This window comes from Triturus cristatus, chromosome 4_1, assembly GCF_964204655.1.
Source record: "Triturus cristatus chromosome 4_1, aTriCri1.1, whole genome shotgun sequence".
NCBI lineage: Eukaryota > Metazoa > Chordata > Amphibia > Caudata > Salamandridae > Triturus > Triturus cristatus.
This window is the reverse complement of record NC_140585.1, coordinates 493,438,431-493,510,519: the sequence shown is the minus strand read 5'-3', so window position 1 is coordinate 493,510,519 and position 72,089 is coordinate 493,438,431. Positions and strand designations below refer to the sequence as shown.

The 72,089-nt window shown below is 44.8% G+C and overlaps 1 protein-coding gene across 1 annotated transcript; it reads right to left on the bottom strand.

Moving 5' to 3' along the window:
• Positions 1-18,690: 18,690 nt before the first annotated feature.
• IAPP (islet amyloid polypeptide) lies at positions 18,691-68,605 on the bottom strand. Its single transcript, XM_085650574.1, has 4 exons — positions 68,505-68,605; positions 68,050-68,147; positions 67,779-67,913; positions 18,691-19,235 (listed from the first exon to the last, which is right to left on the bottom strand). The coding sequence occupies exons 2-4, from the start codon at positions 68,127-68,129 to the stop codon at positions 19,046-19,048; spliced, it is 405 nt and encodes a 134-aa protein (XP_085506700.1). The 5' UTR covers positions 68,130-68,147; positions 68,505-68,605; the 3' UTR covers positions 18,691-19,045.
• Positions 68,606-72,089: the final 3,484 nt, after the last annotated feature.

Genomic DNA, 72,089 nt, shown 5'->3' with positions numbered 1-72,089 from the left:
GTATTGGTGGTGGTGGTATTGGTGCTATTGTTGGTGTTGGTATTGGTGGTGGTATTGGCGCTATTGGTGGCAGTGGTGGTATTGGTGGTGGCATTGGTGGTGGTATTGATATTGATGGTATTGGTGGCAGTGGGGGTATTGGTGGTGGTGGTGGTAGTGGTGGTGATGGTAGTATTGGTGGTGGTGTTATTAGTGGTGGTGGTGGTGGCATTGCTGGTGGTATTGGTGGTGATGGTGGAATTGGTGGTATTGGTGGTGGTGGTATTGGTGGTGGTGGTATTGAATTGGTGGTGGTGGTGGTGGTGGTGGTGGTATTGGTGGCGGTACTGGTGGTGGTGGTATTGGTGGTGTGGTGGTATTGGTTCAGGTGGTGGTATTGGTGGTGGTATTGGATTGGTGATGTTGGTTGGTGGAAGTGATATTGGTGTTGGGGGTGGTATTGGTGGTGGCTGTGGTATTGGTATTGGTACTGGTGGTTTTGGTGGTACTCGTGGTATTGGTGGAGCTGGAATTGGTGGTGGTATTTTTGGTGTTAGTGGTATTGGTGGTGGTACTGGTGGTGGTGGTATTAGTGGTGCAATTGGTGGTGGTGGTATTGGTGGTGTTATTGGTGGTGGTTTTGTTGGAATTGGTGGTGGTGGTATTGGTGGTGGTGGTGGTGGAATTGGCAGTATTGGTGGTGGTGGTATCGGTGGCGGTCGTATTGGATTGGTGGTAGTGGTGGTATTGGTGTTATTGGTGGTGGTATTGGCGAATTTTGGTGGCAGGGGTGGTATTAGTGGTGGTGGTGGTGATATTGGAGGTGGTTGTATTGGTGGTGGTGGTATTGTTGCAGGGGGTGGTATTGGTGGTGGAATTGGTGGTGGTATTGGTGGTGGTTCTGTACTGGTGGTATTGGTGGTGGTGATATTGGTGCTATTGTTGGTGGTGGTATTGGTGGTGGTATTGGTGCTATTGGTGGCAGTGGTGGTATTGGTGGTGGTGGTATTGGTGGTGGCATTGGTGGTGGTATTGGTATTGATGGTATTGGTGGCAGTGGGGGTATTGGTGGTGGTGGTGGTAGTGGTGGTGATGGTGGTATTGGTGGTGGTGTTATTAGTGGTGGTGGTGGTGGCATTGCTGGTGGTATTGGTGGTGATGGTGGAATTGGTGGTATTGGTGGTGGTGGTATTGGTGGTGGTGGTATTGAATTGGTGGTGGTGGTGGTGGTGGTGGTATTGGTGGCGGTACTGGTGGTGATATTGGTGGTGTGGTGGTATTGGTTCAGGTGGTGGTATTGGTGGTGGTATTGGATTGGTGATGTTGGTTGGTGGAAGTGATATTGGTGTTGGGGGTGGTATTGGTGGTGGCTGTGGTATTGGTATTGGTACTGGTGGTTTTGGTGGGACTCGTGGTATTGGTGGAGCTGGAATTGGTGGTGGTATTTTTGGTGTTAGTGGTATTGGTGGTGGTACTGGTGGTGGTGGTATTAGTGTTGCAATTGGTGGTGGTGGTATTGGTGGTGTTATTGGTGGTGGTTTTGTTGGAATTGGTGGTGGTGGTATTGGTGGTGGTGGTGGTGGAATTGGCAGTATTGGTGGTGGTGGTATCGGTGGCGGTCGTATTGGATTGGTGGTAGTGGTGGTATTGGTGTTATTGGTGGTGGTATTGGCGGTTTTGGTGGCAGGGGTGGTATTAGTGGTGGTGGTGGTTATATTGGAGGTGGTTGTATTGGTGGTGGTGGTATTGTTTCAGGGGGTGGTATTGGTGGTGGAATTGGTGGTGGTATTGGTGGTGGTGGTGGTTCTGTACTGGTGGTATTGGTGGTGGTGGTATTGGTGCTATTGTTGGTGGTAGTATTGGTGGTGGTATTGGCGCTATTGGTGGCAGTGGTGGTATTGGTGGTGGTGGTATTGGTGGTGGCATTGGTGGTGGTATTGGTATTGATGGTATTGGTGGCAGTGGGGGTATTGGTGGTGGTGGTGGTAGTGGTGGTGATGGTGGTATTGGTGGTGGTGTTATTAGTGGTGGTGGTGGTGGCATTGCTGGTGGTATTGGTGGTGATGGTGGAATTGGTGGTATTGGTGGTGGTGGTATTGGTGGTGGTGGTATTGAATTGGTGGTGGTGGTGGTGGTGGTGGTATTGGTGGCGGTACTGGTGGTGGTGGTATTGGTGGTGTGGTGGTATTGGTTCAGGTGGTGGTATTGGTGGTGGTATTGGATTGGTGATGTTGGTTGGTGGAAGTGATATTGGTGTTGGGGGTGGTATTGGTGGTGGCTGTGGTATTGGTATTGGTACTGGTGGTTTTGGTGGTACTCGTGGTATTGGTGGTGGTATTTTTGGTGTTAGTGGTATTGGTGGTGGTACTGGTGGTGGTGGTATTAGTGGTGCAATTGGTGGTGGTGGTACTGGTGGTGTTATTGGTGGTGGTTTTGTTGGAATTGGTGGTGGTGGTATTGGTGGTGGTGGTGGTGGTATTGGCAGTATTGGTGGTGGTGGTATCGGTGGCGGTCATATTGGATTGGTGGTAGTGGTGGTATTGGTGTTATTGGTGGTGGTATTGGCGGTTTTGGTGGCAGGGGTGGTATTAGTGGTGGTGGTGGTGATATTGGAGGTGGTTGTATTGGTGGTGGTGGTATTGTTGCAGGGGGTGGTATTGGTGGTGGAATTGGTGGTGGTATTAGTGGTGGTGGTGGTTCTGTACTGGTGGTATTGGTGGTGGTGGTATTGGTGGTGGTGGTATTGGTGGTGTGGTATTGGTATTGGTGGTGGTGGTATTGGATTAGTGGGGGTGGTGGTGGTATTGGAGGTGGCATTGGTGATGCTGGTGTTGGTATTGGCAGTACATGTTTCCACACTCATGATTGTTCGAGTCTGCTATTGGCTACTTGGTGTTTCACTCCTCCTTTTATGAGGTACTTGTATTGAAAATCTTTTAAATATACCAAAGGTGAGCTTTCGCTCCAATAAGCAGAGCATTATTCTCTCATCTCATTTTATTGGCTACTTGATGCATCATTCTGCCTTCCTGGTGGTTCTTCCTGAGAATGCATGAAGGTCTATTTTGCACACAGGGAGCGATTCACAATGTAGTTATGTTAAAAGGGTAGGTTGAGAACTGCAGTGCAGAGATTTCAACCTGAGTTGGAGATTTCGCACTCGTAACTTTACTACACATGAGTACCTTTGTGAATCGGGCCTTCAGTCATCACAGCAATTTGTCACATTCAGTTCTTTATCTCCTACATGTAATATACAGAAAGCAATCCTTTCTCTATACTTTTTGAAGGCACTGTTAAAACCAATAAGTTAGGGTTTAATATGATATACATAATTCTTGAATGCCTGTACTTACATGCAGTGGTGCATTGAAACAAGGCCAACGCCAAAGGTCTTTTATTAGTGATTGTTTACTATGTGTTGACAGAGAGAGACAGAACTTAGTTTATCATTTCTTTCAAATTAGCTGTAGTTTAGAACTACAGCACACTGGAGAGTGGACCGCTGTAACTGTTTTCTTGACCTATTTCGAAATGTACCTTATTTTTATACCATGTGAGTGAGGGTAGGCTGTGCACAGTCATAGAGTTTTTTGTATAAATAAAAATATTTAAAAAGGTGCACTTCCCCAATGTTTATCTGCACTACAAATGGTAATGGTGACTGAGCAGTTTATTCACAAGTCATATAAATCAGACAATGCCACCCAGCATGCTTGTGGATCAGAACAGAAGCATGGGAAGTTCATCTTTTGAAAATAATGCACAAAATATTGTTTTGAATTCCACCTTTCATTTTACTTTCTCTGGAAATATAGGAGCATATTTATAAGAATGTCATGCAGAGCAGCAAGTCACCTTGCTGCGCTGCGTGACAGAGAAAGGGCAGGAATGCGCAGTTGCTTAGCACAAATGCAGGCTCCTGCATTGTAAAGAGGATTGTTTTTGTGCAGGAAGTAGTAGCTTCCTGCACAGAAACAGTCCCCTGAGGAATATTCCTCTTTCTATGTCTGCTGCAGAATGTGCATAGAAAGAGGAAGTAAAAAAAAAAACAAGCAATGCAATAGGTCTCACCTCCACGCGAGTTTGAGCTATTGGCATTGTAAATGACAATGGCTTTCCCCTCTCTCCTCCATCAGCTTCATTGACTCCCAGTAGGCGAGCGGGTTAAGTTTAAAGTCTGCTGTACGATTCACAAACCCTTATACAATCTCGGCCCCGTTTATCTTGCTGAGAAATTCATGCCATACACGCCTTCCAGGACCCTCCGCTCAGGAACCAAATCCCTTCTTGTGGTCGCATGAGTAACGAAAGCCAGGCTGGGTGGGAAAGCATTCTCCCACCATGACCCTCTCTACTGGAATCAGCTCCCTATTCTCTTGAGGCAATGCCCTGACCATCTCTAATTTAGTAAGCATCTTAAGACCATCTTATTCTGATTTTGATTCTGATCCCGTTCATCAGTTTTATTTTTTGCAGGCTGTCCGAAGCGCAGAAATACCCCATTTGTGGGCCCGATTCAGGTGCTATATAAATAAGTAAATACATTGGTGGTGTTGGTATTGGTGGAGGAATTGGTGGTATTGGTGGTTGTGGTATTAGTGTTGGTATTGGTGGTGGTATTGGTGCTGGTGGTATTGGTGGTGGTAGTGGTGGTGATGATGGTATTGGTGGTAATGGTGGTGGTGATGGTATTGGTGGTGGTGGTATTGGTGGTGGTGGTATTGGTATTCGTGGTGGTACTGGATTGTTGGGGTGGTGCTGGTATTGGTGGTGGTATTAGTATTGGCGGTATTGGTGACAGTAGTGGTATTGGTGGTGGGGATGGAGGTATTGGTGGTGGTGGTATTGGTGGTGGTGGTATTAGTGGTGGTGGTTTTGGTGGTGGTGGCATTGGTGGTGGTGCAATTGGTGGTATTGCTGGTGGTATTGTTGGTGGTGGTATTGGTGGTGGCGGCATTGGTAGTATTGGTGGTGGTGGTATTGGATTGGTGGTGGTGGTGGTATTGGTGGTGGTATTAGTGGTGGTGGTATTGTTGGTGGTAGTGGTATTTGTGCATGTGGTGGTATTGGTGGTCAAGGTATTGGTGATGGTACTGGATTGGTGGTGTGGTCATGGTAGTGGTATTGGTGGTAGTACTGGTGGTGGTTGTGGTATTGTTATTGGTGGTATAGGTGGTACTCGTGGTATTGGTGGTGGTTGTACTGGTGGTGCTATTTGTCTTGGTAGTGGTATTGGTGGTGGTATTGGATTGGTGGTGGTAGTCATGGTAGTGGTATTGGTGGTGGTATTGGTGGTGTCTGTGGTATTATTATTGGTGGTATAGGTGGTACTCGTGGTATTGGTGGTGGTTGTACTGGTGGTGGTATTTGTGGTGGTAGTGGTATTGGTGGTGGTACTGATGGTGGGGGTATTGGTGGTGCTATTGGTGGTGGTGTTATAGGTAGTGGTGGTAGTGGTGGTGATGGTGCTATTGGTGGTGGTAGTGGTATTGGTGGTGGCAGTATTAGTGGTGGTGGTGGTATTGGTGGTTGTATTGGTGGTATTTGTGGTGGTGGTATTGGTGGCGGATTTAGTGTTATTGGTGGTGGTATTGGTGGTGATGGTAGTGGATTGGTGATGGTATTGGCGGTAGTGGTATTGGTGGTGCTGGTATTGGTGGTGGTATTGGGAGTTGTGGTGGTATTGGTGGTGTGGTAGTGATGATGGTATTGGTGGTGATGGTATTGGTGGTGGATGTATTAGTGGTGGTAGTATTAATGGTATTTGTCCTGAACACCCCCCACAAGACCACTTTCCCCTCTCTCCTCCATCAGCTTCATTGACTCCCAGTAGGCGAGCGGGTTAAGTTTAAAGTCTGCTGTACGATTCACAAACCCTTATACAGTCTCGGCCCCGTTTATCTTGCTGAGAAATTTATGCCATACATGCCTTCCAGGACCCTCCGCTCAGGAACAAAATCCCTTCTTGTGTTCCCATGAGTAACGAAAGCCAGGCTGGGTGGGAAAGCATTCTCCCACCTTGACCCACTCTACTGGAATCAGCTCCCTATTCACTTCAGACAATGCCCTGACCATCTCTTATTTACAAAGCACCTTAAGACCATGTTATTCTGATTTTGATTCTGATCCTGTTCAACAGTTTTATTTTTGGCAGCCTGTCCGAAGTGCAGAAATACCACATTTGTGGGTCGATTCAGGTGCTATATAAATAAGTAAATAAATAAATTGGTGGTGGTGGTATTGGTGGTGGAATTGGTGGTGGTATTGGTGGTGGTGTTATTAGTGGTGGTATTGGTGGTGGTATTGGTGCTGGTGGTATTGGTGGTGGTTGTGGTGTTGATGATGGTATTGGTGGTGCTGGTATAGGTGGTGTTGGTATTAATGGTGGTATTGGTGGTAGTTTTGGTGGTGGTGGTATTGGTGGTGGAATTCATGGTGGTGTTATTAGTTGTGGTCGTGTTGGTATTGGTGGTGGTGGTGGAATTGGTGGTGGTATTGGTGGTGGTGGTGGTATTAGTGGTGGTGGTGGAACTGGGGGTGGTGATATTGTGGTGGTGGTATTGGTATTTGTGGTACTGGTGGTGGTATTGGATTGGTGGAGGTGGTGGTGGTATTGGTGGTGGTGGTGGTATTGGTGGAGGTGGTATTGGTGGTGGTGATGGTGATGATGGTATTGGTGGTGGTGGTATTGGTGGTGGTGGTATTAGTGGTGGTATTGGTGGTGAAATGTGTAGTATTGGTGGTGGAATTAGTGGTGGTATTGGTGGTAGTATTGGTGGTATTGGTGGTGGTGGTATTGGTGGTGGAATTGTTATGTATTGGTTGTGGTGGTTGGGTATTGGTGGTATTGGTGGTGGTGGTGGTGTTATTGGTGGTGGTGGAATTGGTGGTGGTGGCATTGGTATTGGTGGTATTGGAGGTGGTGTTGGTGGTGGTGGTAGTGGTATTGGTATTTTTGGTGGTATTGGTGGTAGCTGTGGTATTGGTACTGGTGATATTCGTGGTACTGGTGGTATTGGTGGTGGTATTTGTGGTCGTAGTGGTATTGGGCATGGTACTGGTGGTATTGGTGATGCTATTGGTGGTGGTGGTATTAGCGGTGGCGGTGGTATTGATGGTGGTTTTTGTGGTATTGGTGGTAGTGGAATTTGCGGTATTGGGTGTGGTATTGATGGTGGTGCTATTGTTAGTGGTGGTATTGCTGTTTGTGGTATTGGATTGGTGGTGGTATTGGTATTTGCACTATTGGTGGCAGTGTTGGTATTTGTGGTGGTGGTGGTATTGGTGGTGGTGGTATTGGTGGTGGTTGCGTATTAGTAGTGGTAGTATTGGTGGTATTGAGATTGGTGGCATTGGTGGTGGTGGTACTGTATTGTTGGGGTGCTAATGGTATTGGTGGTGGCATTGGTGATGGTATTGTTTTTGGCGGTATTGGTGGCAGTGGTGGTATTGGTGGTGGTGGTAGTGGTGGTGATAGTGGTATTGGTGGTGGTGGTATTGGTGGTGATGGTATTAGTGGTGGTGGTGGTATTGGTGGTGATATTGGAGGTGGTGGTAGTGGTATTGGTGGTAGTATTGGTGGTATTGGTGATGGTGGTGGAATTGGTGGCATTGGTGGTGGTATTGGTGGTGTTGGTATTGGTGGTGGTGGTGGTATTGGATTGGTGGTGGTGGTATTGATGGTAGTGGTGGTATTGGTGGTGGTGGTATTGGTGGTGGGCATGGTATTGGTGCAGGTGGTGGTATTAGTGGTTGGGTGGTATTGGTGGTGGTATTGGATTGGTGGTGGTGGTGCTAGTGGTAATGGTGTTGGTGGTGGTATTGGTGGTGGCTGTAGTATTGGTATTGGTACTGGTGGTATTGGTGGTACTCGTGCTATTGGTGGTATTAGTGGTGGTATTTGTGGTGGTAGTGGTATTGGTGGTGGTATTAGTAGTGGTTTTATTAGTTGTGGTCATGTTGGTATTGGTGGTGGTGGTGGTATTAGTGGTGGTGGTGGTGGTGGAACTGGTGGTGGTGGTGGTATTGGTGGTGGTGGTATTGGTATTTGTGGTACTGGTGGTGGTATTGGATTGGTGGAGGTGGTGGTGGTATTGGTGGTGGTGGTATTGGTGGAGGTGGTATTGGTGGTGGTGATGGTGATGATGGGGTTGGTAGTGGTGGTATTGGTGGTGGTGGTATTAGTGGTGGTATTGGTGGTGGAATGTGTAGTATTGGTGGTGGTATTAGTGGTGTTATTGGTGGTAGTATTGGTGGTATTGGTGGTGGAATTGTTAGTATTGGTTCTGGTGGTTGGGTATTGGTGGTATTGGTGGTGGTGGTGGTGTTATTTGTGGTGGTGGTGGAATTGGTGGTGGTGGCATTGGTATTGGTGGTATTGGAGGTGGTGTTGGTGGTGGTGGTAGTGGTATTGGTATTTGTGGTGGTACTGGTGGTATTGGTGTTGGTATTGGTACTGGTGACATTCGTGGTACTGGTGGTATTGGTGTTGGTATTTGTGGTCGTAGTGGTATTGGGCATGGTACTGGTGGTATTCGTGATGCTATTGGTGGTGTTGGTATTGGTGGTAGTTGTAGTGGTGGTGATGGTGGTATTGGTGGTGGTGGTATTAGTGGAGGTGGTGGTATTGATGGTGGTTTTTGTGGTATTGGTGGTGGTGGAATTTGCGGTATTGGGTGTGGTATTGATGGTGGTGGTATTGTTGTTTGTGGTATTGGATTGCTGGTGGTATTGGTATTGGCACTATTGGTGGCAGTGTTGGTATTGGTGGTGGTATTGGTGATGGTGGTATTGGTGGTATTGGTGGTGGTTGCATATTAGTAGTGGTGGTATTGAGATTGGTGGCATTGGTGGTGGTGGTACTGTATTGGTGGGGGTGGGGCTGGTATTGGTGGTGGCATTGGTGATGGTACTGTTTTTGGCGGTATTGGTGGCAGTGGTGGTATTGGTGGTGGTAGTGGTGGTGATAGTGGTATTGGTGGTGGTGGTATTGGTGGTGATGGTATTAGTGGTGGTGGTGGTATTGGTGGTGGTGGTGGTAGTGGTATTGGTGGTAGTATTGGTAGTATTGGTGATGGTGGAATTGGTGGTATTGGTGGTGGTATTGGTAGTGTTGGTATTGGTGGTGGTGGTGGTATTGGATTGGTGGTGGTGGTATTGATAGTAGTGGTGGTATTGGTGGTGGGGATGGTATTGGTGCAGATGGTGGTATTGGTGATGGTATTGGATTAGTGGTGGTGGTGGTAGTGGTATTGGTGGTGGTATCGGTGGTGGCTGTAGTATTGGTATTGGTACTGGTGGTATTGGTGGTACTCGTGCTATTGGTGGTGGTGGTATTAGTGGTGGTAGTGGTATTGGTGGTGGTACTGGTGGTGTTGGTATTGGTAGTGCTATTGGTGGTGGTGATGGTGGTATTGGTGGTGGTGGTGGTATTGGTGGTGGATGTATTAGTGGTGGTGGTGGTATTGGTGGTGGTTTTGGTGGTATTGATGGTGGTGTTATTGGTAGTCGTGGAATTGGCGGTATTTGTGGTGGTACTGGTGGTGGTGGTATTGGTGGTGGTATTGGTGGTATTGGTGGCAGTGGTGGTATTGGTGGTGGTGGTGGTATTGGTGGTGGTGGTTTTGGCGATGGTGGTGGTATTTGTGGTGGTTATGTATTGGTGGTATTGGTAGTGGTGGTGGTATTGGTGGTTGTGGTATTGGTGGTGGTTGCATTTTGGGGGTATTGTTGGTGGTGGTGGTATTGCTGGTGGTGTATTGGTGTTGTGGTATTGGTATTGGTGGTGGTGGTATTGGATTGGTGGGGGGGTGGTGGTATTGATGGTGGCATTGGTGGTGGTGGTATTGGTATTGATGGTATTGGTGGCAGCGGTTGTATCGGTAGTGGTGGTGATGGGGGTATTGGTGGTGGTATTGGTGGTATTAGTGGAGGTGGTTTTGGTGGTGGTGGTGGTGGTATTGGTGGTGGAATTGGTGGTATTGGTATTGGTAGTGGTGGTTTTGGTGGTGGTGGTGGTGGTGGTATTGGTTGTGGTGGTATTGGTGGTGGTGGTGGTATTGATGGTAGTGGTGGCATTGGTGACGGTGGTATTGGTGGTGGTGTTGGTATTGGTGGGGGCTGCGTATTGGCGGTATTGGTGTTGGTGGTATTGGTGGTGGTGGTATTTGATTGGTGGGGTGGTGGTGGTATTGGTGTTGATATTGGTATTTGCGGTATTGGTGGCAGTGGTGGTATTGGTGGTGGTATTGGTGGTGGTGGTTTTGGTAGTGCTATTGGTGGTGGTGGTATTGGTGGTGGGGGTAGTGGTGGTGGTATTGGTGGTGGTGTTTGTAGTGGTTTTGGTGGTATTGGTGGTGGTGGTATTGGTGGTGGTGGAATTGGCTGTATTTGTGGTGGGATTGATGGTCATGGTATTGGTCATCGTGTTATTTGATTGGTGGTGGTGGTATTAGTGGTGGTATTGGTATTGGCGGTATTGGTGGCAGTGGTGGTATTGGTGATCATATTGGTGGTGGTGGTATTGGTGCTGTTGGTGGTGGTGTTGATGGTGGTATTGGTGGTGTTGGAGGTATTAGTGAAGGTGGTATTAGTGTGTGGTATTGGTGGTGGTGTTATTGGTGGTGGTGGTATTGATGGTGATGGGATTATTGGTGGTGGTATTGGTGGTGCCGGTATTAGTGGTGGTATTGGGGATGTTATTGGTATTGGTGGTGGTGGTAATGCTATAAGTGGTATTGGTGGTATTGGTGGTGGTGGTATTGGTGGTGGTGGAATTGATGGTGATATTGGTGGTGTTGGTATTGGTGGTAGTGGTGGAATTAGTAGTAGTGGTGGAGTTATTGGTAGTGGTGGTGATGGTATTGGTGGTGGTGGTCGTGTTGATGGTGGAATTGGTGGTGGTGGTGGTGATATTTGTGGTGGTTGTATTGGCGGTGGTGGTATTGGTGGTATTGGTGTATTTGGGATTGCTGGTGGCATTGGTGGTGGTGGTGGTATTGTTGGTGGTAGTTCTGGTGGTGGTTTTGGTGGTTGTTGTGGTATTGGCGGTGGTGGTGGTGTTGGTATTGGTGGTGGGGGTGGTGGTATTGGTGGTGGTGGTGGTGGTATTGTTAATAAAACAGGCTTTTAAAAGCAACCTGCCAGGTGGCTTTAGTACAGATGACATGTAACAGCGATGTATTGTTGTCAGCTTCAGCCCATTACCACAGGATTAATTGCTACCTGGAATTCACATGACTTTTGCTAATCATTTCTAAATCAATTTTACTTGGGGGGGTAGGGTTGAAACAGACACAAGATAATGCTGGTTTAAAGTCATTAAAAGCAGATGTCCATGTTACGGGGCGGCTGTGCTGCTTAAAAATCACAAGCGGTTTCAGCTTAAGCAGGGCATGTCCGGCCTCCAGTTAGAGAAACTCAATAAAGTAAATAGTGCTTACAGACTAAATAAAAGGCCCTATGTAACAACCAAAGTAAACGGGCTAGTCGCTATGGGAGAATACAAATGAAGACAAGGCCGTACTGAGCAGGGACTAACACGCCTATTGAGGAATCAAAGGCAGCATGTACGAAAGACAATGACACAAGCTAATGAAAAATATGGGAGGAGAGTGGGCGCGGCTTCTCTCCAAAGCCCTATTACAGCAGTTTTGCAGAGCGAGCAGTGCATGCGTGCTGCCGTTAGGCTCGACCTAAAAATATAGATGTTTCTCCTCATTATGCCTCACATAGGAAGGTGTAGCATTTTGATGCATTCCCAGGTCTACCACTTTTGGTAAATCAGGTAATGCATCAAAATCCAGGGGAATTGCATGAGGAACACCCACGCAGTGCCCATGAAACGCCTTCTCAGGTCAGAGCATCGCAATGCAGTGATTTGCGCCTCGTAGCGTTACTCTTGATTTATGAAGCCACTAAGGGCCATGCAAGGTGGCCTTGCATGGCTTTATAAGTCTCATTTTGGGCTGGTGAGGTGCATGCACCTGGTTGCATGGTGCAAGTGCGACGCAACCCCAGTCATAAATATGTCTCCTAATATTTTGTCCTCTAAAGTGCCAATACCTTGTGAAATTTGCCCAGGCTGATGCTCTAGCTTCAAAGGGACATTTTTTTAATTTCTTTAATTTGCTATATCTGCCCTGTTTGCGAACAGGACCTCTTTCCAGCTGTGCAGACTGTAGGAATGGGGTGTAGGAGAGACTCAACTCCTAAAACATGGTTTCTAATTTTAGACTACTTACCAGCTTTGACTGAGAACATAGGGGCATATTATCAAGAAACGGCGTTAAACTTATCACCGCTTTAGAGGCAGAAAACTGCCGCTAAACCGGCTATAATGGGCATGATAATATGCCCTTGAGAATTCCAATAGAAGCCCATGTTCTGGTGTCAACATGGGTTTCTAGTGGAATTCTCACGGACATATTATCAAGCCCATCATCGCCGCTTTAGCAGCAGTTTTCTGCCGCTAAAGCGGCGATCATTTTAACGCCATGCTTAATAATATGCCCCATCGTGCGACCACAGAAAAAGTAAAATATTCCTTATATTTGTTACTTTTGACAGGGAAGTGCTACTAAAATTAAATTTACACATATGGGTGATCTGGTGTGAAAAGTGAAATAATGCTTTACTGCTACTGTTCTACCAGCTCGGGAATGTAACATACATTTTGTCGGAGGCAAACTGAAGTGCATTTAAATAAGATAAACAATTCCATATGTGATCACTACTCGTTCACACCTTCTTTATAGTCTGATAGGTTAAAGGACTGGTTGCTCAATATCAAGTCTCAGAGACTGTAAATGTCTTGGCTTCTAAGTTAGACATTTCTGGTAAGTAAGGCTTGTGCTGCACATTCCTTATTCAGAAAATGAGTGCCCTCAGCCTCTGTAGATGGGCACTAAAAGGGAATCGACACATCACTGGCTCCCAGAGGGAGAATTCCTTTAAAGTGTTGTGATGTGGAATCGGGATAATGAGGTGTTGAGGATAGAAAATAGATGGGGAATCGCCATCTAATATTTTTTTAGTGAACGAAAATACTGGGATTGTTTAGGTACTGAGACTATGTTCATTGGCAGTGGGAGCCTCAACATTTTATTAGGATTAGCTAGACCTCAACTCCATTTGCTGGTTTCCCATTCAGAATACCTAGTTTGCCCACACTAGACTCTGCCTGAACTGAAGTGGACAGAAGACCTCAACGCCCTCTGCTGCAATCAAGAATAACATCCATGTTTGCCGTCCTAAATGGTAGGGAAAATTGTCTTGAGCTTGGCTCTGGATTTTGCTTCTGTATTTTTCTCCATGGCCCGTCATTCCAGCTTCTCAGTGACCCACGGGTGTAGGTTTTACTGTTTCTGCCAAGAAAGCCTGATTGTTGCCCCTCTGGAACATTTTCCTGTGACTGAAAAGTACAAAGAATACTGAGGCCGATGGCGCTGCTGTTTGGTTTTAAAAATGGGGTCAACTAATGGAACTGAATCGTTCTCCTGCTGCTGCCATTGGATTGCCCTCTCTGTGAGGATGTCTTGAATCCCCTGAAAAGAGAAGCCATTGCCTACTGTGAAGGATTCAAGTAGATTAGCGACAATGCGTCTGTTCAGCTTCATGTAGTACCCTCGATGCGGGGTAGCGGTGCAGTCTAGCCGCGTTGGAGGCTTCACGTTAATGCTGGCGCCTGTCGTCACGCGCCAGCTATAAATAAAGGGGCGTGGCCCGGCTCAGGCAGTCGGGACCACGCGGCAAAGTAAATAAGCCGTCTCTGTTAATTACTGCGGCTGCGGCGCTAATTACACACGCGCGCGCGGATGCTTTTGCCCCCATCACACTTAAAATCATGTGCTAGAATTCAAGGTGCCGATCTTTACAATGTTAGTTTTCCTCCAGGTAGAAGCGTCCACAGAAAATTGTAACTTACAAACAAAATCTTTGCGGTATGTGACAGGATGCCACTCCACCCAAGAAAAGGTACCGTCTGGTTTTATTTAACGTTTTTTTCCGTCTAAGAACATTTTGATGGGAATTGGGAGGCAACTGCAGGACCATGAAACCGATGTATCTGACCTTGTGGAGCCTTGCTTGTTTACAGTTTTTAAACTTGCAACCGTCTGAACATCTTTGGCCTTCAGTAAAGGTTCTAAATCTGGAAGCAAACCTTTAGGTAGGACCAACCAATAACTCTTACCCAGTCATATCACATGATTTGGTCCCCTGCACGGAAAAAAATGTGTTATTTTCTTATTTTTGTGAATTTTCAATAGTTTATCATTTAATACCTTTGCCTTCCTCTGGGGCAGCTTTTGTTTTCTTTAAAGCTTGTGATCTCTTTTTCTGGTACTCTGTATTACTATGACATCTTTCTTAAATAATAATTTTGGTTTGCCACTATTACGTTTTTTGTGGCAGATATACTAAAATATAGTGCAACACAGCATAGCAACCAAAGTTGCTGTCCTCTGTTGCTCGAGGGGAAGAAATGAGCACAGAATAATTGTAACTAATCATGGCCTGCCGCTGCACTTTTCCACTGAACTGATGTAAAAACAGCCTGCCTAGCACCACGTTCACACTTTTGCACCATAGGGCAATGGTGTGAGTGTGAGCTCTATTATGGGGTTTGTAATGGAACTATACTCTTACAGTTCAAGATTCTATACCTAGATAATTTTTAAAAATGTCACACATTGCATGGTATGAACTGTTGGGAGAAATGAGCATATTTCTCCAACTCAGCAGCAGCTTCAAAGAGGTGCAAAACCAAGCCTGATACATTTAGTAAATAGTTCTTTCCATTGGAAACCATGGGTTATTGTGTTAGAACGCCCACATACCACCTATTCAACCACCCCTTGAAGCAAAGTGGCTGAATGCAATGTAAAGCATTATTTGTACTGAAATAAAGGCTCTTTTTTGTGCAAATATCGTGGAAAGCAAATACTGCTTTTTAGAAAGTAGGTTATTGTTGTGGTAAGTATGCACCTACCACCAGCAATAAGGTCACTAATGCAGTGTTAGGTCCAGTAAAGTTCTCAATAAATGAGTCCCTTGCTTGACCCTTGATAGCAGGCAGCGAGCAGTCAGGCCTAACTGAGGGGACAGGAGTGTAAAGCATTTAAAAACACCAATACATTAAACAAGTAAGATACCAAACATAATAAAAATCCCACACCAATTTATAAAAATGGTTTCTATTTTTAGGAACAAATAGACACCAAAACAACAAAAATCCAATGTAACACTTTCTAGTGATTAAAAGCCCATAGCGTCACTTTCTGACATCTGGTCACTCTTAATTGGGACAAAGTAAAAGCTTGAGGCAACCGCGATGGAGCTCTGGTCGGATACACTACGCGGGAGGCCTCAGTCAAAATTTCGATGTCGATCGGACTTTCACAGCAGGTTGGATTCAATGAGGGTTCGTTGAGACGTCAACTACACTTTCTGCGAGACCCCGGTGAATTCCTGGAAGAAGAAGGCTCTGGATCGTACAACAGGATGAACCTGAAATTCTGGCCTGGTCGCGGTCGAGTTGGCTCGACTCTCGACTTTGGGTCTGCCAGCTTATGGAGCCTTTTCAGAAAGGTTCTACAAAGTTCTCCAAACTTCTGGAGGTGCTTCTTGAAGGTCTCCTCGTAGGTTCAAAGTTACCTAAAGACCAATCCACATTTCTGTAATTTCCTATATTCTCTGGGATGTCTGGACTACAATTCCCATAATGCACCTGGCCAAATCCTTAAAGGTCCACTGGAAACACTCCAGGATGGGGACTCTTGGTAGAGGTGACGAAGTTGGGATCTGAAAACCTATAGCTTGCAAGGAGTCCTCTCCTTAATCCTTCTTGACACAAGGTAAAGCCCCCAGGGCTGTAGTACCAAATTGTGCATCAGGTGCAGTAAGTCAGAGTGCAGGCCTTTGGGTGCAGATCTAGATTCCAGCAGGGCAGTCCTTCCCCTCCTCCTAGTTCCTGACAGCAGATCTGAGAGTCTTTGCAGTTCTCGCCTATTAATTTGGTGTTCTGGGGTGACAAGCAGGGGGCACCTCTGTCCAATTATATGCTGGGTGCCATCCAAAAGCATGGCAACTTTCTCCAAAGTGTGACATCTTCTTGTCCCACAAACCACTGCACTTTCAAAATCTAACATTGATTAATTCTATCCAGAGGAGTAGGGGCTTGCTAAACTAACCTGCAGTGTGGCTCATTTCCATTAGCTCTCCTCCTCCAGACCTCTGCAAATTCCTCTCCTAAGCCTGCCATCTGCCATCTAAGTCTGCCATCTGGCTTGTGGTATAGGATGAGGGGGTAGATAGGCCTGCCATTATTTTACTGTCCTCCTCTCTTACCCAGTTTGATTTACCCAGCCTGCCTGTATGGGCTATCCTATGCAGCTACGGAACTCTCTCCATCTGATAACCCCTGATCTATGCGGCCACATATCACTTCATCAAGGCAGCCTGGCTAAGCCTGTTAAGGCTGACCAATCAGCAGAGACTACTAGAAGGCTGAAGTTTGGCTTGCAGAAGAGAAAGTTCTATAACTGATTTTCTGGACTAGTTTTGATAACTTCAACAGTGGCAAGTTGTTTTATCATTGCCCATCATTTGAGTGTTTGATTAAAATGTTTAGCCCCATCCTGGCAATAGTTATAATTTAATAAAATATTGTCATGCTAGCCTACGGAGCTAAGTATCAACAGTGGGAAAAAAATGAATTGGTAGTTTTCCCCTCACTAGGGTTTATAAATTATCTTTTAAAAGGCCACTACATAGCACCCCACCCCTGGGAAACCTAGGGGAGACCTTACGGGTGACTAATATGTAAAAAAAGGTAATTATCACGTTTAGAGAGCCCATACTACCAAAGTCAAATTTGCATTGAATTTACTTTTAAAGACAGTCTGCAAAGCAAGGCTGCCTTTAAAGGCACTCAGCAGTGCACACATGCAACTGCAGGAAATCTGCTGGGTCTCTAAATGTCCATGCCCTATTATTAACTAGGGACTTATAGGTAGTTTGAATCCCCTGGCAGTATTATATACTTGTTACTTATAGGGTCTGTCTGTACCAATTGTGAGAATTTACTTTTAAAGGCAGCCTGCAAGACAGGGCTGCCTTTAAAGGCACTCAGCAGTGTACACATGCACCTGCAGGAAATCTGCCGGGCCTCTAAACCTCCATGCCCTATTATCTACTATGGACTTATGGGTAGATTAAATACCCCAGGCCCTATTATATACTAGGGGCTTACATTATATAATATAATAATTGCCAATGGTAAGTGTACCCAATTAAATTTACCTTTTTAATCATAGCACTGGCCCTGGGCCTGGTTAGCAGTGCCCAGGGCACAGACAGACTCAGTTACCACCTGGGCAAAATGCAGCCACGGTCCATGCAGGTAACAGCGGTGGGGTCGCGTGGGGGGGATTTCGAGGGAAAATTTGTTATTTATTTAATTTTCCCTCTGCATCGGCCCACAAAATCCCCCACTGCCCCACCGCTGTTACCTGCACAGACCGCGGCTGGCAAAATGATGACTTTCGAACACTGTTTCTAGACGTTGTGTCGCTTTGCATGACTCTGAGAAAACACGGCCTTGATAAATCAGCCCCTTTGTTTCTTAACTGCACTGTTGTTGGACTAATTGCTGCACATATACCTCAAGCATTTTATCTGAGGAAGATCTTGCTGCTTGTGCTAGCACTGATTCTCTGCACATAGTTAACATAATGTAACTCTGACTGCACACCTGGCTATCTTATTCTGCCACCCCAGTTCAGACATGGCCATATGCAAATCAGTCTGACCCTGTGCCTCATGGGAACAGTCCAGCCCGAACAAACCATGTCTGAACTGGGGTGGCAGAGTGGGCTAAAGAACGGTGATGGATTAAACCCAGATGAGTTGACTGGGGGTGAGTGCTTGCAATGTTCAACACTCCGTCCATCATTTCCTTTGGTTTTTGCTTTGTTCGCCATAAGTTGGCAGGGTATGCTCAGACGTGAGCCCCTTGCTCACTTTGCCACTGGATTCAAGCAAGCCTGGCTGAAGACGGCTGAAATGCCAGAAACCGGTCCTAGGAAGCTTGTTTCCGGTCCAGGGAAGACATGGCTTGGCAGTTCGGGCTGGACTGTTCCCATGAGGCACAGGGTCAGACTGATTTGCATATGGCCGTGTCTGAACTGGGGTGGCAGAGTGGGCTAAAGAACGGTGATGAATTAAACCCAGATCAGTTGACTGGGGGTGAGTGCTTGCAATGTTCAACACTCCGTCCATCATTTCCTTTGGATTTTGCTATCTTGTTGGTAGCCAGAAGATAATGGTTTTCATAATGAAGACAATACACTGCAGTGCATCTCAAGTAGTGTGTAAAGCGCAGTAGTAGTACTTTAAATTAAAAACATGTAAATTCCCCTTAGGCAGCCAGCTCTCTCCTAAAGGATAATATAAATTAAATGAACTTAGAAAGGGGAGTCGCACTGTTTATGGGAGCCTAGCCCCCCATGCATATATTTTGAAGTGCCTACTAAGTCATTTAAACCACAGCATTTTCAATAGTAGTTGCAGACCAGTCACTGAGTTTTTATTTGTAGTTCAGCAAATTATAAAATAACATTACAATCTTGTCATGTTTGCCTAAGTCATTGCTTATTCTTACTTAAACACTTTGGCAAATCACTACATTACCTAACACTATGTGTATGTTTAGTCCTGAAGGATTCCTTAAAATAATCTTTGGAAATGTATCCGAAAGACACATAAAACAGACCAATGCCTTTTCAATGTCTTTAATAAAAAAAAATGCAGCAATAACCTGTTGACTTTATTTTGTAGCATTGCTTGATAAGATTATTTTTCTGTAATTTCCACTGGTCCTTTCGGAACAATGGGCGATGCATGTCACCTGGTGTGGCAATGTGCACAGGAAACATAACCTTCACATGTAGACAGAGAGAAAACAAGGCACTCATAAAAATATGTACCGGTAAAAACACAAAGATTTCTTTATACATAAGCTCGGGGGAAGAAAAACTCTAATGAGAACTTAGAACTTTCCACATTAAAATTGGAGATAAGTGACAGGTTCTCGGCTAAAAAGTCCAGCTCCGTCCCGCTTGCCATACGTATATGAACCGACGTTGGTGGGAGAATAAATTGTTCCAATGTTGTTGCCGGATCTCACTAAGTAATCGGCCAGACGTTGCGTCACACACGTAGCAGTATTACATTTCCTTTTCTCCATCCGGCGGCTGGTGATTTAAAGAAAAAACAAAGCTGTAATGTTGGCCAAAGAGATATTTCTATTCGCCATGCCTCTTGTCAATTTAATAAGCATTAATGGATGAGTTCAGTTACTGGCAGCATCAATCTGCTAATGATCACGTTCCTTCCACCTACGTCGCCACGCTTTCAGCGTGCTTCTCTAAACTTTAATGACAGGAGCAGCATACAGTTCACAGAATCCTACCATCTGATATAATGATTAACATTAGTCACAAGCAGAGTCATTGTTCGCGAAAATCTGCAAAGAATGACTTTTATAAAGTGACAGTGGTGAATACACAATGTGCGTCAATGTGAACTCTGATTGTTGTCAATGCACTCGATTAAAGCAGCAGAGCTGGGAGTTATTCACGATTAACATAAAATAACTAAAGCGTGGTGAGCAATTTACGTAATAAAATAGGAAAGGACCAGGATGTGAAATTGCAGTTGCCAAAGTTAGCTGTTGAAAAGAGAGCCATAAAGGTTGAAACTGTCAATGTCGGGGGCTGGTGGCAGGCTCTGTTCTTTCACCTTCTTCGACATTGGCATCATCAGACAGTCTTTATGGAAGCAGGGGCGACACACACAGTGCTCACCGCCACCACCAGGATGATTAGATTAGGTTATTTCACGACCTTTTCAGGTCTTGCAGAATGGTCTTACTCTTTTTCAAGGGCGCTCATTTAAGCTGCTGCCAGTTTGCATGGGCAACATTAAACTTTGGGATCCCATTTCCTTGGCTGCCATCTCCGTAGAAGGAAAATGTAATTGTACAATCTACTCACAGCATCTGGTGCGTGGGGGATTGACTTGGCAACACCAATAATTAGCGATTGTGAGTCCCACAAGAATAAGTATCACTATAAACCAAGGAGAAGGATATGTCTGTGTTTGGGCTCGATGCAACCACATAGGAAGGGATGTGATTGATAGCAACGACGCCCCTTTTATTTTGCAGAAGAAGCTTTCAGGATGTTATGATCTCATGTTATGGCTTACCCTCTTAGAGGGGCGGCCATTTGTAGCCCCCTGGGTTCTGGCATCTAACCCCTCACCTAAAAATATACTCTAGCATTGAATTGTGTTTTAATGATACATGAATAAAACCTAATTATAGCATTTTTTGAGCAAAGGTGTCTATGCAAGAGCCCTCGTCTTCATCCCAGTGGCTAGCAAGACAGTGGACAAAGTAGGAAAGCCAAAAAAACGAAATACGAAGGAAATAAAGAGGAAAAGAACCTCAATAACAACAGTTGCCATTCTGTCGCCCCTTATGTTAGTGCCCTACCACTCATTTTCTCACTCCACCCACACTGTGGCCCTCACCCATAACTGTCTTCTTAAGGATGCAACTTAGGTGTCCTCCTATGGCCATGTGCAGACTGGTTTGGGATCCTGTAAGATTTTGGGAAGTTCAAAACTAGCCTTGAAGCGCCATTGCATTTCCTATTGTGCATATTACATTTGGTCATTTGCCTAGTTGTGGCTTCTTTATTTGCAGGTTGAGTGGTGGAGCTGTGCATATTGCAATATATCTAAATCTGCAATCCCAAATGTATTTTTTCATTTGATAAATGATTTAAAGATATACTCATGTAAAAGGTCTGAAAATTACCTGCACTCCCCCTTTTCTTGAAGGAGTTCCTTGACATTGCTGGTGAGAACTGTAGATTATAATGAACTGGCAGTTTTGGTAAGGAAACAAAATCAGTCATCTCTTGATCTCTACTCCATACCTCATCTCCAGCATTGTGTTCACTGGCAAAGACCAATAAGAATTACAAAGTCATGCAATGTCCCATAGGGATGTTTCCACTACTGCCCGATTTATCAACAGCCCCAGAGGCTCCCTGCAAACCTGCAAGCTTCAGCCTCATCTGTCAGGGTCCTTGCTTCTCTTATTCTAAGGACGACCTGGGTGCAAGTTGCCAATAAAGTCTGTCACTGTTTAATCAAGTACAACTACGGAGTTATCAGAAGGACTGGAGTCATCCCTCAAGTGCATGAGTGACTGACCTTCCTCCAAGCTTGTGATTGTAACTTCTTTGTTTAAGTGAATTCTAGACCAATGTGGAGCAGCCACCTATTGCATGTCCTCTTGTCCAGTAGTTCTTGTGTGACAGCCCTCAACTCTCACCTGCTCGAACTTGTCACATAGAGAACTAAAACTAAGATACACAGGTGTCTCAGTATTCAAAATGTTTCAAGTTGTTTGCCTCCCTGATATTTCTCTCCTTCAAATTGGGCTGTGCAGCTTTCCCCTCTATGTCTCTGGGCCTAGCATTGGGATCCCCAGGCTTCCTACCCACTTCAAGTATCCTTACTATTGCATACTATATGTCAGTTTCCACCTTCAGGACGATCCAAAGAATTCCCTAAGGCAACTGTAGATCTTGATGTTCTACTCTCCCTTTTGAAACCCCCACACCCTGATTTTCCCCCTCCTCAATCTGTTCTCCCGTTCTTCAGTCTAATCAGCAGTGAGTTGGTATGCTTTTCATGAATTTCGAGATGAATCACGGTTGTGTGCAGTGTCTTCATTACTTCTGAGTTGTTCATCAGCGATTTTGAGGCATTGGTTTATAAATTACATGTCTGCTATTACTTCTGAAATGTCACTGTTTGGATCTGCCTTGAGCATGCTTAAATTGTCCATAAGGGTTTACTCCAGATCTTGTCTCAGATATTGCTAGGCGCATCTTGAGCTCGTCTATAATGAATAAAGTGCAGCTTTTGACGCCATATCATTAGGCAGGACTTGAGGGGCATGGCAGCAGGGCCGGACTGGCCAAAGCGCGCACCGGGCATTCCCCAGGTGCGCCGCACGGGTGGGGGCCGGTTTTGGGCCCCTGGGGGCCGTTTTTGTTACAGAGCCGTTTTTGCAGCATAGCTCCAAAATCGGCCCTGTAACAAAATCGGCCGAAAACCGGCCCTGGCAAATAGGTCGGCGGCACCCCCAAATCCCCCTACCCCACCGCGAGGGAGGGGGAGGGGGCGGCCGACCACTTTGCCAGGGCCGGTTTTGGTTCCCAGTCCGGCCCTGCATGGCAGACATATTTTAAACCCACTTTGCACCACGACCCACGATCCAACCTCATCCACTGCAAAGTGGGCTGTAGCCCCCCTTTCACCGATGCCCTCACAGCACTAACCCACTTGGCTTCACCCTAGCCGGTTGTCCGGGTCGTGGGTGCGAACATCTGCCCTTATTGCCAACTAGTGAGGAGCCGTTCAAGTGAGACCTGGACCGGCATCTAGAGACTGCATTGGAGGCAGGTCCGGTGCTTCAGCTTGGACTGACTCAAGGTGCTGCTGCGGGGAGGGTACGTGTTGTCCCCGCAGCCCTCCTGGCTCTCAACTGCATCAGAGAGATGACTTGTCAATGCCATCCATTGGCTTTCTGCTATCTGCCACCAGGCGCAAGAACTGCTGGAGACACATGTGGAGGCCAGTGTGGCCCACCAGGCCTGTGTACTTTGCAGCGATCCCATCCCCCATTTTACCCTCTCTGGACTGGCATACCCCTCACCTCTGGACAGCCCTGCTTCCATACTGTACCCCTAACGTGGTCATCACTGCACCACCTGTGCGGCCACAGAGGTACCTGGGCACACTGAGCAGCCTAAGGATTGCACCAAGGAAGATCGGAGATCGTGCCACCAACTGCCTCCTTCTGCATTGGGAACCCCTCTGCCTACACCCTTGCAGTGCCAAACAGGGCCACAGTGAGAACTCTTCCAGGGGTCGAGGGGCCGGGCTGCCCTGCACCCTGTGCCTGCTTTTTCTCTCCTGTATCGTTGGCAGCCCCCATTTACAGCAAAGGGAGGCTGGGCCTGATATCTTGCTGGCCTGCCCGTAAACCCAGCTCACAACCACTCCTGAGACCTACCACTTTGGTGCCCTGAGGAAATTAAGCTGTCTGGCAACTGGGTGGGACATGTGCTCCCTCCCATCCCATCTGACTTCATAGACAGCATGATCACTGCCTGGACACTGATCCACATGTGCAGAGACTAGGGGCTGTACTCTCCGTGCCAGACTTGCCGCCCCCTGGTCCCCTCACCCTTGCCATTGGCATACTAAGGAGTGCATTGAATCCCCGGGCAAGGGGGCCCAGGGACTGATGGGCCGCCACTGAGGAGGGCCAGTGCTGGCCTTTTCTGGGCCTGAGGAACGGTAAAGGCCTGCCATCCTCACTACTGGCAGCCACCTCAACATCTTTGCTCTCACACTTGGAGAGGGGAGTATTGGTTACCTTGCCACAGAGACAGCCTATTATCCCATTTTGGACTCCATGAGATGCCCTCCCCATCCTGTTTTTGCCTAAATACACACTTGGGACCTAAGGCACAGTTTGCTACCCACACCATTATGACTGCTGGTGCGGGACCCCAGATATGGCCTGGGGCCAGTCGCGTCCTCGGTGGTTGATAATCCAGCATGCAGCAGCATACTTCCTCCTGTCTTCTTCCCCTGGCGGACCTCCACATCATTGATACGGCCCTCACACGAGAGCCACCTGTTTGCCTCATGAAGGTGATGGAGTGGCTGGGCAGAGGGAGAGTCCACTCATTGGGCCTCCAGGAACTCACACCCGATGTCCGGTACCGAGCAAGGGACACCAGAGATGAGAGATGCTCCCACCACAACAACCTCCGCATCATTAGATTACCCGAGGGGGCAGAGGGCCTGGACACAGTGACCTTTGTGAGGCATGGTTAGCACAAGTTGTCACGCCTGAGAAGCTGCCGACTCAATACATTGTGGAACACGCCCACGGACTCTGTGCATGACGCACGCCACCCGGGTAGCCTCCCTGACCAGTAGTGGAAAGACTTATGAACTTCAGAGACAAAGAGACCATACAACGGGCAGGCCATACCGCAGCGCCGCTACTACACGATAGCTCAAGGATCTTCCTATTTCCCGGTTACACACTAGGGGGCATTTTTACATGAAAACTGTGTCGTGCAGTGCTGCACCAAGCTGCATAGTTTTCGAAATGAAGGAATGCACTGGGTTACCAACAATATGGCGCATCCCTGTGCTCACCCTTGCACCAGCGCACAAAATTCTGCCTCGAGCCAACGTAAGGGCACCCTTGCACCATGATGAAAGGGTGCCTGTGTTACAGGGATGATTGTGTTTGTGCAGGATGGGACACCTTTCTGCACAAGCACAATCATTAATGGCATTTTGCTCCTTCTATGTGTGCTGAATGCAGCACACATAGAAGGAGCAATAAACGAGGAGAAATAAGAGTTTTTCTCCTCATTGCACCACATCAATGCCCCTGTTGAAGGGCATTAGTTTTTGGTGCTGCCTTAGATTCAGAGGTCCTACTAAGTCTGGAGCTGCAACACTCATTGCACGACCCTTTGTTGCAGAAAACTGCATCGCAAAGGGCCATACTTGCATGGCTGTGTTAAGCCACACAAAGTGATTTAGCGATGCCTTGTAAATATGGTGCTAGCATAGAGTGCCACAAGAGCGTCAAATAAGGGACGCTCAGGTGGCACTTGTAAACATGCCCTCAGCAGGTCAGCGCCACCGGTCATCCTTTCTAGGAGTTAAAAAGAGACTGTGACATGCAGGACATACCTACTCATTGCTGTTCGCAGCTAAACTGAAGGTATTGGTGAACCAGATTAGTTATTTCTTCATGGAGCCGTAGATGCCTGGGACTGGGTACAACAGCGCCACTACGAGTCTTTGACTCCGACCACTCCGACACAGCATACTGGACTGACTAGACATGGTGTGCAAAACAGATGCCAGGCTCAGGTAGTTAGGGGAACTCAAGTAGGGGGTGCACCCTCCCCAGCAGATGCCTGTACGGAACAGATTCAGGCACTGTGAACAGTAAACAACCTAGCATCAGAGTGATGCTCCCACACCACAGCTTGCTGACAACTACCTTTTGGAAATAGGCTCTAGCGCCTCATCAAGTAGTGCCCCCTCAGTTATTCTGCATGTTGTCACCCTGCAGACCCTGATACACTGGTTTAAGGATTACAGACTAATTGCGTGAGGCCAGACGTATGTCCAAGGTAGAAAGCTCCTGTGGTCCCCCTTGTCAGTGCCCCGCTGCAATTTATATCTGCTCTGGTACTTCACAGAGCAGCAATGGGTCACTGAGCCATTCCCATGGTCCACCCATGCATCACATGCCTGATAACTGGCCGATGCAAGATCAGAATCTACTGGTCTCCCCTCGACAATCTCCCTGGTTGGAGCTTCTTGTTAGGCCTCATTTCCCAGAGTTCCACATCAATGCGTCTGTTTGTTATGTGTTTGAGAAATCGCAATTCTTTCGGCTGCCGTGGGAGGGGAGTTGAGGGTGCTGTTACACAAGTTAAACAGTTCATACAAAGTGACACCCACCAACCTTAGGCCTAACCTGCCTCCTTTACTACCACTGTGAGGTGCCAAGATCCCCCACATCTCCCTTATGGCTCCTCTCTCTTCCTCCCTTCCGCAATAAACCTGGATTCAAGTGGTCATGACTATGCTGCAGATAATCACATGGAAAAGTTCGCGGTATGGGGACAGCATACAAGCGACACGCTATTCAGCAATGCATTAGGTGGTGCAATGCACAGATTGCATTCCTCCAAGAAACACACATAGGGGGAGGGGAAGATACCCAGCTACAGAAGCACTGACATGGACAAGGCTACTGCACTTCCTTTTCAGAGTTCACCCGCGGCACCCTTATATGGGTCCGACATGCCACCGCCTTTCGCTGTCTTGCCATCGTAATAGACCCGGAAGGGTATTATGGCCGACCCCTCTTTTTAGGCAACATCTATGCACCAAATACAGCGCAACATGCCATCCTGGATCGCCTCTTTGTCATTCTCAATAGAGGAAACGTTTTTGAAAATAGAAACGGATGACTGCATCATATGAGTGACAATAGATCTGGAAGATCGGATTTGGATCGTCAACAAACTTGGATTTGAATTTCTAACAAAGCGGATATCTTCTTTGAGAGCCTTGTGGGATGGCATTATCACCACAATAGAAACAGATCTGGACAAGTTATATTGGAGCCTGTAAAAATTTGTGGGACTACTTTCCCAGTGTGGCAACAAAACATGTATTGGCTGGCGAAGAACTTTTTTGAATAAAAGATAAAAAGAGGAAAGAATAAAGAAAGGAAGAATTTGACTACTGTGTTTCTGAATTGCGTGTACTATCACATATTACTGTGTGTTATTCTAAAACTTGAAGATGTGTGCTGGGTTCTGTAATTACATTCTCAATGGATGGGCCCACATGCTATGGATCATCACACAGAACTTTAACACACCTAGACTGATCATACCCCTCATTGCTCACTTCTCCAGTGACAGCAGCTGCATCAGGCCTCACTCAATGGCTCACACACTGGTCCCTGTTAGATAACTGGTGAACCCTGCACCCTGACACAAGAGACTAATCCTACTACTCGACCCCACATGATTTTTGTGTGCACCCTGGACAAATTCTTTGTCACCCGACCATCCACTCCCAAATCACCAATTTGGAGTATTTAGTGAAAACCTTCTTAGACCACAACCCACACCAGATGCACCTTGACTGGAGCACACTTCACCTGCCCCTTCCCACGTGTCGCTTACAACCGGCTGTGTTAGAAGATACTACATTCTGTGACATGACTCGAGAGATGGTTCCCCACTACCTGGAAGGGAACCGGGGCACAGCCACTACTAGGTCCATAAAACGGTAGGCACTAAAATGTGTATTCTGCAGTCACTGTATCAATGCGGTAGTAGGCATGAGAGTGAATCTCCATAAAGATTTAACCCATCTGGAGACATCATTGGGCAACCTGTAAGGAAAAACGTGCAAAGCCCCTACTGCCTGATATTCACTGGAGGTGCCCAGAGAATGCCATTCTCGATTAATGGAACAACTTCGATAGATGGATTCCAGGGCTTTGCAGGCAAAAATGCAAGCAGAAGGCGATAAATCCAGCCACCTGCTGACATGGCTACTGTGCAGCACACCACAAATTGCCCTTATCAACATGGTTCGGCAGTTACCAACTTGCCTAGTTGCCAGCCAATCAGACATTCATGCAGCATTCCCTGCCCACTACCAATGCCAATATGATCCTCTCCCTGTCAATTGCAAGACCCACCTACTGGACTTCCTTGGAGGAATCACACTGCTGACTGTTGATCAAGTGGTCCAAGAGGACCTCAATACACCCACCATGGAACAGGAGATTCAGGGAGCCATTCAAGGGTCCACCACATGTAAGACCCCCGGCTTAGACGGAACCCCAGTTCAGTTCTTCAAGGCCTACGAGGCTCTCCTGGTTCCCAAGTTGCTTGAACTCTACCAAAGAGCTCTGGCAGAGAACTACCTCCTACTGATACTGTGAGTCCCCAATTGTCTTGCTATTAAAACCTGATAAGACTCTATTGAGATGAAGTCATACTGCCCGCTACCCATTCCATGCTGGGAACTGACTCTAAAAAAATAAGATTACTGCGAGGTGCCTCCTTGGATGCCTTCCCTCACTGGTCCATAAAGATCAAAATGAATTAATTTCCAGCCAATCAACCACCATAAATATATGTAGGCTTCACTGAGTGATGGAACTAGCATGTGCCACTGGTCCTATGCTGCATGCCTAGTGCTGGAGCTAGAGAAAGCGTTCAACACTGTAGACTGGGAGTCCATGTTTGCGACACTGTCAAAATTGGGGATTGCGGGCTGACTCTTGCGACTTATCTGACTTTCCTACACAAGCCCTGTGGCCCGAGTGAAGACGGGACACTGCATCTCAGAGCCCATAAACAGAGGAACATGACATGGGTGCCCTTTGTCTCCGCTCCTGTTTGCCCTTGTGATGGAGCCACTGGCCCAGTAGCTGTGGTAGCAGTGGGGGCATGGGATATCCCCATGGGTGACGAGATGCATACCGTCTCATTCTACTTGGACGACATGCTTATTTATAATCAAGACATCCGGCATGGAATAGCGGAGATCAGGGATATCCTGTAAGAGTTCTGCACAGTATCAGGTTAGGGAGTAAATTGGGCTAAGTCATGTCTGTTTTTCATCAGCAAAGCCTGTCCACCGTTGCTCATGATGGTGAATACACATCCTCTATGATGGAAAGTTCACAGGACCTCATTTATGGCAATCTTACTGTTCAAGGTCGAGTGCCCCTATCCATATAGTGATGCTCACAAGCCTACTATATTTTTCCAGGGGTGTGCAGTAAACTCCGCTCCACCGGAGCAGTTTGCAGAGTTGTTGGCACTCATCTTTCTGCTTGGAGTGCATAGTTCACCCAAAAATCTCCACCAACCACAGGCGGAGTGTAGTTTACTCGCGCACTCAACCAAAAGTAGATCCCCTCAATTTAAATCCTATGTCTGGTGAATGTATCCATGGTTCAGCTTAAAACAACATTCTGAGCATGCACAAAGAAGAGACACTTCCCTTTTAAACATGCTCCAGGTGATACCACTGCCGCATTCTTCCAGCGAGCATTTCATTTCCGACTTCCGAGAGGGTACAGACTCATGCTCTCTGGTTCTGTGAGCTCTCTGGCCTGTGAGCTCTCTGGCCTGTCCCATCTCACTGTGCATGCCCACTGTGAGAGGTAAAAGCAAAGGGTACGGGTATTGGGCCTCCCTTCTGTTCTGCCCGGTAGCTGGGTGCGCTCCTGGCCCTCAGACAAGTTACCCTAGCAACAACGTCACGCCGGGCCTTGTGTGTAGCTTATGGTTGCTGCTATGTACACTTCTCCCGAGGAGGAGATTCAGCTGTTCTGGAGGGAGGGAGGTGCAGTCCCCGGTGTGACTCAGTGACCTCGGACTCTGCGAGGAGGCCCTGCATTCCGCGTCCCAATCTCATCGACCTTCAGCCAACTCAGAGGCAGCATTGAGGCAGGGCTGTGCTCCACTGCAGGTACGTGCTTCCTGTGATTCCTGAACCCCGAGACCCTCCGACTTTACTGTGCTGAGTACTCTCTAGTCTTCTTTAAATTAACAATGCCCACTACTGCCTTGCTGAGCCTGTAACCTTAGAAAATAAAAGGAGGCGCCATGTAGTTATTGTAAAGTTTAAAGTGAACCAAGAGAGTTAAAAATGCCATGGTAACTTTAACTAAGTGGACAATTAAATGAAAAGGACAAACTCCGCCTGTTAGGAGGACAGGTTAGGGTTGGTGTACATGATCAGTTGTTACTGGTTCATCGGCTGGTGACATATTGTGCCTGTTTGACTTTGTTTATACCCTCACAATTCCCTAGACATACTTGATTAGCCAATGTACATTGATGTGTAGGCACACCATTTCATTTTTGGGTTTGTTTGTGTTCTATTTCAATTAATGGTACGAGTCTACTCCAGTTAACTTCCCGCACTTTGGTGATATACTGATCTTGCCTCCCAAGAGGATTATACATGTGTCTTTACCAGCATTATCTAGGGGAATCACTGAGCGTGGTAGTTAGATCTTCTTTCAATGTTGAGCATTGAACCTCCCAGTACCAGCACCTGTCTGTGACACTAAGTAATATTTAGCGGTGTGCTATGCCTAGGACTGGCAGGTGCAATTATCCCTATGACTCCACCAGCACACAGAAGTCCACAGAATTTCACAGAGTTTTACAGTAACTCCATGAGCTCCGCCCAGTCCTAATTTTTCTCACAACTTCCCAGTACACATACCCCGCAGCACTTTCCTTACATTACATAGCATGTCAGGAAGCTTCCTCAGGAACAAGAGCCGGCGTTGTGTTGCATTACACAAACTTCAGCTCTCAGTCGAAAAAGGTTGACTAAGTGCCCCTAACTTCGAGCACTATTACGTGGCAGCGCAATTGCAATGGCTATCCCGATGGCTACCGGGCCGACTCATGGAAGAACTAGGACCTCCCACACCAGACCGAGCACATCACATAGTGCGAGAGGCATTCCTGCTACAGGCGGGGTCGGACTGGCCGTGGTGGGCACAGGCATTTCCCCGGTGAGCCGCCAGGGTGGGGGGCAGTTTTGTGCCCTTGGGAGGCAGTTTCTCTGTTACCGGGGGCCGGAAAATCGGCCCCCTGTAACAAAATCGGCCAAAACTTGCCTTACCAAATACCTCAGCCGCACCCCCTCCACTCCCCTAGGAGCAGGCCGAGCAGTTTGCCAGGGCCAGTTTTGGTTCCCAGTCCGGCCCTCGCCACAGGGTAAAACGCCTAGACAGTTCAACAACCTCCTCCATATAGCACACACCAGCTACCATCTGAGTTTGCAATGATGCCAGCCCTCACACAATACAGCCAGGTGTCTGTATTAGCCCCATGCTCCCCTTTAAGGACTTGATAGGGAGAGAATCTCTCAAAACGTGAGAAACCGCTGGGGTTGATACCCTTGGTGCACTGTTATAAAGCAATGAGCTAATACCCTTGTCACAGTTACAGGCAACCTACAATGTACCTATGGGCCAATACCTTTCATATAACACTCTGCTGCCCGAAATGCAGAGACTCTGGCAGATAGCTGACACAGAACCAGAATTGCATCTCAGTCTCTGCCACTTACTAGTATGTGAAGGTCAGGCTCACAGTGAACAGGAAGTGGAGGCTGTCCGCCTGAGACATTTTGGGCTAGATGTACGACCCATTTGCGCATGTAATCCCTATTTATCGAGTCGCAATTTTTTTGCTACTCGCTAAATGGAAATTGCGAGTTGCTATTATGAAGGGGCGTCCTGTCCAAATAGTGAGTCAGCAGCCTATGTAAGAATGGTTTGCGACCGTAATTGCGGTTGCAAAACACTAGCAATTTACTGCCCTCTTCAAGCAAGGTATGATGGCCTGCTGGCCCTCCCAGGTATGGTGGCCCAGCAGGCCACCATACCTGGGAGGGCCAGCTATTCCTAATGGGGTCGCAAATTGCGAGTGCCTCATTAATATGCATGAGGCATGCAGTTTGCGACCCCATTAGGAATCGCTAACAGTGTCTCAGACACTGTTGTACATGTCATTTAGCGACTCGCAATTGAGCGCAATTTGAGACTCGCTAAATGACATGGTCGTACATCTTGCCCTTGGTGAGTGAGAATGACAGTTCATTCAGAGGAATGGATTTCAATGAGTTGAGTTTTTAATCATGAGTACCAAGAGACCCCCAGAGGTGACCCTAGACCCTTTTACCCCCTGTGGCAGCAAACCTTCAGGCAAAATTAGGAGTATGTCGCACTACCTTTTATTGTTCTCACACTTGGACAACAGCATTCCAGTTTGAACTCAAACTGAAGGCTTCACCGGTTCGAGCCGGCAACAGCGTCTCGTCCACAGAGTGAGTCCTCTTTTATTATCAATTTACCTCGAGTGAATTACCTCGCTGCAGCTATATTGTGACCGCTTCTCTTGCCAAACATATTTTATACACAAAACACAACGCTCGTTATTTTCACATGGAACGACCTGGTCACAGGAGCCCCTTCTTTCAGCAGTCTATTACGACATGCTATTTCCTTCTTCAAACACGAACCAGCAGACAAATTCAACACGTTGTTACTAATGGTTCAAATAAAGTCACGAAGCAAGCTATCAATACTGTGTCTCTTCAGACCACTTTCAACATTCAGGTGGAGAGATGCAGACAGGAGCACCGCGAAGGACAGTTCAAAGCTAAGTAAGTGCATTTGGCAGTATGTACATAACGAATCCCTTTGGGGCCTTAGTTTTTAATTGAAAAGCATATATTCTCCTTTTTTTGCGTTACTCAATCTATTCTCCCCCCCTCATCTTAAACCTCAGTCCTTAAATCCTCCACAACATGCTGCATTTGAAATGCCTACCTGAGGTAAATAACCTTTTTTGTTTCTTATTGTGTGTCAGATGAGAATCCTCTCTTCTGTGTAGTTTTTTCCTGTTAAAATATACTGACATAGCCCAGTATCACATCATGAACTTATTCTGAAAACTGCTGGAGAGAGTGTGATGCTCTCCCCGACAGCTCCTCATGCGCGACTGCCAAGAGCAAACGCAGGGTAGTGTCCTTGACCCCCTAGCTATTAGTCTTGTTTCCCTTTTTTTTAACTAGTTGTCTATCTTCAGTAAATACCTTATTTAACATATAATTAGAGAGAGCGCTACGCTTTGCCTCACAGTCACAGCAAATTTGCCAAGAGTGTGCGCAAGCCCGTGTTCTTGACCTCCTGGCTACTTCTCCCTTTTCCCCCCCACTAATACATACTTGTAATAAATCACTACACTGTCACCAATGACACGGCTACTTACACTTTTCTTAGTGTCACACTGGGTGAATAGGGAACCAGCCATATAAGTACTACTTCTAATTCCCTTTCTTTCTCTCTCAGTATAGGCCAAAAGATGGAACCTATTATAGGCTATAACCATGTTCCTTCTTGAGCATGGTGTGCTTATTGATGAAGACGGACGGACACTCTGGAAAGCCGTAAAGTGTAAGGCCTCCATATGCTTGGTCTTGGCGAAGGCCATACACCCGAAAGGGTTGTTCCAGGTTGAAACATGTCGACCTGATCACTAGGGGTCATGGATCAGTGACTCATCCACTCAACACCGCTTTGTTTTTAGTTTTATTCCTATTCTATTTTTTCTTCCCTCAATAAAGATTTACCTACAGGATAGAAGATAATTTTAAGTCACCTATGTCGACATCCAGACAGTCTCCCTTTTGGTGGAGGTTTTGATGTCACCTGGAGAACTGTACACTCAAGTACCAGACTGAATGGATCTCTACTTCTTCCTCCCTCTATTTATTTGGTCCGCACTGACCCTAAACTCTACATGCTGTCTTCTCTGGTTCCTGGTATTTTTTTTGTTTCAAGTGGTTGCTTTTAAAATGACAGCAGGCACCACAGTAGTGCACACTTCAGTGCAAGAAATCCACTGGGCCTCTAAACTTCACTGCCCTATTAGATGCTAGGGGCTTGTGGGTAGTTGGGCTCCCCCTTGCCTTATTATATACTACGAACTTTCAGGTGTCTGTCATTGCCAATTGTAATTATACCAAATTACCATGTACTTTTTACACAGAGCCTGGTTCTGGTTAGAAGAGCACAGGGCACAGTCAGTCAGACAACCAGTACCTAGTTGTCAAAATGGGGGCACACTGCAACCAGTTCCTGTTTTATCACACTCTTAGCCCTACTCATTCCAGTGATTGTGAATCATACACTATTCCAGGATAGTCTGACCGTCAGTCTGGCCTGGGTATGCCAGGAAAAAGTCAGCAATTGTTAGCCATTTTTTGCTATCCAACTGGCATGAGTAGGGCTTAAATTGCCATCTTTCTTTGAGGATTTTCTGCATCCTGTAGGGATTCGCCTCATGAGCTCATGAGTAATAACTGGGACAAGTAGGAGAGAGAGTAATGAAGGTGACTGGTAGATAAAGTGGGCATTTCCCCAACGGTCAATGAATGATTCTTAATTTGAGAAGAGAACGTTTGGCTGCCTGTAAACCAGTTACTGAAACCCCCAACATTGTGTAACTTGATTAATTTAATTTAATTGTGGGTTTATATAGCGCTAGAATCGACTCCCAGAGGAGTATCTCCGCACTTCGACCGCTGGGGAACCCGTCCTGGCTCACCCTGAGAGATGGTCCCTAATGGGTATCTCTAAGGTGCGACCAAGCATCCCCGGCGGTCTGGGGGGGCCGTTGTGAAGATGAGGCAAGCTAATGCCCAGAGTTGCCGAGTGTGGTCCCTGACTGGAGTAGGCACCGAGGCGAGAATTATCGAGCCCGCTGACCCTGGTCCACGACCCTGCCGTGTCGGGAATCGAACCCTGGTCCCGGGCCGTCCTCTGCTTACGGGTGTGCCGCCTCTAACCAGTGAGCCACACCTCTCCTCCTAACCAGTGAGCCACACCTCTCCTCCTAACCAGTGAGCCACACCTCTTGAGTAGCACTTTCCTTTTTAGTAAGAGATCAAATGTGAAAATACTACTCGTCATTGCAAAAAGGACTGTATAATAAATATGCTATGCATCAACTCTTTCAGTCTGGCTAATAAATTTACCTTCAAATTTTGAAAAGGATGCAAGAAAATTGCATGTCACATTACGTTACAGTAACTATATGACAGCCATTATTACGTAAAATTCGCACACATTGTGCATGACTTCCACAGTAAAAACTTAAATAAATATAGCTGAGAGCAAAATGGACACGATGCTTTCAAACAATGCACCGCTACTTAATAGTAAAAATACATTTATTTCAGGAATGAAACCAAGACCACTTGCTATAGTGTGTCATATCACTGGTATGACTACACAGAATTAGGTAGCAAAGATAGGGACTCAAACATAGTATCTTACATAGGTCCATTGAATTAGAACTTGACAAAATGAACATAAAACAGTAGGTTGTAAAGGCGTAGCGTAAGCCCCAGCAAGCCCTGCAGTCCAGGGGGGTCCCTGAACTCTCCAGGGGGCATCCAACCCTTCAAGATGTCCCATTTAGCCCAAGGTCAATGAATACCTGTATGATATGGGAGACTCAGTGGCTCCTCATCACATCTATGGGGTGGGGGCCATCATTTTGTGTTAAGCCACTGGCTGGTTGCTTAAATATTTTAAACAGATGTTAGGGCAATGCAAATGCTTCAGATAACAGGGTCATTTTATTTGTCAATGACATCATCTGAGAATGTTGACTGTCCAGATCTACAATTATGAAGCCAGAAGATACCAAGAAATACTTATTTCAAAAATGCACCTAATGTGCACTGTGATGTCTCTAATTTTCTACCTCCTGCACCCTACTACTTTCTACCTGTGGTCTATAACTCTCTGAAAATCATAATCAATGCCTGATCTGAATAAGATTAGAGCTTTGTAACAATGGGTATTTTTGTTTTGATTCCTCAGAGGAAACACAACCTGTGACTCGAAAACCCTATCTGTACTCCAGGGCTAGTAGTCTGATTGCATCTCACCAGCCATCTATTCTTTGCACCGCATGCCACAGGTGCAAGTTTTAAGGCCTGATTACGAGTTGAGGAGAGATGCATTCCCGGGTTGAATTTCACTTCACTTATTATAGGTTGACTGGTGTTTCAGCTAAAAATCCAGCTGATAAAATTGCTTTGGGAATGAGCTGTCTTGCAGCCTGGCCCAGGTCCCCATCCAAGTCTTCAGTCAAGGCACGGGGAGAACACATAAGGCTACCATCTACCTGGCAACATCGTCCCCTTGCCTCACCCACTGTCCTCACTAGCCTCAATCACCCATATTCTGTATGGACTGCCTCTCAGATATTTACCAACTGCTCAGAACAGGTGGTAAATGTCTCCATTAAATCCAATAGAATTGATAAATCAGTGAGGATTTCTGACTGGTAAATCTGGGTCTGCACAGTTATAAGCCATCCCAACGTGTTTAACTCATAATAGACAGCTATATCTATGGGAATACTGGGTAGTAATGGAAATTCCAGCCAGTCAGATTTTCTGTACATACTTTTGGCCTTACTTGTTTCCATAACTGTTGACTCATTGATTAGATTAAATGTGATTGTACCCACAGATTTACTTTTGATAAAGGCTACAAAATAAATCTGGTGTTATCAAGGAACCACATCAGAGTAACATTCAGAAAATCAGTTTTGTAAATCCTGAACAACATCCATTGATCCTTACATCAGCTGGCAAAGAATCCTTGCACTAAAAAATAACCATGTTAAGAAGGCCTTGACAAGAGTTGCCTTTTAATCCCTAAGAAATTCACCTCTCTATAAGCTAATGTGTCTGCAAACTACATCACTGGCTTCATCGGCCCCTCGCCATAGGCTCCAACAATTAAATTTTCCTCTGCACCCTCAACTTCCATCTCGACCACCACAATGACATCAACCCTATCAACCTCCTCAACAGCGTGAACAACATCAGGCTCACTCAACTCACCCAAGACCTCACACACACCACAGGCCACATGCTAGACCCATCTTCACCTCCAGTGACTGCATCAGGTACAGCCACAACATTGAACTCACCTGCACTGACCACCCCATCGTCCATTTCAACATCACCAGTTAACAGACCCCCAACCCCAGTCTGCTAAATCCTCCCCACTGCAGCTTGAGCAAAGTCTCAAAGGACACATGGATCAATGCCCTTAACACCACCCGCCCCATCTCCTCCAACAACTTAGACCACAGCATCAGAAACTTCAACAATTGGATCACCAACCGCGCCGACAATGTTGCTCCCATCTGCAACAACCTCATAGAAGGTGCACCGAGTAGGCTAGCTGGTACACTAAAGACTTCAAATCTGCTAAACAACATTGTAAACAACTGGAAAGGAGATGTTGCACCAGCAAGGACACGAACACCTTCAAGACAGCCTTCAACCTCTACCACAGACAGTTGAGAGGATCAAAGAAAATGGCCTTAGCCTCACATATCGAATCAATCTTCAAAAACAGCAAAGAATTCTTCAAGGTTGTCAAATAATTCTCCAACCACTCAGCTGCAACAACAACATTGCCTCCCTAACAGGAACTCTGTGACAACCTTGCAAACTTCTTCCACAACAAAACTGCCATCATCTACAGAAACTTCAAGGACCAGCCCAAACCACCAAATGCTTCAAGCAACACAACGACACTGCTACCATCACAGGCATCTGATTAACTAAATGGATCCAGCTCGCCCCACAGGACACTGCCTCCATCATGAACTACTCAGGGGCTCAAACTGACCCATACCGTCACCACATCTTCAGCCTAGGTGAAGCCAGAATCAGTCACGTACTCACCACCTTGTTTAAAACTTAAATTGCCATGGCTACCTTCCCCGAGGAATGGAAACACACAGAAGTCAACGCCCCACTAAAAAAACCATCGGCATACCCCAGTGAACTCAACAACTCATGACCTATCTCTCTGCTCCCGTTCCCGGACAAAGTATTAGAAAAAGCCATCAACCAACAGCTCTCCTCACATAAGGAAGGGAACCTCCTCCTCGACTCCTGCCAATTTGAATCCCACCATACACCGAGACAGCCCTCATTGCAGCTACCGATGTCATCCAAGCCCTACTCGACCGATGACAGACTGCTGGCTCTGATCCTCCTAGACCTCTTGACAGCCTTCAATATGATCTCCCACCGCACACTCATCACAAGGCTGCACAATATAGATCCAAAGAGCAGCTCTCAGATGGATCACCCTTTTCTTCACCAGGAGAACGCAAAAAAGTCTGCCTTCCCCACTTCACTTCCAAACCCAAAGAAATCATCTGTGGAGTACCCCAAGGATCCTCGCTTAGCCCCACCCTCTTCAACACTCACACGACAACTCTGGCCAGCATCGCAGAAACCCTTGGACTCAACATCATATCCTACGCTAACGACACACAACTCATCCTCTCCCTCTCCGAGGACACCACTAACCTAGGACCAACTTCCACAACTGTATGACAGGCGTCACCAACTGGATGAAGCACAACTGCCTGAAGCTCAACTCGGACAAGACAGAGGTAATGATTTTCAGAAACAAAAGCTCCCCATGGGACGCATCCTGGTGGCCCTCAGAACTCTGACCTATTAAAAAATAGGGGAGGAAGTACTATCTCAACAATTTTATTATGATGTCTCCTCAGGCCTACCAGGGACTGCAGTGGTTTATCCTATGGAGTATATAGGGTAGACCGAGCCGCAGGTAACAATACCAGCTGTATATATGAACGCTTATTGTCTATCATACAACCCATTCTGTATATACTTGTAGATAGAATTTTTTAGGTCCTGACGAATCACTTGAGCACACCTCAGTTATAGTGAGAAACATGTTGACCATGACGAGGCAGTGTAGATGACCCAGAACATAGACCTGAGTTACTAACACTTTACCTCATATTTTTAATTAGGTGAGGAGACATCATAATAAAATTGTTGAGATAGTACTTCCTCCCCTATTTTTTAATATTCATCTACATTATCATCGAGCCCCACATTTCCATTTGAACTATCGGCTATCTTGGATATAAAAGATCTCCACAAGAGTGCTCTCTAAACAAGAGCCCGTCGGGTATTGCACCAGCCGACTCGACGTAGGAGCAGCCCGATGATGTTACATTACATCCTGAAGGGTATGTGATTCACAATATCCTGATGGCTGTGTGAGGGCTCCAATATCCATAACAGACTTCTCTTTACATGGTACGTCCTCTTCCCATCTCCCCTAGGAACAGCTTTGTCACTTTCATATTCCATATTTACAAGCCCCTTGAGCCGCTGATACGTCACTTTTTCCCATGTTAAAATGTATGCATCGACAGCGCAAAGAGCTTGTAAGCCCATGTGTTGAGAAACATTTAACATGTTATATGGCAGAAACTATCTGACCACACTCCTGAAGTAGTCTTGAGTGAAAGGACCTTTTCAAAGTACATGTTTAAGCTGAGGTTTTTTACCATAAGCTTTTGCTTGATACAGTGGATAAAAGGATAGATTCTCCTGTAAAGATAGAGGGGCAGATTTATGTTGCACTTGCGCCACTTTTGCGCCGCCGTTGCGTCACTTTTGTGCGGGATATTTACAACGTGACGCATCTGGGAGATGCGTCACGTTGTAAAGCCCTGCGCCACATGTAGGCGTTCCAGGGCAGGTGGGGGCGTTCCGGCGCAGGAACGCCTCCTAAAAGTGGCTGAGTGAAATCTACAAGATTTCACTCAGTCACTTTTAGGCCCATGCTGCGTCAAAACCCTGCGCCTGCTTGAAGCAGGCGTAAGGATTGACGCAGCATTGTACAGATAGGGCCCCCCAGAACATTGCTGGAGCTGCGTCGCGCTTGCGACGCAACTCCAGCAATGCGCCACTTTTACGGCACAGATGCGTCACGCATCTGTGCCGTTTTTGCCCCATGGTGCGCCGCATTATAAATGCGGCGCATCCATGGTGGCGCAGCTGTGGCGCATAATAATTGGCGCATCCCTGCTGATATGCAGGGATGCGCCAGTTAACATAAATCTGCCCCTTAGTTCTAACATATTTGGAGCCAATAACTAGAGCTTATTTTGAGCAGAGTGAGACTAGTTTACGTCATACATTAATGTTTAGCAGATATTTAGGGTGCTTTCCATTAGAGCATTGATACTCAAAGTACGGCCCAGGGGCCACTTACGGCCCTCTTGACCTTTACAAATGCCCCCCCCCCCCCCGGTAAACAGCAGCAAGAACTGCTGTTTACTTGCTGAACACTGATATTCAGTTAAAATCTTTTAACTAAACGGGCAAGCATTTCTTTGCAGGTTAAAATAAGTTATGAAGTACCTACGGTGGTGTCCCGCACCTCTTAACATTAGTTAAGCTGCAAATAAAGGCTTTCCCGTTTCTTTAACATTTTTAGTCCTCCTTACACAATATCTGAATCATCCAGACACCTTACCGCCACCCTGCCGGCATCAGTGCAGCCCTCGGTGACACCGCAGACTATACTTTATGGCCCCCGGACAAATGTGTGTGAGTACCCATGCATTAGGGTGTTCCTCACTTGTCTTACTTGCATTCACTTCCGCTGCGATTTGAGATTTAATTAGCCTGACCACCAGGCGAATGTGCTCCTTCATCACACAAACTAAGGGGCACATTTATTAAAGGTCATGCAAATGGGGGAGAGGTGAATAGCACTATGTCTACTATGATATGACGCTCTTTGTCTCTCTACCCAAGCTGGTGCAATTGTGGCTGCCTAGCATCAACATAGGCACCCTTGCACAATGGTGCGAGGGAGCTTGGGTTACAAGCACAATCCTAAGAGGAAATGTTCTCTTTCTATGTATGATGCAGAATGCATCAAGCATTGAAAGAAAATGTAACAGAGAGAAATAAACATATTTCTCCTCGTTACGCCATGATTATGGTGTCATATCATTTTGGCACAATCCCAGGTTTATTGATTTCAGGAAATCTTGGATTGCGGCTGATTCCATGGGTGGATGCACAGGAACGCCCATGACCCACCCATGAAATGCCTTCCACTACAAAATTTAGCACAACGCAGCACAAGCAATTGAATCAGGTTACATTTCTTTACAAAGTCACACATGGTGGCGTAATCGCCCTATGCGTGGCTTTGTAAATCTAACTTAAGCCTTTGTGATGCCTTGCGTTGCCTTGCGCGAAGCAAGGACAAAGCAAAAACATAGTACATCAAAGGTGAGGTTACTAAGTTCAGATCTTCAAATTGGTACTATATAATAGTAGCTACTAGCTCGGAGTCATAATTACACACTTTATTTATTCGCATATTTATTATATAACACATAGAATACCCAATAGGTTGCAGAGTGCTTTACATAAAAGCAGTTTCATTTATCCTTGGGCCGTGGTGGTGTTAGGCTGACCTTTTCCTTGGCACAGTGTTCGGCTTCCTGGTTGTCCGGTCTCCCGCCGCCGCTCCTACACCTACAGCGGCCGCGGAGCGGACCTTGGACTTCATCACCCAGAGCCCCTAGCGGCAGGAAGTCGCCGCCGACGCCGTCTTTCGCGCCAGGAGGCGCATAAGAGTCGGCTCTGACTCTGGCTGAGCGGGCAGTTTCATTTATCCTTGGGCCGTGGTGGTGTTAGGCTGACCTTTTCCTTGGCACAGTGTTCGGCTTCCTGGTTGTCCGGTCTCCCGCCGCCGCTCCTACACCTACAGCGGCCGCAGAGCGGACCTTGGACTTCATCACCCAGAGCCCCTAGCGGCAGGAAGTCGCCGCCGACACCGTCTTTCGCGCCAGGAGGCGCATAAGAGTCGGCTCTGACTCCCGCCTCGCGGGACGCGCGCGGCGCCGGGAGAAGCCCGGGACAAGGGCGGGACCGTCTGCGGCCGTCGGAGGCCGGGCTGGGCTACCCCTTGTTAAGTCTTGTCTACAGACACTTGCCCGGTGATAGGATCTTGAGTCTTCCAGAGTTCCCAAGACAACAACTCTATTGACGCACATCATGCCAAAATGGAGATCTGGAGACAAGGTAGTGGGCACTCTGGACGCTTTCCTAGTACGTGCTGAATCAGTGTTGGTACATGAAATTGAGGCCACTGAGAGAAGATTATCATTGGATCCTAGGCTGTTGGGAGGGGGGGCCACTTCCAATACCCCACTTTACGCCCCCAGCCCGTTAAGGTCAACAAATGACTCCCTTGACCAGTCCCAGACTCCCGTTAATAGCGCTGCTCCAACCTTGCCTGTTTCACCCTCCGCCACTACCACCCAGAGTAACCAGAGCAGCTCTGTAAGGGCCAAGACAAGGGGAACGAAAGTTTCAGGGAAAACTGTCAAGGATCAATACAAAAAGGCTAAGAAGGGTTGTTACACACCTAAAATCACTAGATCTAAAACCAAAGCCTCTGCCACAACCGCTACCAATGATCTGGCCAACACCCCTGCCCAAGGTGATTCAAATATTTCATTTAACGAAGTGATAGCTAGCGACCCAGCAGTGGCAAATCCTTTATTGACCACAAGGGATTTTACCTTCATTCTAGAAGAAAAGCTAGCTACCATTCTGGAGCCACTATACAAACGCCTTGACATGGTAGTCCAAAGGTTAGATAAAATAGAGGAGGCCTGCGCTTGTGCAGCAGAAGCGGCTACGTTTAAATCTTGTACCGAGGCAGCTGCAGGGGCGCCTTCATCCTTGCTACTGGCCAAGGAAAATTGTGACAATCAGATTAGGGCCATTCCTTCTCTAGACCGAGTGGGGGGTGTGGGAGAACAAGAGGGGGTAGTAAGGGTGAACGCCCCATCAGCCATACCCATCATAGTAGCATCATCGAACAACGGAACTTCGACTCTTATGAAGTCTCGAGGGCAGGCTACCAATAACAAGACAGGTGACCATCCTAAGTGCCCCTCTCTTCACCTGCCACCCCAAGCTACCCCATATATTATTATCTTGGCAAACGTGCCCATATTACCACAAAATTCACAAGAGCACTGGACGTCCCTTAAGAACAAAGCCCTGCACTATTTGAACAAAATGACAAATATTGGCAATAGGCTATACAGGGACTTTAAAATGGTTAGAAGGATTGATTGGGTTGGTCACTCTGAAAAATCTATCGCTGGGGACTGTGTGGTTCTAAGTTTTAGGTCACCTGAACTGGTTTATGATATCCTTGATTCCGCTGGATATGCACCAAGCAATTGGTCATCAATCCGTGTATTGCCATTAGGGTACTTTTACAAACAGGACATAGGAAGACAACAAAGAAACGACCGAACCCTTAGGGGAGCCACTTCAGGCCCCGAGCAACGATTTGAATCCAACAATCGCTTCGAGGCACTGTCTTCCTTCGAAGATATAGATTGACAAAGAACGGGTGGTTCAGGAGTTCATATGGAAGGTGTAAATAACACCACCGTAGAGGCTCGAACAAGCAACCAACCTCTACGCTCAAAGCCTGATGATCAATCTAGGGCAATCCATTTATCGCAAATAAGCCCTGATAGATACCCTGTTGTGCATCCAAATGCTGCCGGGAATTCGACTAACCTGGTCCCAAGAGATTCCATGGCCATTGCCTCCTGGAATATTGCCGGCCTGGAATCCAAGGTTGCCATAGCTGACTGGGTATCCTTAGTTAATGAAGTGGACATATGGGCTTTCCAGGAAACATGGGCCGTGGAGAATATATATAATGTTGGATACTTGAATTTCTCAAGACCCGCAAGAAAGGGGCCCAGGGGTAGACCGGTAGGGGGCCTGACGTTTTGGGTCAGTCAAACCCATGGGGTTTCTATCGAAGAAATTCCTATCGACAACCCGGATATCCTGGCAATTAAACTTAAATTCCAGAACGGGCCAACACTATCCTTAGTTAATGTATATGCCAGGGGACAAGCAGGTGGTAAGAGCTCCCAGACCATTACAGTACTGGAATCCCTTTTTGCGGAAGGCTCCATCAAAAACAATCTGATCATCCTGGGGGACTTCAATACAAGTTTTGAACCCCTGGATGGTGATGATGGTAGGCTGAGCGAGGAGGAGGATGCCCTTTGGGGCGTCCCCCTGCTAACCTCCCAACCTATAAACAAATGGACAGAGGCAGCGCTACAGCTTAAGGGGATGTGTCTGGAACGGGGTCTCAGGGCAGTGAATGGCAGAACAAAATCTGATGCCCAGGGAGCACCGACCTTTAATAATGGTCGAACGAAAAGCAGAATTGACCACATCTTAGTTAACTTGGAAATCTGGCATATCGTGTCTGACATGGTTATACAAACTAGGCCTGAAAGCGATCATAATCCACTGATTCTGACAATGGATATCCAGGGATAATGTGGAAATGTGGATTTTCCTGATCAGTTATGTCCCCTATCTTGGACCCCAACGGTTCTATATGCATGTTACAAGTACATGTATGTTCCCTCCAGTTCCAGTTTCTAAGACGCAAACATATGTGTGTCTACCGTCGACATGTTCTCTGTCAGATCCGCCATTGATGGGCTGGATATTCGATTCCTAGGTATGAAAGGCCACCGACTTTATATGGCTAAGTTACTCCATTTTTACAGTTCAGGCAAGTAGGCCCGATTCTGTCCTCAAAGCCTTTCCCTGCTCTCTGTCTTTGACAGCTTCAGCTTGAGCTCGCATCTGTATCCATGAACTTTGTCCTACTCCCTGTGCAGCTAACGGTGCCTGCCTCGGCCAGTTTTCGCATGCCTGCCAAGAAGCTGTATTTCACCTTCGAATTATCTATTTTGCTCTTTAGCCGATGCATTCCTGTCAAGTGATTTAGGTAAACATTTCCTTTAGCTCACAAGCAAGGACTCAGCCTTTCCGTCCTCCTGCAAGTGATTCATAGTCCTGCTGCCATGGAAAGTTTTCTGCCCCTCGCATCTCATATAGACACTTAGACGCTTGTACACGCACACACAGTTAGTATAGAATAGATTCTGTCCGAGAGTCCTTCCTTGTGGATAACATAGTTCTCCAAACATAGGATGGTAGATATGATTTGGGATTAGGTTGACTTGACCCCCCAGACTTCTCGTCTCCACATGTAGAGCTAAATGTCAAGTCCCCTTCACCCCCTAGTTGCACGTCAATTACACGTCATGCTGCTGCGCGCGCATCTATGCCAAGTATTATCTTATAGATCCACCTATGTCTGATAATGCAAACCAATCATGTTTCTTTTATTCCTTGTTACGCCTAGTTTCGATTATGTCACTGTCACGTCATTTTTCTTATCAAATGTTACGCCTTTTACATTCGTTTCATTGTAATGCACTTATTATAAAAATACATGTCTGTCAATGAATTATTGTACTTCACTTCCTGAACCCTCGTGGTGACGGAACCTGAAGGCCGCGACTCGAGTCGGCCATTTTGAATGGAATAAAGCCCATTAGAAAACCTCTTATACCACGGATTCTGCCTCTTGTTATTTTGAGCTATTTTACTTTATTTAAGATCCCGTATGAAATTCAGTCCGGTATATTTTATTTACCACAGAATGGCGCCCGAACAGGGACACTTTCTCATCTCACGCGCCGGCGGTGCGTTGCAGGCCCGGTCTCCTGCCACAGCTGGACGGACCATAAACGCGTACCAGCAGGATTTCCTGTAAGCTCCCTCCGGTCAAGCGGGGGCGACTGAGGCTGCGATCAACCCAGACGAGGCGGTGAGAAGTGCGAAGTATCCCGACCAGAGCCTAGCTGAGAGAGCAAGATCCGAGGTATACAGAGGCCCACCAGGTTTTCCGAATTCCCGATGTCGAGAGGGTCCGCTGTCCGCAGTTATCGAGTCCTGTCCATTCTCTGAGGCCTTCCGTTTCAAGGAGCTACTCGGTGAGTACCATCGCCGGGGAGGCGTGTTGACGCGCACATAGGTTGTGCCGGTCAAGACGGATTTGGGTACACAAATCCGGTCTGCACTGTTTAGCAGTGTATATGTACTGTTTAGCAGTATATCAAGTATTTCGAAGTATGCAGTTATTGTCAAGAATTCAGCGTGGTGATTAGTTAGGCAGACTGTCATCATTGTCGATCATTGTTAAAATGTTTAATGTTTAATGTTTAAAGTATTCAGAAATGTCTTGCATATTGTGGTACGAATGACTGTTCATTGTTCACTGTTCCTTTATTGTGTTTTTCGTATTAAAAAAATTCAAGAGTAAGTATCAGATCAGTTGTAAATATGCCGCTCTTCTCGAAGTTAAGACAGATTACTACCAGAAAAGGGGTGCTTGAAGAAGCAGTTCCTATTCCTCCTAGGGACACTCCAGGGCATTTCATGTACCATAAACATGGCTTAGATGCCATATTGTTTCTTGATCTATGGGTAGATTATACCAAGGGATTACCGGAAAGTCAAAGGTGGCCCATAGCGGGAACCTGGGATGCAGAGTGCATCATGAAAGTGGAGGAAGAGTTATGGAAAAGAAAGGTCAGACAGTCACAGAAAGACGCTGTTGAGTTATGGCGTAAAGAATCTCATAGACGAACAGAAAAAGCACGTAGACAAGAAGAGAGGAGTAAAGAAAGTTCAAATAAAGTTCAAGAAAATCTATTAATTGAGGAAGGTATCCGAGTGAGATCAGAACAAGTAAATAGACAAAGAAATGCTCTTATGAATGGTATGTATCCCCTATTAGCCGAAGGATTACCTGAGGCTGCTCCAGAGATACCAAAAGACTTGCCACCCCCATTATTTCCAATTAAGGTACATCCAAAGGGGCTTCCCAGAACCGCAGAAGATGTTTTTCTTTCCTCATATCTAGATGACGCAGCTCCCGAGTATGCTAACGCCGCACCACATAGACCGTCTGGCGGAGGGGTTCAACGTCAGGATCAGGTATCTGTCCCCGTGCAACAGCAAGTTCCGACACAAGCGTCGGCAAGCACATCTGTTTCCGCATCTGTCTCCGCAGTCGGCTCTACAGAGGTATCGACACCCATAGTTGCTGTGTCACGTTCAACGAACCCATTCACACCCGACGCCCCAGATAGGGCCACGGGAGGTGCTAGCAGTACTTTTACACCACCTAGAATAAATAAACTTGTCTTTCAAGAGTCAGCACATTCACGTACACCTAAATTCGTAAGTGAACGTACGCTTAAGGAACTCCTTGTAAATTGTAGATATGACCCGGTGGTTGGTAAAGAGGACGAAATGGTCCTGGCATCATTACGTATCAGGCGAGCCGCAGAGTATTTAGCGAGGTTACCAGGGATGACTACGCATCTAGACAACATATATCATTTTGTTCAAACAGGACGAGATCCAGGATGTATTAACAGAGCTATGGAATTCCAGAAAGTAGAGATACAGGGGGAACTGTTACGTTTCCTCATAAACTGTGTAATCAGAAATCAAGATCGTCCGGGGGTAGACCCGAATGCAATGCTTATTCTTACAAGATGGAGTCAGAATATATCAGAAGGGAGACACGATAAGCAAAATTGTATAATAGCCATGTGCCGAAAAATCCGTAAAGAAATAGAGCGTATTCATGAAGAAAGATTGGGAACAGACGAGTTTGAGCAAGATGAAGTGTCCGAATCAGGGAATTCCGCAAGACAGTCAGAGACCATAGCCTATGTAGGCAGAGGAAGATCCTGTGAAAATACTAGATGTTTTCCTGATCCAATACATTCTGTATGCCCAAAAAACAGCAGAACGTATCCGACGCCTGTAATAAATCTGAAGTCTCCTGAACATTCGTTTCAAGCCGCAGATAAAATACTACGAGAACGAAGAGGTTACCACCTCCTCGATTCCATGGATGAGCAAGAATTAGCCAGATCAGCCGTTCACTGGATTGACAGTCCTGAAAAATACGGTGATGAGACCGTAGCACACACGTTTTTTAACCTCAGTACAGATGAACAACGTTTAGCTGGAATATATATGATTCAGCAACTCCTCATATTATATAAGAGCCAACATGCTGACCCTGGTCCTTTACCTGATATATTAACGGAACTACTCACAAACAGATGGAGAGGTTCTAGTAACAAGCTAATTAAAGAGATATTAGTGTCACGTAAACAGTATGTCCTTTTTGTAAGTCCGGATTCTCTCTCGCTGCCCCACAGAGAAAGAGCACCGTACTATATGGATAGACAAAATCCTTTACGAGAAGTGCACCCAATAAAAGGCGAAGACAATGAGTTTCACCGTGTATTTGTTTACACACCCATATCGAAAATGGAATTATTAGAAATGAAGAAAGTAGTACCTAGTCATGACAAAGACCCAGCGGGTTTCCACCGAGAAATTAAAGACATGTTACTGATGGGAGAGTACACCTTTCCTGATATTATGACGATATTAAAGGTGCTTTTGCCTGCTGGCATTTATGAAAAACTGAAAGAAAAAGAGTGGGAAGTAGGAGACCAAAAGATAGACTGGACAGCATTAGCAGAGGAAGAAAGGGGCCGAACTGCAGGTTCGGGGCTCGGGGATAAAGTTAAACTGTTACCAGGTTTACTAGTACAGGTACTGCCACGTTTATTAACTACAAAAAAGGAAGATTGGGGTGCAATCACAGCCTGCAAACAAAAGCAAGATGAAGACACAAGCGATTACTATGCTCGATTTGAAAAATGTTTTGGTATAAATAGTGGTATAAAAGCAAGTAGTGACTCATATCCACATTTATTTGTGACAAAATTGGTGGAAAATGCATTGCCTCCAGTGAAGAATAGAATATTGAAATTCGAGAGTACCTGGCAAAGTAACACTCCGTCGCAAATGCTACAAATGTTACAGTATCATCACAATAGAATTAGGGATGAACAAGAACACGAGCATAGACGCATGAAGGATACAAAAATGAAAATGCTAGTTTCTCAGACAGTACCAGCAGATGGTCACAAAAAGGGTGTGACACATTCTGGTGATTCTGCAGTTCCTGTAAAAGGAACCTGCAATTACTGTAAACAACTAGGCCATTATGTACATGATTGTCCAGTCCTGAAACGTAATATAGCTACAGGTATTGCAAAAGAGAGACCACGATTAGTTAGACAAGATCAGAATGAACAAGGAGCTATGCAGCATGGACAGTCCATGCCAGTTCAGCAACAGTCCATGCCAGCCTCACAGCAACCCATACAGTTTGTGCCAGCTGCACCACCGTTGCCTGCTACTGCCACACAAACAACGACACGACAAATGTATCAGACTGCACAGTATGAATACCCTGAATATCAGCGCTACGCATGAACAAGCCTAGAGAGGGAAGTTGACTTACCGCTTATCGAGATTCCTGTAGATCAAGAAGGACCTTATGTACATAGTGAATTATTAGGTCAAGATAGAAAATTCTTACTCGATACAGGGGCAAGTCGAACAACTATAAAACGAAGTGAAGTTCCAGGGGCACCCCTCTCAGGCTCTCAAAATGTTTCCCTTGGTTTTTCAGGAAAACCTATTGTTAATGAAGTATCACAGCCGCTACCACTTACGATAGGACCTTTGACACGAACTACAGATTTATTGCTTACTAAATCATGCCCAGAAAATCTGTTAGGAATTAAAACTCTGAAAGCACTAGGAGCCATAATATGTTGTTCTCCGGAAGGAGTAAGGTTGTTTTTGCGGGATTTTAAAGGTCACTATGTGTCTAGAGACATGGATCCCCGACTACAGACTTTACCAGTACATCTATGGGCACAAGGCCCTACGGATGTTGGCTGCATGAACATTACACCCTATCGAGTTACATTGAAAGCAGGAGTGGTACTACCACGAATGCGACAATACAAGTTACCGCATGATGCTGTAGTGGCTTTGCTGAAAATCATTGATGAGCTGATTGCCCAGGGAGTAGTTATAGAAACAGACTCCAATATATGTAATTCACCGATAATTCCGATTCTTAAACGAACTGACCCTACTGCCCCACCAGTATACCGATTGGTTATTGATTTGCGTGAACTAAACAAGTGTATTGTACCACAATTCCCTGTGGTCCCTGATATATCATCATTGTTGACAGCAATTGATTCCGAAGCAACGTTCTTTACTGTAATCGATCTCAAGAATGCCTTTTTCAGCGTCCCAATAGATCCGGAAAGCCAATACTTGTTCGGATTCTGTTTAAATGGGCGCAGCTTTAAATTCTCACGCGCTCCCCAAGGATTCACAGAAAGCCCCAGCATCTACAGCCAAGCATTGAAACGAGAACTTGACAGTATCCACATGCCAGTCAATACTGCACTGCTTCAATATGTCGATGATCTGCTGATCACCGCGAGAAGCGAGCCAGAATGTGAAAAAGCTTCTCTGACAGTTTTACATTTCCTAGCCGACAAGGGGCACAAGGTGTCCCCTTCTAAGCTGCAATTCTGTGTTCAGCGAGTTATTTATCTTGGTCACTCGCTGTCCAAGGAGGGAAGGCAGCTTACACCAGATCGCATCCAGTTAATTGCTAACATGTCAATACCCCGGACACAAAAGGAGGTGCGAGCTTTCATAGGCCTCACTTCATATTGTAGGCAGTGGATCCCTCAGTACGCATTTCTAGCAAAACCACTCATTCAGTTAACCACACAGGAGGCAGCCACATCGACTGTTCTCCCTTGGACTCAGGAACATACACAAGCTTTTGAAAGCCTAAAGAAAGCTTTATGTCAAGCACCTGTTTTAGCAACACCATGTTATAGCAAACCTTTTACACTCTTTGTTACAGAACGCGAAGGTACTGCCTTGTCAGTACTCACTCAGGATCAAGCAGGATCACGCAAGCCATGTGCTTATTTTTCCAGTACATTAGATCCCGTAGCTCAGGCTTTGCCTGCATGCCTGAAATCAGTGGCAGCGACAGCTTTAGCAATCAGACAAAGCGATGCCATAGTATTAGGACACCCATTGACAGTACAAGTACCACATGCAGTAGAGGTTCTTGTGAACCGAACACAAACACAACACTTGACCATAGCAAGACTTACCGGTTATGAACTGACATTGTTTCAACCACACATAGAGATCCGACGGTGTAATACATTGAATCCTGCTACACTATTACCTGTAATTGGAACAGACCCACTAGCTCATGATTGTGTTGAAATCATTGAAATAAAGACGAAACCTAGACAAGACTTGACAGACGTTCCATTGTTAGATCCAGACCTGACGTTGTATGTAGACGGATCGTGCATGAGAACAAGTACAGGAGATTTAGTGGCCGCATATGCAGTCACAACAGACACTGAAGTTATTGAAACAAATTGTATAGATACATTGTCAGCCCAAGCAGCAGAACTTATTGCTCTAACACAGGCCTGTATTCAAGCCACAAATAAGAAAGTTAATGTATACACTGACTCACGTTATGCATTCGGAGTTGTACACGACTTCGGCGTGCTGTGGCGAGAGAGAGGTTATTTAACCTCCCATGGTGCCCACATTCAGCACGGACCCCTCATTCATGCTTTGTTAGACGCAATACATCTACCCACTGCTATATCGATTATGAAATGTAAAGCACACACGAAGGTTACTGATACCATTTCTCAAGGCAATGATTTAGCTGACAAAACAGCTAAACAGACTGCTCAGAATCGCACATTAGACATGACAAAGCCAATAGTTCAGACACCAACACAGTGTATGACAATTAAGGATCCCGCACTTGACGTAATTGACATACAGACACATGCCACAGCAGAAGAAATAAAGAAGTGGACTGAACTAGGAGGGATCCAGACAGATCAAGGATGGATGACGAAGGAGAAATCTGTATGGTTTCTCCCTGATTCCATGGTTCAAGCCATTATAGCTACAGTTCACAGTCCAGCACATTTAGGAGAGAAGGCTATGCTAGACAGCATTCAGCACATTTGGTTCAATAAACATTTACGAGCAGCAGCTAAACAAAAAGTTCGTACCTGTATGATATGTTGTCAGTTTAATCCAGGAAAGAGTGTTCCCGTAGAGCAGGGTGGATTTCAGCCTCCTGACCATCCTTTTGAAGTCCTCCAGATGGATTATATTCAGATGGAACGTTGTCGAGGATTCAAATATGTTCTCGTAGTTGTCTGCGCTCTCTCCCGTTGGACAGAGGCGTATCCCGTATCAGATTACACTGCCTCGACTACTGCCAAGCAGCTAGTTCGAGAATTCTTCCCACGGTACGGTTTACCACGTGTTGTATATTCAGATAACGGTCAGCCTTTCTCATCCGAATTAATGAAATATGTCTCACTTTTGTTGGGATATCAGTGGAAATTCCACTGTGTCCGACACCCCGAGGCAGCAGGTCTCGTGGAACGACATAATCAACTTTTAAAAATCAGATTGTCTAAAATATGTCAGGAAAAAGGTGTGGACTGGATAGTAGCCTTACCAGTTGCGCTATTCTACATGAGGATGGTAGCACACTCTCGAACAGGGCTATCGCCTTATGAGGTGATCTTTGGTAGGCCACCGAATATGTGGGGGACGCCTATACCCCGTAAAATAACTGATGTTGACTGTAATATGCTGACAGATTACCTGGCTTCCTTGATGTCTGCACTACAATCTTGTCGTTCACAGGTAGTCGCAGCTTTTCCCGACAACACCGAGGTGAAACCTCATGATGTAATTCCCGGTGATTATGTTCTCGTCAGGAATTTTGATCGGAAAACCCAACTGGAGCCAAGGTGGAGGCTTCCTAAGTTGGTCCTGCTGACGACCAGAACAGCTGTGAAGATCGAAGGAAGAAAAGGATGGGTGCATTCCACCCATATAAAAAAATTTAATGGACTTCCTCCTGACACAGACAGTACTTCCCGTGTGTCTTCCCCCATTGACTCAAAGCTACCTTTGGCTGAGGCCAGTAGCACCGAACTCTATAAACAGAAACTCAGGTCCAGATCTAAACTGTCGGACGATTTGATTGTTTAAGTCCTCTCCAAGGTGAAGCGGTTGAATCTGTCCCGACATGTATCCCTTAGGTCTGAATCATGTAGAGTCCAGAATCATAATGAAACGACATGCTTATTATAAATCACTGCGTAGCCACTGTATTGTGACTTTATTAATTTTGTTTTTCTTGAGTTTTTTAATAGTTACTGCAAGTATATTGTTGCATATGTATTATCCTGTTTCTAAACTTGCTTTCAATATAACTGATGAACATTCTTTTAGTGACCTACCCCCACATGAGTTGTCCTATAGACTTGCGCTGCGTAATAACACATTCATTAGTATGTTACATCATTCCCATCAGACTAGTAATGCCACCAATTGTTGGGTGTGTGGCCGACTTCCTCCCTATCAGAATAACAAAGGAGTTCTGCCTTTCTTTCCACATCCGTTCACACACAATGGCTCCTGTGGAGCATGGTTTAGTTTATTAAATTCCATAGACCCAGACACAGCAGTTTATCAACAACATTGGATATGGGGAAATCTGAATCTAGTTTTATTCAAAGTCTGTCACCCTAATAAGGAGGGTCACCCCAGTAGAACAGGAACTGATTTAGAAAATGAAGTGTATAAATTAGGTAATTTTACGCCTAATCTTATGATTCTGAATGTCAAATCCGAAGTTGAACTAATTCTGCCCACTATGTCAGTATTTCCAGTTAAGGGTGAATTATGTGTAAGAAAAGTTGGTTCCATACATATGGGCCATAGCCAATGCGTTACTACAGTAGAATATAGTGATCAAGGTAAATCTTCATTTAGAGCTTCTCGCCATTCTTACTTCATATGTGGTCAGACGGCATATATGCGTCTGCCTCTAGATTGGGATGGTACCTGTTACATAGCATTCCTTTTGCCACCTGTTTTCCTAGCTCCCCCTGATTATTATCGAAATGTTCATTTAGTACACAATAGAGAGCAAAGAGATCTCCCAGTTGTCGATTATACTGAGACAGCATGGGACAAGTATGTAGATTTCAATAAAGGTATCTTTCCCTATATAGGTACAATATCAAATAGTAAGCTGATACGCAGACTCACCAAGACTCTTGAAGCTGTAGTAAACGAGACTATAGCCGCCCTAGGCAATCTGACAGAGGAACAATCAGTGATGAGAATTGTTGTTCTCCAGAATCGTCTTGTCCTTGACGTCATCCTGGCCGATAGGGGCGGAGCTTGCAGGGTCATCGGATCCAGCTGCTGCATATTCATACCAGAAAATTCGCCATCTGTATATAAAGCTATAACACGCCTTCATAAGATTGTAAGCCAGATACACGAGAATCCAGGCACTTGGACGTGGTCCGGGTGGTTTTGGAGTGTGATATCAGCCTGGGGATGGAGAGTTCTATCCTTCCTAGGTATTGGCCTTCTTATGCTCTTCAGTTGTTGTTTATGCCTACAATGTGGACCAGCGATTTGTGGTCTGTGTGCCACATCATGCATTCCACATCACAGTTCTCGTTCAGAATGCCGGAAGGAAGAAGAAATGATGCTCCATGAGCAAATCAATGGAATGATGAAGATTGATGTCTCGTGAAGGGCAAGAAGGGGACAAGGAGGGAATGTGGAAATGTGGATTTTCCTGATCAGTTATGTCCCCTATCTTGGACCCCAACGGTTCTATATGCATGTTACAAGTACATGTATGTTCCCTCCAGTTCCAGTTTCTAAGACGCAAACATATGTGTGTCTACCGTCGACATGTTCTCTGTCAGATCCGCCATTGATGGGCTGGATATTCGATTCCTAGGTATGAAAGGCCACCGACTTTATATGGCTAAGTTACTCCATTTTTACAGTTCAGGCAAGTAGGCCCGATTCTGTCCTCAAAGCCTTTCCCTGCTCTCTGTCTTTGACAGCTTCAGCTTGAGCTCGCATCTGTATCCATGAACTTTGTCCTACTCCCTGTGCAGCTAACGGTGCCTGCCTCGGCCAGTTTTCGCATGCCTGCCAAGAAGCTGTATTTCACCTTCGAATTATCTATTTTGCTCTTTAGCCGATGCATTCCTGTCAAGTGATTTAGGTAAACATTTCCTTTAGCTCACAAGCAAGGACTCAGCCTTTCCGTCCTCCTGCAAGTGATTCATAGTCCTGCTGCCATGGAAAGTTTTCTGCCCCTCGCATCTCATATAGACACTTAGACGCTTGTACACGCACACACAGTTAGTATAGAATAGATTCTGTCCGAGAGTCCTTCCTTGTGGATAACATAGTTCTCCAAACATAGGATGGTAGATATGATTTGGGATTAGGTTGACTTGACCCCCCAGACTTCTCGTCTCCACATGTAGAGCTAAATGTCAAGTCCCCTTCACCCCCTAGTTGCACGTCAATTACACGTCATGCTGCTGCGCGCGCATCTATGCCAAGTATTATCTTATAGATCCACCTATGTCTGATAATGCAAACCAATCATGTTTCTTTTATTCCTTGTTACGCCTAGTTTCGATTATGTCACTGTCACGTCATTTTTCTTATCAAATGTTACGCCTTTTACATTCGTTTCATTGTAATGCACTTATTATAAAAATACATGTCTGTCAATGAATTATTGTACTTCACTTCCTGAACCCTCGTGGTGACGGAACCTGAAGGCCGCGACTCGAGTCGGCCATTTTGAATGGAATAAAGCCCATTAGAAAACCTCTTATACCACGGATTCTGCCTCTTGTTATTTTGAGCTATTTTACTTTATTTAAGATCCCGTATGAAATTCAGTCCGGTATATTTTATTTACCACAATACGCACAACAGATTAGAGAGAATCCAACAAAAAGTGGTGTCCCATTAATAATTGGTAATGACTTTAGGCGGGTCAAATGGGATAAGGTGGCACTGGACGAGTCCAAGGTGCTAGGAGTTAGGGCTTTGATAACAAGTGCATTGGGTGAAATAAACACCTGTAACACACAAGAGTCCCTCAATGACAAATTGCCACAGATCCACTCGGACCTTATAAATAGGCTTAAGATCTACTTTATTAACACAAAACCCATGGGGAGTAATAAGAAACACAAGCCCATTACATGGTATAACGTTCACTGTAGGTCCACCCATAAAGCCCTCTTGTCTGCAATCAAATCTAGGTCCTATGCACTGATTAAGCAGGCACGGATAAAGTATAAATCCACTCTAAAACAAGCAAAAAAAGAGTGGGATGAGGGTCGCTGGAAGGACCTGCTGGAAGCCTGTAAAGGCAGGAACATGTCCCATTTTTGGGACCTAATAAGGAGGGGAGATGGACGAAGGCCTCTAGTCCCAAACAATAATGTGGAACCAGATTGCTGGGTTGCCCATTTCGAGGCACAATATCAACAGGGCCCAGTACGAACCCCTAGTCCCGCTATCCTACAAATAAATATAGAGGTCCCATTAAGATTTAGCACCAAGGAGATTGAAGCGGTTCTGAAAAACATACCAAGTGGCAAAGCCCCCGGCCCAGACTGCATTCCAGCAGACCTGTTTAGACAGGATAACGATCTTTGGGTCCCCTATATTACTAACCTAATGAATTCCCTGGCTGGGGGAACTCCCTTCCCCGAATCCTGGTCCGGCGCCGAAATAATACCGATCTTTAAAAAAGGAGACCGCGCTGCACCAGGGAATTACAGGCCAATTAGTCTTATTGACGCATTGCAAAAAATCATTGCTCGTGTCATTTTAGGTAGAATACATAGCTGGATTGATGATAACAAGATTTTATCTATTCTCCAAGTTGGGTTCCGGGCACGCATGGGGACATTGGATCAGGTTTTTAAATTTGTTTTAATTTACTGGAAGGAGGTCCTGTTGGGTAAGGGCCTCATTTTTGCAGCTTTTGTGGACTTAAAATCCGCATTCGATCTTGTCCCAAGACTAAAATTATGGGAAGTTTTATTAAGGCTAGGGATGCCCAGGGAGTTAGTTGACTTTGTGGTTAAGCTCCACAGTTCCAATTATGCCCAGGTCCGGTGGGGGAAACCAGGCGAAGTCACTAAAAGATTTAAGGTCGAGAAGGGAGTCCGGCAGGGGTGTGTCCTGGCCCCTACACTGTTTTCGCTGTTTATCAATGGGGTAGTACACTACTTTGAGGACCACCCCACGGACGCACCAAAATTGGATGGACAAAGGGTACCTCTACTCATGTTCGCTGATGACACCCTGATATTATCCAAAACTCGTCAGGGATTACAATGGGCGTTATCTCGTTTTGAGGCTTTTTGCAGCGAACATGAGTTAGAGATTAATGTGGACAAAACTAAATTTATGGTCCTTCATGGGACAGGTGATGTTTCGGCAAAAGTCTCTATGGGGGGGGAAGCCACTAGAACAGGCCAAGGTCTTTACATACTTGGGCATTACCATTGGCGAAAAAATGAGCTGGGCCCCCCAGATGAAGCTCTTGGCCTTGAAACATTCACAGCTGGCGGGAGCTCTATTAAGAGAACACAGGTTATCTCTCAGCAAACCTATAGCCCCAGTAATCAAGTTATACTCAACGAAAATAGCTCCAGCCGTTCTTTATGGTGCAGAAATCTGGGGGAATTGTAATTTGTCCGACCTAATACTGGCCCAGAATAAATTTTTTAGATCACTAGTAGGCCTCCCACAATCGACCCCACGAATTCCCCTACTGTTTGATCTTGGCTGTAATCCCATTGAGGATGTTGTTAAGCTAAAAATGTTGTATTTCTGGAGAAGGTTGTGGTCTAACCAGGAATTAGTCCACTTTTCCAAGGCCCTTCTTGAAGTAAGGGGGTTGGACTATTATAATAAGATTTCATGGCTAAAAACCATTAAAAACCTCCTTATTGACATGGGCATGAGAGACCTCTGGTTTTCCCCGGAATCTACTGTTATCCCAACAAAAACAGATTTAAGAGTGGCTTTCTGGTGTTTGGCCAAATCAAGAAGGCATACCACACTACTGGACTCTCCTTTGACCAGAGCCTTTTTGGACTTTAAAGACGAACCTTCTCTTGAAGCTTATTGGGACTTGATTACCAAGCCTAGAGATCGTAGGCTGTTTCACCAGTTCAGGGTGGAAACGCTCCCTTTAAGGGATTTTACCAGAAAATGGAAAACAGGCATTGGGAGACAGGTGTCCGTTCTGCCCTGAACATACTGAAAATATAAGCCACCTCCTCTACGTTTGCCCAGCTTATCAATAACCTAGAAACACATGGCTTAAACCTTTGTGTTGCTCACTGGGCACAGGCTCTGCCCTGATTGCTAAAAGGTTGTTAAAAATTGGCAACAAAGACTTAATCATCATTGGAGTAGCCAAATTCCTTAGTTGGTCTTGGGCTATCAGGGAAAGGAGCGGAGGATCGTAGATCAACATAGCTTCCTTCCATTTTACTTATAAGCTGATTTTATGACCATTTTATATTTTAATGAATTGTGTTATTATATTGTAAATATGATGTTATTAATCTTGATCGTTGTATTCTAAATTGCTTTGTATAGCATGTCTTTTAAGATGAATAATCATAAATAAAGACTTTCTGAATGAATGAATGAAAAGCAGTTTCGTACAAACAATAAAAAATGTAACATAATTGTCAAATGAAGTACCCATTCTGATACATACAGCGACGAGCAAAAGGCCTTCCGAAATAGGAAGCGGTGCTGAAATAGGAGGTTTTCAGCTGTTTTTTAAAATAATCATATTATTCAAAGTTTTGGAGGATGGAGATCCAGATCCTACGTTCACTTGCTGAAAAGGATTATTTTAGAATTTTTGCTTTCTAAAATCCTGGTGTTCCAAGGAGATGGTTCTCCCTTCTCTGAATGAGGAATACACCAGAGATAATGACTAGTTTAGTTTTTGCGCAAGGTAGCAGAGGTTAACAAACACAAACACATGGTTTTATGTATGATGCAAGCCTTTTAAAGCCGCTTCTCACTTTCATGGGGGTCACCTCAGAGACAACAGAATAGACCAATTTGATTGAATTTTCTTTGGCCTGTGATCAAGGTATCAGCTGCTCTTCCGACAGGAGTTAGATACAATTGGGAAATTCAGAAGTAGAGGGTTTCCATAGACCAATTTTGACAGTAAAAACAGATAGGATTACTGTCTTAAATCTGCATACAGTTAAATAATGTAATTCCAGTGAGGAGCTTAAATTCAAATGGGGCCTCATCTGCCATTTTGCAGATGGGTCCTTGCTGTTTTTGTTTAGGGAGAAGTGAAAGGTTTTGGTGCACACTGCTAATAAAGACTTGCAGTTTAACATCAAAATTGAATAGAGCCACATTTCAATCTTGAAAAGGCTGTTATTGTTTAACATCTAGATCAATTATGAATTAAGAAAGTTAAACTTTAGATGCTGAATGTGACATCAAGGCCTGAGTTTCCTCAAGAAAGTTTGAACATCAGTTCAACATCTTTAGGGTAGTGCAGAGTATACCTGCATACATGAGATATGAGATATTCGAGCTCTTGAGACCAGAGGCTATAAATGTATTACCAGAAGAATTTAATGGAGAGGAGAGAATCTTGGCGTGCCACAGGATTGGGGATAAAGTTGTCCATTTTGGTTTATTGACACTTGTATTTCAAGTATGAAAAGGAAACAGAAACAAATGAGAATTGCACCATTCAGTTCCAATCTGTGTTTTAAGATTTTCACGAGAGGGGCATGATTTCACACTTTCTCTTAGATTGCTGGACTATCTTAAAGCACCAAGATTGACCTAAAACCTGAGTGAAGCTAACCAAGCAAGTCATTTTTTTGTTGTTGCAATAAAGCATTTGTACTGAGTATTCATGCAGCCCTCAAGGACTTTAGCAAGGAAGAGAAAATTACAGACTGTGTGAAAGTTATTTAGATCTGTGGAGTCTACCCCAGGTTTTTGTAGGTAATATATTAATCAAATTGATCCAGTGGAGTGTAAGAGGGGAGCTAATTTCATGCTTTTATTTTAGTGAATTAAGTTCATTCACTTCCTGCTGTGCTGGGTAGAGTAGTATTATGTGTGATACTTCAGACACATAGGGCCAAATTACAAGTCTTTTCGTCCGAGGACTGCCAGACATGTGGGGTGGCAGTGGCAGTCCAGCCACCACCGCTCCGACTGCCCTATTACAACTAGAGTAGTCAGACCACTGCAGCTGTCAGGGAACCGATGTTCCCTGGTAGTGGAGTGGCGGGCTTGAGGCAGCAATATGCTTGGTGAGACCGCCGCGGTGTCACCAATCATTTTACGAGTTTCCTCGCTGCCACAGCCTGGGTCTTTTGGGCTGCCCACTGGTTACAATTTTTGGGCAGTGGAGAGAAACATGATGAAGTCATCAACCCAGTCTACCGGCACTGGGGGTTAGATAATAGTCTTCCTTCTTTTGTCATGAGAAGACCCAGGGTGGAGCCATTTTTGTGTGGTGGGGTTACACTTAAGTGAAGGAGGGGGTTGCACTTAATTGAAGGAGCTCATTATTGACTAAGAATGAGGATTAACATGGTACCACAATTTCTTTTTTTGTCTCCCCACAGAAGGTTGAAGTCCCCTAGAAAAATGTTGTAATCTGAGTTGATTAAGTATTTCATGAGGAGTGCCTTAAATTGTTCAACAAATTCAACACAATCAGCAGGTGGATGGTAAGTGGAAGGGATCTTACCTTGAGCAGTCATTATTATTTCTATCAAAATACATTAGCAGGTAGAAAATTGGTCATTTTTCACACAATTTATGGAGATGTTGTCAATTGCTGCGATCCACCACCTGCTTTCCCTATTCTATCCATTGGAATCATAGTTTCGTCCGATGCATCAAATGAGCCTAGCGCTGGTTGAAAGGATTCATTCAAAGAGGCTTCAAAGAAGAAGATTTGATCTGAGTTGTATGTGGGTATAGGTTCTGTGATTTCTAATCTGAGTTTACCTTTATCTGATGCTACACAGGAAGCACGTGAGGGATAAATGTGTAGCTCTAGAAATGTTCATTGCTAGAGTTTTTTATCTCTAGTAGGATATTTAGGTGGATATCTTTCCCATTGTAATATGTTTTTCCTTTACTTCTGCTCTCAACTGTATGGATGGTGTTCACCCTAGTGGTCTGTTTGCCACTGAGGTTAAATCATAGTCTCTAATGATGTCATCAATGCCTTTCTTCAACAACTAATTTTTATGGTTGTACTAGGTTGTGGTACTTTGCTGCTGTAAGTTCTGGCTTGCACCATAGGTCTAGAGGAGGCTCAATGTGGTAAAATGTGAGATGGAGAATCAATATGCTGGCCAATAAGATCTCATTTTTGATTTTGCATCTTAGGTCTGTGAATAATGATCTCACTTCCTTGAAGAGGATGTTGAGCTTGGAAGGGTGCCATTGACATTTAAGGACAGGTTGAACACCCAAGCATCTTTTCTCTTTTCATGAGAACTAGCTACACTTTTCTGTATGTCACTGGGACTGTAGTGCTGGTCTCAACAATGGGGATTTCTATTCTAAATACTTTGTGAGAGATTGTTTTTTTGCTGTGTTTCGTTCTCCAGCGTAGTGAGTAAGAACTTTGGTAAGTCTTTTAGATTCTTAAAATGCCTCGCATGAGACTGAAGGTAAGGGATGGTGTTGGCTGCTCCGAAGAAGAAGTTTTAATTAGGTCAAAGTAGGTGAGGTAGGGAGGTTAGAGCTTGGAGGGGAGGAATTAGAGGCAGTGACTCCAACTGGACAGCATTCTTCAAGCACACATAAACAAATAGGGAACCACAGGGAGTGGACATGACTGAGGTAGCAGCTGGAGTTGAGCATAGCGGGTAGTAAAGAGCCTTGAAGATGAAGGATTAAAGACAACTCCAGAGGTGAGCTCTGATGGTTGTATTAAAAGATGAGAGAGGATGTATTTCAAGGTATTTTGGAAGATATGCTCTGCTTTAGGATTAGAATTAACAAATCTAAGGGTTGAATAAGCCTACATAGCCAACATTTATTTAGTATTCATTTGTTTATCGACCAGTGTGGTGAGAGAGGGGAAGATGAGTGGCGGGAAAATGAAAGAATAATGGAAAGGTGAATAACGTATAGGAGGTTGCGAGGAAATAAGAGGAGTGGTGGGTAAATTGAGCAGAGAGACTAGAGCCTTCCAGGGTCAAAGAAGAGCAAACAAATGGAAATTATCTCGAGCAATGTCAATTGAATCATGACCTTTGAATTACTAAAGAAAAAGACTGAAATATTACCTTAAATGAGTGAGGATGTGTAGGCAGACAGATTACATCAATGAGTGATTTCCACATTACTCAAAACATTGTTTCATCAGTACAATGAATAACATGCATTACTACAAATGTTTCTGTCTTTTTGCCTATGTTGTGTAGGCCATTTCCAAATACCTCCATTTACATTCATGCATAAGCTTTAAAACTACATTTAGGACTGAGAAGTAAAACAATACTCAATTAGCACATATTACATATGCTTTGAAGCAAGTTCTAACTTCACTTAGATTTCAAAGCAGATAGTACCATTCACACATTGATCCTGCCTACTTCTCTGCACATCACTATTGAAATAGATCAGCATTATTCAAACTGGGGAAAGGAGTAGATTCATGGAAGCTAAAAGAAGTTGAGGTTGGTGCAAGGCTGCAGGAAGGAGGAGAATGAAGGCTTTCTCAGCTAATTGACTTGTGTCTCTGAGAATCATTAGCTTTTTTGCCAACATACTTGGTAGTTTTTTTGCAGGGAAAACTGAACATTATTGCAGTGTTTGAAGTATTGAATAGGTTAATGTGGAATCAAACAGAGTAATAGTCAACATCATTTTTTAAGAAAAATTATTGGATGATATATATTTTCTGCCTCAAAAGTCCCTTTGATGTTTTGGCTCCAGTGTTTTCCAACACATTTTAATTTCTTATTCTGGAATTACTAAAATCAAAAAGGGGCATAGAACATAGGGAATTCCATTGTACATGCACTCTTCCCATCCCTTTTAGAAATCCTTTCTCACCTGTTACCAGTTCTACTTGAAATGTGTTGGACAGCATATTTTTATCATGATCACTAAAAGAGTAAAACTGATTATCATTTGCACTCTACTTTACTTAAATGCTTGCAGTATTTACCATTGCACCTGTATACTATGAGTTATTATATGTTGTTGGACAGCTCTACACGTGACTGCTCGTATGCCACTGAATTAAACTCTCCTCATTGTACTAAGTATGCTGTTTGACACCTCAATACTTTTTCACTCATGGCCAACTACAGGAGAATGTTTGTGCTCTAGACCCATTTTTTGCAAAGTATCAATTAATAATTCATCCAGTTATGTCATGTTTGGTATTCTCTCAAACTGAATACCATATTGCATTGCTTCCTGAACTCTCAAACTTCGTCAGAAGATATACAACTCACCTACTGCACCTATGTAGCTTCACCGAACTGGAAATTAACCAGGTTTTCAAACATGTAGTTAAAAGCTGCCCCATGTGTGATGAAATGCGTCATGGGCCGTTCCAATAATTTTGGATATGCTTACATATGTGTTTTTCAAAACATCAACCAATGAATATCCAAACTTGAAAAACAAATGTAAATGTTGAGTTTTATATTCCCTTTTTACTGGTTCCTGTGCTTTCACAAAGTTAAGAAATTAGGGACGTGAGATTCAATCGATGAGCTCACCTGCCTAGGATCCAAATACTTGGACAAGTTGGAAATATTTAATTGGAATTTTCACTTTTTCAAAAATGTCATATACTTTTTTAAATCAAAATGTTTTCACAAAATAAGAAAAACAAGTGTATTTTAAATTTTAAGTTGTACATATTTTTAATCTCACGCCTCTGTGGACGTTAATGTTCAGCCAAAACGCTATGGTCAGTTTGACTGCTCATTGAATGATTCTTAACCTCTGTGTCTTAACTTTCCAGTCTCAACGAATAATCCATTCCCATGTTAACTCTCTTTTATAACCTAATAATTATAACTTTACATAAATAATGTCTATCAATTAAGAGATACTTTAAATACATCTGCACCAGATTTCCATGTCTGAGACACTGCAAAATGAAATAAGGAAGAGGGGCATCTCTGTGTGATCAAGCAATATGTTAGTGTGAGGCAACGTTTTAACCGAGCACTCTACTCTATCCCTTGCCATGTGTTGTTGTGAATACAAGGTAATGTAGAAGGTGTGTGATTATCCCCTAACATGATGGTCCACCATGGCCGATTTGGCAATTGGCGTGGGACTGCAGGACATGCTCTCTGGCACTGTGCAACATTTTAAATCATGCTGTGAAACTGATTTTTCCTTTTGGGCTCCAGTGATCATAGTTGTCGCTGAATCATGGATCTGAAAAAACACAATGGGACAAGGAGCATGGACTCTCCTTGATGGAGCTCAAAGGCAAAACCCAGTGAGGCGTTATCATTATGGGTATTTTCGTGAACATTCAAGAGATAAGTTTGCAGCTCATGGATCTGAATAGAGTGTTCTTTTTAATTTCACGGGTATCATCGTGAACCTCATTTGGTATAGCCCCTGAGGGTCATCCGTGAGCACCTGAGACTTCCTTTGATCCTTGAGCATCGAGTGTAAATTATACAGGAGCAACGGGAGGCGGGCTTGTTAAACCCCCAAACAGTACAAGAGCAGTACCTTTTCACAATCACCAAAAAGCATCCCACTGAAATGTGCTACTTGTAAATTATTCTCATAAAACTTATCGTGAAAATTATGAAAACACAAATGGATTTCACTGTTCGGTGGCTCATACCACAGCTCCACATGCACTAGATTTCAATGGGTAGCTATTGACATGCATGCATGTTGTGTTATTAACAGCAATTTTTAAAATGTGCTGACTTAGCGCCATGATTTTGCCATTCACAAGGCCTTTGAGTCTGCTATCACCCACTTTTGCAACTTAATTGCATGCAAAGTGGCACTTATTAAGAAATGTGTGTCAAGTGCTGTCAGCATGTCACGGAGTTAACTGCTATAAGTATAATACATGTAGAAAAATGTCTCTTTTACACGCTACTGTTTCAGTGTGATGACCTGTCTGCATGGGGGTTCAGAAACATATTTCCAATTGGTGACTTGCACATTGTCCTCTTGATTGTCATTCCTCTGGACTACAACTGTAGCTGTTTCCAACCTTTGCCAGAATTACATTTGCCATAGACTACTCCAACCATTTTATCGCTCACCATCTCACAGTTACATAAGGAACATGTGCGTTTAGATGAAATTGATTCGTATTTCCGTAGAATAAGATGCTCACTTCTGACATGAATTTTTCGACAACTAGTCTTGCAATGTATTCGATAAAAAATGTGTGTCAAGCAGTTTTGATCGACAAAGCATCTATACAGCGGAGGACTATTATTAGAACATGCCTGGGGGTGGATACAGGATGTTTTACTCAGCATGCAGCCATTAGGAATAAAATGAAAGGCTATGCGGGCCATTTGAAATGTTAACAGTGTGCTTGTAAGGCGATGTCTCTTTAGAAGTGGTCATCAGCTCATCATGTTTAGCATCAAACTAGGATACTGAAAGCAATTGAAATTTAAAACATTTTCTAAGCTGAACTTGTGATTTTTATGGTGCAGTAACTATTGTTGCATACTGTTTTATTTGTGATCCTTTTAAAATGTTGAGTGCTAAATATTAAATATATCTATCTATCTATCTATCTATCTATCTATCTATCTATCTATCTATCTATCTATCTATCTATCTATCTATGGCCCGTGGAGGGAGTGATGCGGGGGTGGTGAGGCGGGGTGGGGGGTAGTAAACACCGGAATACGGATGAACGGAGGTAAGTAAACAATTAAATAAATAAAATGAATTTCGTTGCGTGCGCTGCATCGCAAAATGTGCAGTGCATGCAACGAAATTAATTGTATTTATTCAATTGTTTACTTACCTCCGTTCATCCGTATGCCGGTGTTTACTACCCCCCACCCTGCCTATCCCCCGTCTGCCCCACCTCACCACCCCGCAGCACTCCCTCCTCGGGCCGCTACTGATATATATATATATCCTTATCATTTGCGACATTGTCATATAAATATTTCGTATTCTACATTCAATAAAAGACGTAGTACTGAAGTTAGATTTTATAGATATGCATTGTATTCACCCAAACTAGGATCGGTATGTATGCTTGAACACCTGTTAACTGTTCTGATAGTGAGACATTTTTACTAATTCCGCAGGGCATGCTTTACATGGTAATGTTGCAAATAAATCAATGCACTCTTTGCCCAGATTGACAAATGACGTAGAGCGTGTCTTCTTCCATCTATGCCCCACAGAAAACATATGCTCAAGATCTTAGTCCATTATATCTCCCTCCTGTCTGATAATAATAACATGTTTCATTATACTGTTTGCTACCACAGTTTTTGCACTTTTGAAACACTGTCATTTACAGTTATTACTATTAACCAACTCAAAGGTACTTAAATCTACCAATCTAAAGAAGGCTTGGAGGAGGGGATAGGAGTTCCTTCTCCATGAGCCTAAAAGGTAGAGAGGTCCTTCCACCTTATGGAAGAGTAAAAAGGAAAGATACGTCCCCCCAGACTATATTGTACACACACAAAGTATGCCGCCTAAAATTACAACGTGGTGTTTTATGCTATTGTTATCAGGTGGTACACTGCCTGCCTAGAGGCATGGAAGGAATTGATTCCTTTTCTCTAAATAACCATCACACACTCTAATAGTGTCATGCTTCATCATCGGGTTCAACCTGACTCCTAAAGGTCAGGGCGGGCTCGACCATGTTCCATCGAGCACTTAAAAGAAAAAGACCAGGGAGCTGAAAGATTAAAAATCCTCCGGCTTTCTCCAAGGTGTCCCTTTATTAGTGGAATAGTCGGTAATGTTAAAAAGAATATGAAGAACAAGCAGAGAGCAGTGGACCCAAACAGGAATGACCACAGGGTCGGACACTTGTTGAAAGTATGACTACAGGGCATCCCCCGTATCCACACTCTCCTGAGAGGCGATAAGTTCAACACCAATGGGTTGGACTCAAAAAGAAAAAATAAATGAGTAACAAAGAGGGCAAGTATACACTTTGCCCGAGATGCAGTTAGTTACATGCATCTGTTGTGTATGATGAACTAGACACAGCATAACACACACACACCAGGTACGTGATTCTAAATCACCCTTATGAAAGCCCTGGACCTTTCTGGACCACAGAATATGGCTGAAACATGTTGGTATAGGGTCATAAGACCATTAAATCTTAATACCCTCTTGATATTCTTTTTAACCCTGGAACATGGTCTTGCCCACCCTGACCTTTAGGAGTCAGGGTGAACCCGATGATGAAGATTTACACTATTAGAATGTGTGAGGGTTATTTAAAGAAAAGGAATCCTTTCCTTCCATGCGTCTAGGCAGGGGGTGTTACACCTGATAACAAAAGCATATCCCACCACGTTGTCATTTTAGGTGGGATATTTTGTGTGTGTGCTTAACAAATCAACACCAGAAGAAAGCAGCTGGCTTGAGTCTTCCAACGTTTGTATTAGTGAATCAGAATACTTGTAAGTTTCAGCATGAAACGTACAAAGAAACGCACTACTTACCTGGCTTACTCTACTAGCTCAACACTTGATATCTTTTAGACACCCACCACTATAGTCTAACCCACACTGTTCTTGCTTGTCAGTGCAAAGGGCATTGAAATAGCTTAATGTAAGGATGGTGAGGTACAGCATCAAGTCTTCAAATTCCCTATCACGTTTATCACCAGTACAACATGTGCATGCGCCCTGCCTCACAGAGGATGCAGCCTGGTATCCACAAAATACAATTCCACATAAGTTACTTATGTGTTCTACAAAAGTGATGCTTTTTCTGAAGTACAAATTTAATGTTTCATTTTGTTCCGAGTGGTAAGAGAGGAAAGAAGGGAGTATAATACAGAAAAAAAAATTAATACAATTAAAGCAGTAGAGAAAGAAGAATCAAATAGAAAATAGAAACAAGATTAAGATAAAGAACAAGAGATTGAAACATCTAATAGGAAAGGATGTCTTCATAGCGGAAAGGTTGAAAGAAATAAGACATGGAAAAGAAACCAAACAAGCTAAGAGAAGCCAGAAGTAAATCAATAAAATAAGGAGTGAAAAATAGATCGAAAGGAAAAAAGAGAGAAAAAAAACTTCAGAGAAAAAAGAATAAAACAGAAAGAACAAAACTAATGGAGTAAAAAGACAACAAGAAGAAAGAAAGAAAGAAAGAAAGAAAGAAAGAAAGAAAGAAAGAAAGAAAGAAAACTTACATAGACAACCCAAGAAATGAAAACGTTGGAAATCAAGAAAAAGGGCAAGGAATAAAACATATGTTAAAAAATGAAAAAAACAAGACAAGAACCAAAAAGAGAACATATACAAACAGACAAGACCAGAAAAAGGAAGCAGATCAAATGAGATGCAAAGAAACGTGTTTAACTCAACTGAAGAAGGTGCTTTAACTTTTAACGCAAAACGCTCTGAATTGATTGATTATAGCTCTGAGTTTAACTTTTTCATTTTGAATCATATATAGAATGTCTAAAATGAACACTACATCTGAGCAGAAACCTGATACAATAGGTAATAATTGTATACAGTACAAAATGACAATCTACTGCTGAAAACGCTTTCCATTTGTCTTTTGAATGTAATAGAGGTAGCGAGCACCATTACCTTTTAAGCTTTGAAGTGTCTAGTTGCGGCGCTGCTCTGTTAAGCCCAAGCAGTGTGGTTTTTGTCAAAACGGGCAATATCCACCCTTCCCTGTCTGAAGTCCCAGCCGACAGATCGTCAGACACGGAAACTAGCCTAAGCAACAGTAGAAAAAACACAGCAATGTAAAATGCCACATTGAAGCACATCAGTGTCACATTATCTCAAAGATGCATCCGTTTCTACACTCACTCGCTCACGCTTTCAAAAAGAGTTTTCTTTAATTACCAACCTCTCTATTGGTGCAGCTTCCCGGCAGCTTAAAGTGACAGACAGAGCAATTAGGAGAGCTGGCAGACTCAGGTGGCACATCCTCTCTTTCCAAGTTAGCTGAAAGAATAATAACTCCAAAGTAAATAGAGATTCGCACAGCGCAAAAGCAGCGAACTGAACGCTGACAATGTTAAGCAGCAAGCGTAACACGACTTCTGACTGCAGCCATCATCCAGCACAGGCGAGCAGTGTTGCCGGAACTGACACCACCCCGAAAAGACACCTGGAATTGTGTTTAACAAGACTTTTCAGGTGTCTCTTTTCTGCCACCTACAAAGCGTGCGGTAAGCAGCGCTACCGATGAAAACGGTGCTTAAAACAGTATATACCAGAAGTAACACACCCCAGTTTATGTCTAACATGATCAAATATTCTATTTGAAAGAAGTGAAATACAAAGCACAACGCGTTTTACCTCTGCCGTCCACGAATTTGAAGCGCTGAGTGCTCGCGCCAAAGGATGATGTGTTCAGCCGTCCTCCACTTGCATCTGAGTCCAGAATTCGCTCTCCGTGCCCCCTCCAGAGCAGGCACATCACCCAGCTCTTATACAGCCCTCGCAACTGTCTCATCTTTGACGTCAGGCAGCATAGAGAAGCTGTCATTAATTTCCATTCCTATAGATAGAAAGCGCCCCAAAGAGGAGACGGGGTGCGTAATACATGAGCACATCAGAAGACATTAGTCGAGCAGGTGCAGGATGCCTCTACGTCGTGGTTACTGTCACGCAGACACTGGCTGCAGGAGGGGATTTCCTCACCAGGGAGACTTTTGAGTTTTGCTAAGTCTAGGTCAGTCGATACCAAGCCAGCCAACATTACTTTCTGATGACCAGCAAAACTGGGTCAAACTGCATTGTTACTTTATGGCATCAAAATTGGGTGGAGACGAAAAGGTAAGGAAGATATACACGAAATCAGAAGAAATAAGTTATTTTTCGTACTTGTAAAGTTCTAAATTATGATGGCGTTTACTCGCTAGTAAAAAATACCGTATTTTAAGATATGTCTTGCGATATTGTATGAGCATGAGAAAGCCTGTAAATAAAAAAATATTGTGATGAAATATGAACTTCCATTCAGAATACTGGGTCTGTTTAAAGAAAGCATCCCCGCCACTATAACTGTGCCTGGCATTAGTGAGTATGAGCAGATTATTCAGAGCTGTTATGTTTTCTGAACAGCACCTTTCATTAATTTCGTGTTACTGTATCTTGAAAGAAATATCTATGCTCAGGAACCAGATTGATTTGATTGTGTCCGTCTATTAGTTTTGCTCTAGGTGTCACTTTAATCTGGCTATACCTGCCACCTAAACTATCAACTTATTATCAGGAAGAAGAGGTGTGGGATTTTGTTCTAAACTTTGAACATGTAGTAAAAACACACAGGTTAACCTAGAACTCATTTAGCCTCCTAAAGTGAGTGCCTTTTAAATGGCTAGTGAATAACTTGACCGTTTTAGCAGGGTCATCTCCAAGCCAGTGCTAAAGTGCTCCTTCCTCTAACCATGGTAAAATTGGCATACACCCAATTGGCACATTTAATTTACTTGTAAGTCCCTAGTAAAGTGGTACTGCCTGTACCCAGGGACTGTAAATTAAATGCTGCTAGTGGCACCCACCTAAGTAGCCCTGTTAACATTCCTCGCCTGCCATTGCAGCCTGTGTTCGCAGTTTTAAACTTTAAACTGCCATTTAAGCCTCTCTTTTAAATACATACACATCACCACTAGGGTAGGCCCAACACAGTCCAGAATGCAGGGTGAAGTGTATTTAAAAAGTTGGACATGCACTTTTCAGTTTTACATGTCCTGCTCATGAAAAATTCTTACATTCATTTTTCACTACCGTGAGGCCTACCTCTCCTTTAGGATAACATTGGGTTGACTTATTACATTTAAAAAGTGATAACTTCCAATTGGGAGCAGATTGAAATATCGAGTTTGGTGTCTAAAGAATTGTATTTTTAAGCCCTCTTTAATGATAAAGTCGGATTTTAAAACACAATTCTGAAAATGCAACTTTTAGAAAGTTCCATTTTCTTGTCCTAGCCATTTGGTTCCTGTATCCTTGGTCACATGATTAGGTGTAGTTGGCAGTTGGTCTTTGGGTATTGCTCCCAGACAGTAAGACACAGGGTGGTAGCAGATGGGCCATCTCTGACTTAAAGAGAGGGAAGAGCTGTCAACTACCACACTTAACACATCACAAAGTCTCTTTCTGAGGAGTCTCACAAAGGGTTTGATGCTGGTCTTTTGTGACACCAGTCAAGCTGGGGCCAGGGCAGGGAGGCAGGAAATTTCAGACACCTTAAGCGGTGGAAACCTCCAGAACCTTCTCCTACTTCAAAGCTGGTACCAGGAATAAATATTAAACATTCGGACCCAACTCTTTAGATCACCTGTGGGCTTATGGAAGTCTCAGAGGACTGCTGTGCTAGTCTGCAAGAAGAACTGCCTCTCTGTTGTCCTGCTTCCCTGCTGCTTGATGAAGGACTGGACCTGCATCTTGAACACAGTGCCAACAGAATGACTCTCAAGGGCAGTTAGCTGCCTCCTGATTAGAGCCTCAGTCACAGGAGAGCCTTCAACCATCTTGAATCCAGCTCCTGGACTCAGTCTGCTGTTGCTGCGAGTCTTCTCCCCAAGTGGTGCTACCCCTGACCTGGATCCTTGGAAGTGCACCTAGAGATGTTCGGCCAGCCTTTCTGTGGTCCTGTGGGGAGAACTGATGCAGTGCAATGCACCTCCTCGGAGCTCTACTTGGAACTGCTGCTGCACAACGCATCCTCGACACAGGGCTTCTTATTGCAGCCCAAAGTCACTTTGAATTAGCTACTGCACGACGCATCGTTGACGAAGGACTTTGCATCGCAAGCCCCTCATCTATGGCATCCTCTATGACGATGCAGGACCTTGCATCACAGGCTCACAGCTCCTTGAAACTGCCCCTGCTGAGACATCCTGGACGTGGTATCTTGCAGCACTCTCCAAACAAGAAGTTAAGGTACTTTGTTGAATAGGCTTAACCTGATGATACACCCCACATTCCATCTCGGTCACCTGAACTTGTGACTTTTTCCTGGTTTGGCATGACCAGATAACCGCAGTTGGCACTTTATTATTTTAGTAGTTTAATCAAAGGAGGGAAGAAGAAGCATAGATTCATTCGGCCTCCATTGGATATAGTCAAAAATCAAAGGGAAATGAATCACACGTCCTGTTCTTACCAGGGTCTAGGGTTTTTGTAAGGTGAAGACCCTCATTCACATTAAGCATACGGTGCGGTACATCTTGATTCTCTGCTCTGTTGTTAATTGAGTAGTTATTACGTATCAAGGGGAGAGGGAGGAACAGCAGGGCTAGTTCACTTCCTCTGGAATATATGTATTATCAATGGGAACTAGCCTCAAAGGGCATAGGGATAGTGTGTTTGTACAGAAGAAAGAAATATTATTTCTTTTGAAAGCCCTCACCCACCAACCTAGTTGGCAATTTGGGGCATCAACGTTGAAGCACTCAGCCCTTCGACATACCCCATATATCTACCACCACGACAGAAGGGGTGCTCCCTCAATCCTGAATGGAACAACCATCAATAGTACAGGAGGGACAAACATTTTTGAATGACCAAGTATCCTGATAAACATGTGCATCACCTACAGAGACAGCCAGCGCAGAGTGCAGACGAGCCATCTTGAGCAGGCCCCAATCGAGGATCCCTGGCAACTGTATCCCTAACAAAAGCCAAAATCACGTTAGTATTGAAAGAACAACAATAACAACTAGTGTTTAACAACAGAAACTAACCCTCATCTCATCGAACATCACGGGGTTAAGTATAATATTTAGGGACAAGGCAACGCAGTACTACCTTGCAAAGGGGGACATATTATGCTGCCAGGAAACCAGGGCAATGTCAAAAACTCCAATTGGTGGCTTCTACGAACACCATATAGCAGCGACAAAAAAGAATATTTTTGGACACCCGTCAGGAGGA

What these genes read in the sequence shown, in the direction of transcription:
- IAPP (XM_085650574.1), bottom strand. Translation starts at nt 68,129, where the DNA reads ATGTGCCACCTGAGTCTGCCAGCTCTCCTAATTGCTCTGTCTGTCACT. An exon ending in GAAGCTGCACCAATAGAGAG is followed by an intron (nt 67,914 to 68,049) that starts GTTGGTAATTAA and finishes ACTGTTGCTTAG; the next exon opens with GCTAGTTTCCGTGTCTGACG. An exon ending in GACACTTCAAAGCTTAAAAG is followed by an intron (nt 19,236 to 67,778) that starts GTAATGGTGCTC and finishes TTAAATCACCAG; the next exon opens with CCGCCGGATGGAGAAAAGGA.